General features: G+C 34.7%; 1 protein-coding gene across 1 annotated transcript; it reads right to left on the reverse strand.

The window, feature by feature from the left end:
* Nucleotides 1–1,451: 1,451 nt before the first annotated feature.
* PPP1R3A (protein phosphatase 1 regulatory subunit 3A) lies at nucleotides 1,452–44,766 on the reverse strand (the record flags this gene model as incomplete). Its single annotated transcript, XM_080701719.1, has 4 exons — nucleotides 1,452–3,845; nucleotides 5,778–5,902; nucleotides 5,999–6,045; nucleotides 43,982–44,766. The coding sequence occupies 4 exons, from the start codon at nucleotides 44,764–44,766 to the stop codon at nucleotides 1,452–1,454; spliced, it is 3,351 nt and encodes a 1,116-aa protein (XP_080557845.1).
* Between the last annotated feature and the right edge of the window lie 27,323 nt (nucleotides 44,767–72,089).

Below are 72,089 nucleotides of genomic sequence, written 5' to 3' on the forward strand. Positions count from 1 at the left end.
TTCTTTTGAAAATGAAATTATATAAACAAGCTCTTTCTGTGTAGCTTCCTTCCATTCTTCAGTGGAGTCCAAATGATCAGATGAAAAAATTATAAGTATTTCTACCCATATAGAGTGTCAAAGGAAGTGTAATTCTATAAAACAAAGCACAGGGTTTTGTATAATATACTCTTTCAATTAACAGATGTTGAAATAAATTGCATATAAATCCTTACATTATCTCCACCTAAATAATTGGTTCAATTATTTTCTCCTTTAGCCACAGATAGCTATAGTAGCCAGAATCACTGTGATACTTGATATCCATTTCTTCTTCAGTAGGTCTCCACTTACACATATTGCTTTCTTAAAATTTTCAGTTAACTCAAAACTTCATAACCATATAATTAATATAATCAAAGATTAGGTATTTGTTCTTTAAATGTATGTCGAGGAATTATTCACTGCCCTACCAAAAAGAAAAAGATTTTTTAAAGGCGGGTGGCTTGAAGGTAAAAATACTACCACATAGAACAAATAGTTCATTTGGATATCTTTTTATTATTGTCATTTAATGCCTTATGCTTTATAGGTACAAAGTCATTCCATAGCAATGCTTGTGGAACTTTTAATTTAAAATTTCAACTCTGAATAATAGTTGACATTGAAATTGTTCAGCTATGTCACATTCTGTCTTTACAAGAGAAAAACATTGCTTGAAGACAGGCCACCCACAAAATGTTGTAGACTTGAAAAATGATTTCCCAATTATTTCTCTCTTTGTCAAAACCAGCTTATGAATCCCTGACTTTGTAGATGTAAAGACAGTGTGAGGGAAGTGTGTGTGTGTGTGTGTGTGTGTGTGTGTGTATACAATTAAACGCAATGTGGTTATTCAGCTTAAGTTTACATATTTCAGTATACCTGGATGTCTTCTTAAAAGTACGAATTAGCAGTTCAAATATCTGATCTATCAATATCTACTGATAAATGATAACAGCAGTAAATGCAAATTTCCTGGTTAATCCTAAAAGGCCAAGAGAAAAGAAAATTCCCTGTCATTGTCCATGTTTTATCTATTTTTAAAAGCCATAGAGGAAAGAGTGCTCTTAGGGGAAAAAATGAGGTTTTACTGCAAAAGAAATGAATGCAAGAAATAGCACTTTAAGTAGTGGAGAGACATGAAGCATTGCAACTTCATAGCCTGCTAAGGAGCAACAGCTGTACCTAATTTCAACTTGACGTGCTTCAGATCTCATATTCATATAGGTATTTAATGATCCAAACATAATGGTCCTATATAGAATAATTACTGATATGAAGGAGCAAACTTCATACGCATTCCTTTTCAAATGATCCTTCAAGAGAAAAACTGCGCTGGTTCTTTGAACAATGAATAGTCTCTTTCACCAATCCAAATGTTTGGGGCTAATTCGCTTATCTTTTAAGAAAGAATGATACGAGTGCCAAGGTTACTTCTTTTTGACAGGCTCTTTCTGTCTCCCCCCTTCCCGGTAGAGCCAGTACAATGAAAGAAGGTAGAATGCCAAGCCTATCATTAAGTCATAGTGGTAGATGGTTGCAAGAAATATCAGAAACAAAAGGAAATAAGATATTTTAGAGCTGGCGTATTTCGAAAACAGAGATTCACTGCTTTGAGCTTGACTTTCCTGGGCAGGGAGATCAGCAGGAGAGCTCTCCCATTCTCTGTCACCTGAAGAGTATGGTGACTGTCTAGAGTCTAGTAATCCTTCATTAGCATGCCCCGCCTCTTCTGCATTCTCCAGAGGTTCACTAATTAAAATCACTGGCCCCAGAGATTTTGTTACATTGCATTCTACTGGTTGAAAAACCTGGCCTATACATTTTTCTTTTCTACTACCTGATGTCATTATTTCTGAACTTTTGGAAACTTCCTCAGGTTTAGATAGAGGATGACCCTGGATTTCACTTGTTGAATCGCAACTATATTTGGATTTAGCAGGAATAGATCCAAGAGTCATGGCAGGAATTGTATTTTCGACAGCAATAGCCTGTTCAGAAGATGGCTCTGAAGTTTTAGTACGATGACTGGAGCTGTGTGAACTTTTCTGGAAAGCTTGTGTAGTGCCCAAGTTAAAAGCAGAATGAACAGCAGAATCTAAGTCTATTTTCTTTGATAATTCTTGAACCTGCCCCAAATCTCTATTTTGTAGGAATTCTTTTGTATCTGATGATAACACTCCCATATGTAAATCTAGTTTTGACGGTGCTTTTTGATTGCCTGTAATGACCTGGGAAGATTCTTCTGCAGATGTGATATTCCCAAAGCCGTGTTTCTCCCTGTCATGTGTCTTCCTGGGATTGTACATACACATGGTTTCCTCCTTCTCCATTTCATCTACACCACGTACATTACAAATATCTAAACGTGACTCCTTTTCAAAATCGTTGTCATAGATTACACCTGCTGCATCCCGTTGACAAAGGGTATAATGTGAATCATCGTTTCTCCCTTCATGTGGATCAAACACTCTTTCTTTTACCTCCATGGGCCTGTCACTTCGCGCTGTCTCTGGAGGTAGCTTAGCAATTATTGCTTTTTCTCTAGCAGACATGCTTTCTGGAGTACTTTCTGATGTTGTCTTAATTATATAAGCTGTACCTGCTTCTGCTTTCTCAGTAATACCATGATCAGCTAGAGAAGACAGTTTGTGGTGCTCTGTTTCTTGGCAGGTAAACAACTCTTCTGTAGGAGTCGAGTTCAGACTCCTCATGGTATCTCTTTTTCCCCACATGTCTTCACAATCTGTTTGCTCTTTGATTTGCTTGGTTATATTCATCTTATTCCCTCTTGCTTTTGCCTGACTTTCCAGAACATTCCAATTGTGTTTATGTTGTATATTCTTATTCTGGTCTTCAGGATTAATCCAATCCGATTTTCCTTCTTCAACTTGGAAAAGATAATCTTCCCTGGTAATATTTCCATTTCTTGGTGCTGAAATTTGACTGGTTATCCCTCCTAATGTGGTGCCTCCACCCATTAGGCGATCCCTATCTGGACCTGTTAACGCAGCTTCCTCCCTATTCAAATGTGTCCTTGTTGAGGGCAATGTCTCTGCTGTGACTGCCTGGGCAGGAACGGTAGCACTTTTGCTCAGCAAAGCAGTTGCTTCTCTGTTCTTAGCTTCAGGCCCTTCTGCACTTGTTTCAGGGTGGCCCCTCTTTCTTTCTTGGTCTCCTAAGATGCATTGAACATTTGGGGTTTGTTTTTCATCAACACCTAAGTGTATTCTTTGTTCCTTCTTACCTTTATCACTGATACAACCTTCCTTGGAAGAGCCATTATCTGTTGATTCTTCCAGATATGTGGATACATCTGAATGGAAGTCTCTTCTGAAACATTCCCAATCTGTTATTTCAGTCATTTTAGCTCCCTCTTTATGACTTTGATCAAGGTTGCCTGGCATTAGTTGATTTGAGGAGGGACAAAATATTTGCACTCTGCCACTCCAGTGGGCTGGATTAGCATTATCATCTAGGACTTCTTTGCCACTGTTGTGTAATTGTGCTAATTCATCACTACTAGAGTCTCCCAATGATGGCCGACTTTCTCTCATATCTGAAGTAATTTCCTCTAAAGGTAGATGACTATACTCATTTCCTGAAGAGTATTTTTCATTGTGGTAAGAATCTCTCTTTAGGGAGCTTTCTGCTGATGAACTTGGAGACAAAGGCCTTTTGAACAAGTCAGAGCATATGTCAGCATGGCTGTGCTTCTTCTCTAACCCCTCAGCTTTATTTGGAAAATTGACTGGATCATTTGAAAATGTATTCTTTTCGTCTCTTGAAGTGGCACTTCTGCTTCTTGTTAAGCGTTGATTTATCTTATGGGATAAAAACAAAACAAAAACAATGACCACATGATCATTCTAAATAAACAGAATGAATGAGACTGGTCTTATTAACTCAGTAATTATCTGGTAGATTTCCTTGATGCGCTTCATTTGTGAATGTCACGCAAACTTTTGAAGCCGGATGTTTTGGGGAGATCCTTGTAGGCTATGACTTGGGAATGAGATTAGGAAGAAAAGGGGCCCAAATTAATCACTCTCCTTCCCAGCCTCCAAATATCACATTGTATTATTCAACTATTCTTGCTTGTCATTGCACTTTCTCCTCACTTAGGATATACACATTGATAGCTCCATGCTAATCAATTAGAGAGCAGCTTCCTGGGTGCCCCTTGCTGCATTTACACTTGCTGTAGGTGCCCCCATTATAGTTTCTCTTATTAATATGTTTTCTGCAAAGCCTCTGCAAACTATTAATAGCAAAACGTCACTCAAAGAAAAGTGAGGGAGTTAATGTCTCTGCAAATTCTGTTTTAATGACCCTCTGCCAACTGGTACTCAAATGTATTTGAGCTCTTCAGTGATGCCAACTGTCAGGATTTAACAGTGAGATGCCTGTGTGTTTTTTTTTTCCTCCTCATAACTGACATTTGCATGATCTCAATAATTATATGCAAATCTTACGTTTTCCCCTTCTTCTCACATAAGGCTCATGTTACTTGTCAACTGCACAGCTGTCTTGTAAGCCAATGCCTGTGGCTTCCACAGATTTGGTTGTATTTCCATCCATTATAGAGCTTCATTGTTTTATGCATTAACGTCAGCATGGAGCAAATTAGCATCTAAATTAGAGCTCCCTGTTCATTTATTGGATGTACAATCCCAGCAACTTCTAAACAAACTTTTATATTTGAGCCTGCTCATTGTAATGAGGTATATTGGTGAAGTATGTTTTTTTTTTTTTTAGGACCCTTTCATTATATTCTGTGGTTTGAAAAAAATGGCGATGTTAACTTTCAGCTGGTGAGAATTCTCACAATGGGTGACAACTTTGTAGTTTCTTAAACTTGGAGCAAAGTAAATTGCATACTTTAGTGATGCCGTTGCCATATCACTATAGAAAAGGTGGAATATGTGGGGAAAGAGATGAGCTCTATTTCTTTTCTGTTTCAGGGCTGACACTTGAAGAGGCAAATGTCATTTTAATCTTAGATGATTATGAATCCATGTATCCCAATGATATGAGCCCCAACCAAATACAATAAGAGATAAATTGCATTATGTGACTCATTTACTTCTATTCCTTCCTTTGTGATAAAAGTGTTCTCTCAAACATCTCCCCCAAAAAATCCCAAATGGATTGAATGCTCACCAAGTGTGAAATTTATAACAAATTTAATACTAAATTCTACAGTACTGAATTTGTTTCCTGTTTAAAAATTACGACACAGGCTATTCTCTCCTCACTTGGTAATTTAATACTTTACAATGATATAGAATTCTGAGATTCTCCCAAGGATGGAAGCAAAATGTAAAATGAAATACCACTAATGTAAATGAAATACAAGAATTATAGACTTGTAAAGTTGGACAGGACCTTAATAATCATCTGGTCCAGCCCTCTCATTTTACAGAAGAGTTTATGCTAAGTGTACACTTGTCACAAAGATTAGAAATGCACATCAGGACAGTGCTACCTCTCCTATAATTCCTATAAACTATTACTCAGAGCCGCTGGTAAAGAGATAAGAAATGAATGTCATTAATTTACCATTGCAGAAACCAGAAGCAACATACTGAAATCAAAGTGCCTTGTTGATCAAGCTGGAAACACAAGGACAGAATAGGCTGTGCTTTCACATTTGCAAATTATATTAGTTGAAGCTATTGAAAGGCAGGCATTGCAGCATCTTTGAAGCATAAATGGATTCATCTTCTCTAATACCGTGGCAACAGAACACTTACCAGCAAGTCTAATTCCTTTTCATTATGTTCCTCCTGTTTCCTGTTTACATCTTTTTCATTTTGATCACTGGCTTCCAAGTCTTCCTTGTCCTCATGAGAACAAACAATTGTTGGGATATGAGTATCTGAAAAGTTAACACAATTATACCGTTGTAAGATTGTTTTAATTGTAGTCTTTCAAAAGAAGAGACAGATTTTTTAAATTAAATAAGAACTATTACCTGCACTCTTTGAATTTTCTTCTGAAGTCATTGATGACTCTTCTTTACTATTGAAATTAAAACAAAATGTTACATATTTGTTCTTGGACTACATCCTTTGAGTATTTTTATACTGTGGACAATTCAAATTAGTAGCAAGTCAAATATATGTTAGATAATCTAACATACTTTCTTATATTACTTTGTATATCTTAAATAACATTGATATTCTAAATGATGTAATAGTAAATGTTGACTGTAGAAATTTTCAAAAATAATTCACACAGTGTCATATTTCTAAATAAGATTATGTTGGAGTCCAAACTAAAACTACATGTAAAGGTAGATTAGTCTGTCATTCATGAATTTATCTATATAAATGTGAATATTTTTATCTTGGTTTAAATGAACTGAGAGTCCATTAGTAATCATAAAGTTTCTTTTTGGTGTTTTAATTATTTATATTTTTAATTTCTACTACTTAAAATTCTTTCAGTTGAACTGATATGACACTTATTCTCACTCCAGAAAAGGAGATTAAAAAAAAAAACTAACTGAAAACTGAACGGCAGTTAAATTTATATTCAGTTAAAGGATTTCATATGTGTATTTCCACTAGCCAATCTTATAACCAAGACTTCAGATCACTGATATGCAAACATATATTTTCTTCCTTTTAAAGGATGTGGGTTATATTCCCTTTTCTAGTATCTCTGCATACTGGTTGAAAGAGAACAATATCTTTCCCATTCAAATGTAATCTGCACATGGGTATATTTGTGGGCTATTAAAATTTAGATTTGTCCATGACACTAAGTAGAAAAATATTTACTAAGAGTAAAACATGATCACTTGACAAATAATTACATCAAAAGTCAATTTATCAGAAATATTTGGTCCAGTATCCATGTTTTCTTGTATTGCCTTAGCTGAATTATCTTCTAGTGACTTTTTCCAATGACTTTTCTGCAACAAATGAAACCTGAAAAGTAGGTAATGGCTGATAAACTTACGAAATAGAATCAAGTGTTCATTGCACTGATGATTTTGATCCAAATATCAGGAAGGCTAGTTTTTTTGTTCAACAAATTATAAGAAAACTGAAAATTTTCCATCCTGACTATATAAGAAGATGATTCAATTTTGTATATATTTATACTGTTTAATTTTAACTTTATACAAAAACATTTAGTACCTTTAGTGGGACCGTGAGAATAATGTTTCTGCATAAATATTAGTTCTTTAAAAATATAATCTGAATAATTGATATGGAATTAATCTGTAAATTTTAATTGTTGATGAAGACTATAACTATACAAAGATTTGTTTTTATGGAATTAAACTATAAGCTTACCTACCTTTCTTTCTCCAAGTACATAATATCTCTGAGCTTAAGAAATTATATAGACTATTACATAGGATTTAACTGTTTTTCCTCTTTTTTATTCCCATATCAATACTGGAAGTCCCGTTTATAGAAGAAAGTAATACTGATAAAATGCCTTTTTTATCTAACCCAAGTATTATTATTCATTTTCATGAGTCAATTCTTGAATATACTTTAATTGTTTAAAAGTGACTGAATCAAAAGGACAGAAACCCGCTTTTAAAATTCATTTTGGGGACAAATGGTTAGGGATCTAACTTTCCATAGTATAACAGTGTCTTACAACATGTCAATACAGAAATATAGGTGAAAACTTTATATTCAGGGATAAATGCAAAGAAGAAAAGTTGAAATGAATAAAATTTAAATAGTATATAAGATATGTAACAATAAAAAGTAATAAAAATGTGCATTTTTCCTAAAAAATAATACATCCATATCAATAAATATTAAAAAATATTTAGAAAAATGAAGAAATATACCATGTTCATAGATAGGATAGAAATAGTATAAATATGTTAATTATTTTCCAAATTACCTACAGATTTACCTCAATTCAAATCAAACTAAAATCAGTTTCACAGAGGATTTTTTTGTTTGTTTTTTTGGGGGGGTTTGTGGGTCTGGGGATGGAACCCAGGGGCATTACACCTCCAAGCTACACCCCCTGCCCAATTTTTATTCTTTATTTTGAAACCAGATCTCACTGAGTTGCAGAGGGCCTCATTAAGTAGCTGAGGCTGTCTGCGAACTGCAATCCTCAGATCTCAGCCTCTGGAATGTTGGGTGTACAAGTGTGCACCACCATGCCCAGCTTTCACAGAGTTTCAAAATGTTATTCTAAAGAAAATAATAAAAGACTAATGGTAGATAGAATATTTGTGAGAGATAGTAGAAAGAGAGGAACAACCTGCTTTGAGTGATTTCAAGAGTTTTCATGAATATTATTAAAACAGTGTTATGTTGGAAATAAGACAGACAAGCTAACCAATGAAACAGGATTGAGAATTATCAATATAACACATAACTAAAACCTTGATATATAGAAAAATGTAACATGTCAGACAATAGGGAAATAAGCTACCCTTGAAGTAAAGGATGGAATTGGAGAAACACATATTAAAAAGTTAATTCTAGCCGGGTGTGGTGGCACACGCTTGTAATCCCCACACTTGGGAGGCGGAGACAGGAGGATCGCGCAGGTTCGAAGCCAGCAGCTCTGGCTTAAGAGATCCTGTTTCCAAATAAAATGTATAAAATAGGTGTCTGGGAGTATAGCCCAGAAGTAGAAGGGTTTCCAGGAACCCCAGTACCACCAAAAAAAAAAAAAAAAGTTAATTCTATAGGTACTAATGTCTTTAATGTAAAAAAAAAAAAAACTCTTGAAATTCTTGGTAGAAAAAGGTAGTTAATATCTTTTAGACCTTATAGTAAGAAACATTTTCTTAATAAGCTAAAAAAGTAAAGACTATAAAAAATTAGTTATCATAACTATTAAATTTAAATCTTTTGTTCATGAAAAGACTCTTTATAAAGCAAAAACATAAATAACGAGCTGGAAGAATATGCTTACATTTCACAAAATCAAGACAAATAAGAAATGAGAATATACATACAGAGAATTACAAATTAACAAGAAAGCAAAAACTATGTGTTTGGTGTTGGGTGGCAAATAATCCACAAAACAAAAAGTGCATAGAGCCAATCATCACATAAAGAGATGGTCAGTATTATAAGAGAACCAAAATATAAAAATTAAGATGACAAAGTAAAAGCCTTTTATGATCTTAATTAGAAAGAGCAGGAAACAAACACAAGAAAGAGTTCATATACTTTGCTGATGGGAAAGTCGATAGTGAAAAACACTCTGTGAAACATTTTGACTGACATATTTTTCTAAACTTCAACATTTATGTTTCTATAACCACTGTAGACAATGTAAATTCTTCCACATACTACCTGATCTATCTATAGAAACATTTGTTGTGGCATTGTTATCAACTGTATAAAACTTCCACATACTGAGAAATTCTTATGCATATTGCCTGACACATTTATAGAAATATTCATTGTGGTATTGTTATCAGCTGTATAAATCTTGAACTAACATAAATGTCTATTAACAGAGAAATAAACACAAAACTTTGGAATATCACAAAAAGACATACTATATATCACTCAAAATCAATACACCAAAGACATATATAACAATACACATAAAATCTTAGCAACAAAATATTAAGTAAAAAGCCTCAAAATATTACATCAGAAGAAAATATTTTATAAGGCTAAATATCACTAAAATAATTTTGTTTATTTATTGTATAATGTTTTGATAGCAAGGATTGAACCCAGGGGCATTCTATGTCTGAGCTACACCTAGGTGTTTTTATTTTATCTTTTGAAATGGGATCATAGGAGAAACCTAGACAAAGAAGAAGGAGAAAGAATAAGTGAGCAAATAATGTGACCTGAGAGGGATGAGAGGGAAGAAGAGGAAAATTCCCTAATGTATATGATGTACACTCACCAACTTATCAAAATCAATCACTAAGTCAAACATGAGATAGACAGAGGGGAAAGGGAATTAAGTGGGAATTGGGGAGGAATAAATGAATGATGTGTGTATGTATGCATCTATCATCCTTTACATCATTAAGATGTATGACTACAATGCACCAATAAAAAATAAAATTAAAAAATGGGGTCTCTATAGGTTGAAGTGTCCCTTTAAGTTACTGAGGCTAGACTTGAACCTACTGTCCTCCTGCCTCAGCCTCCCAAGTACTGGAATTACAGGCATGTACCATCAAATCCAGCTTAAAATAATTTAAGTAAATATGTATAGCAGGAAATACAGAGACTAGAATACAAAATTACATTTAAAAGAGAACTTTGATTTCAGGATTATAGTTATATACAGAAAATTATTGGAATTCAGTTAATACTTTGGGTGGTTGTTTTCACATGCTTATTACATTATTTAACATATTTAAATAGTCCAATTCTAGTTTTATAGAATTTATTGAAACAAATAGGCTTCTCTCTGGCCTATTAGAGGGTCCTTATAAAATTTCAATATGAAATGTAGCAGTCATGAGATCAATTACATTCAAAGAGTTTAACTATTTTTAGAAATTTTTTAGGAAAAAGAGAAAGAACTTGATGGTTGATAATGACATGGCTCAGAAACACACAATTGTGATAAAAGTGATATATTTCTGAATAGTGCTTGTCTTTCCTTTATGTTTCTTGAATCCTTTCTAGTTAGGGAATTTCCTTCCTTTGCTATATTCCCAGGGATTATCACAGTGCCAACCACATAATAATGAACAATAAATGCTGTTGAAAAAGTGCACAGCATCCTTTTTACCCCCTTTTACCTCTCTACCCACCTAACCTCTCACCAACATCATCATAACATTGCTCTATTTCTTACTTATTAAAATTTAATTTAGGAACATACTTATAATCCCAGTATTTGGGAGGATGAGACAGGAGGATTAGAGTTTGTGGACAGCATCAGCTACTTAGTGAGGCCCCCCCACAACTTAGTGAGACCCTGTTTCAAAATAAAGAATTTTAAATATCAGACTGCAAGTGTAGCTCAGAGCTAAAATGCCCCTGGGTTCAATCCCCAGCAACACACACACACACACACACACACACACACACACACACACACACACACACACCTAATTTTGGAAAAAGATCTAGTATTTTAAAGTATGCGTATTTGCGTTTGTCCTCCAAGACTTAAAGTATCACTTCTTCTAGCATTCAATTTAATTCTTGTAATTCTTCTAACTCTGAGTTCAAATAATTAAGCACAAGTTTTAAATTATTATACTTTTTTTTTTTGCAGTACTGGGATAGAACCCAGAGGCATCCTATCTCCGAGCTACACCCCCAGCCCTATTTTTTTTTTTATTCTAAGTAGCTGAGACTGGCTACAAACCCACAATCCTCCTGTGTCAGCCTTCCAAGTACTGGAATTACAACCATTTGCCACCATGCTCAGCTTAAATTATTATACATTTTGAAAATAAAAATTACAAAAGATACATATTTTGTGGAGCAATAGTGCAGCGCACCACAAATCTTATAATATTATCATTTATATTATCTAATCATGAGAAGGGAAGGTCATTCACCTTTCTAATAGCTCTTTTGAATTTTTCTGTGCATGAGGCACTATAAGAAGCACATAGATAAATAATCTCTAGCCACTTACCTCAAAAAAGACAGAATGTATTAGTGGATATAGATACAACTACAGGCCATTATAATTATATAATAAGTGGTAAATATTATAATAATAGAATATGATAATGATTTTCTTAGAGACTAAATGAGAAGACAGGAATGAAGACTGTCAGGACAATCAGGGAATTTCTCACAAAAGAAATTAACATTCTGAGTTAGTGTTTAGAGATAAGTAAGAGATACCCAACTGAACAAGAAGATGAGGCCATTTTAGGGAGAGGAAAGAACAAGTGGTCAAGATGAGAGTGAGAAAGCACGAAAGGAAAAGGAATTCCCAAGAACAAGAAGACATTCAGAGGGTTTGGACTGTGTTTGGAGGAACAATATCAGGGATTTAACTGGAATTAGTTTGAGCCAATCATTTTTATGATCAAGCAAAATAGAGCTGAATTCTACAGGCATACTTTTTAATATTTTTAATTTTTAAAAATTTTTAAAATTCATTATTGGTGCATTGTAGTCATACATCTTAATGGGATAGAAGATGGGGGAGACATACGTGCACATATCACCCAATTAGCCCTTGCGGTGAGAGACACATAGTCTCTGGAGTTATCTTCCTCTGGAAGTAACTTGAAGGAGAGGCTGGATGACAGGGTCACATGAAGCACAGTGACTAGTCAAGAGCCTCCTGCAACAGTGCAGGTACAAAAGGATAAGAGCAAAGGATGATCTTCATGAGGAAAGAGAAGAACCAAATTTGAGTTATAACTTTTGATGCAGCATCAAGATGGATTTTTAATTAATTTCCTATGCTTGGATTTTTTTAAATGCCTCTCTCTGCTTAACTTTGGTGGCATTCATGAGAATTAAAAATCTATTCTGTTATCCCTTCCTTCCAAGACCAAAGCCAGAGACAGCTAAGTGTGGGAGGATACTGAGGGCTTCTGAGCTATAAGTCAGCACGGTGTGGAATGAGTAGGTAGGTTGATTTCTAATGTCTTATGGGCTAGGTGATCTGCCTTCTCGCTAGATACTGGTACACTTGACTACACAATAGAACAAAGACTTACACCTTGGTTCTGGCATTTTACTTGAGACCTTTATTGGAGGAAATAAAACATTTCCCTATCTATGTTTTGTTCATCAAAGTCTGTAACATTCTGAAAAATCCCTGCAAATTTATTTTACTAGATTTGATATGCTACATAGATGAATTTCTAAGGAAACCAAGCTCATATAGGAACTTTAAACATCTCAGTTGTTTGGAAGTCCAGCTACCTGGTCCCTCCCTTCTCTAACAAATACTCTAAATATAACAGCAGTTCCCACAATTGTTCGCACATCAGAAACACTCTCCCTAACTTTGCAAATTGTAAATTACTATAGCTGTGCATGGAACTTGGGAGGGGAATAGAGAATAATAGAGCTGAGCATCTCCTATGATAATTGTAATGTGAGGTCAGATGGTGATGTGAAGCGAACTTCACATACAGACAACAGCATATCTCAGTGCACCGAGTTCATCGATCTTTGCTATGCAGAGTGTACTTCCCTGATGACAGGCATTCAGAGATCCATGCCCTTAGATAGACCTTTGGGCTTTAAATCTAATTCCTTGACTTCTTACTACTTTTATATGGGATGATAGCATGCTTTGCCACTACTCATCCAATACCTAGGATAAGGAACAGAGAATGGTACAGAGGTCTCTAATGTGAGAATTTTATTATTATTTATTTATTTATTTACTTACTTACTTACTTACTTACTTAGTGCAGTGCTGGGAATTGAACCCAGGGGCAATCTCCCTCCAAGCTACACCCAGTCTTATTTTTTTTTCTTTATTTTGAAGCAGGGTCTCACTAAGTTGTAGAGAGCCTCGCTAAGTAGCTGAGGCTGACATGAGAACTTAAAAGAATGAATTTGCCATCCCTTGAAATTAAGAATTTCTGAGGAAAAAGCACGTGAGAAGAAAAAAGGATAAACTTTATAAGGAAATGTGTAAATGTTTGAAGACATTCGGCCACATTGGAAATTAAATCTAGTGTTCATTGGAAGAACAATGCCCAGATGTGTCTGTTTTCCTTTATCTCTCACAATCTTAGGCCTTACCACCTTTATGATGCAAGTTAAGTGTACTTCTGTTTCAATAAAATGGGACATAGTAAAATTGCATAAAATGAGTAGCTATTAAATAAACTTGTGCTGCTTACTGATGGGTCCAGCCCATCAGCGGTGGGGCTGAGAAGGAAAATGAGTGCCAACGGCCCCAAGCAGAACCACATGGAGCCGGGAGACCTGTCAAGCAGGATCTCATTTATTTCTCTCAGGCAACCCAATTTAAAGCAAAATCCGCAAGGGGGATTTCCAACAGGAAACTATTCTAACCTATCAAGCTAAAGGTCACCCTTGCATGTGTAAAGTACATAACTTGCAGCCAATCAGTATCCAATGCACAAGGGGTTCACGAGCACGGAAGCATTATTTGAGCCAATAAGGCTCATCATTACCAAATTGGGCTAGTGGGGTCAAGGAGAGTAGTTACGCCCTCCATATCTGCTTGGCGCTACATATTGCAGATTCATTCATCGGAAGTTCAGACGGTTGTGCAGACAGACCTGCGCTGGACGCTACATGCAGCTGATTCATCGAAGTTCAGTCAGGCGGTTGTGCAGACGTCAACGCACTTGGCGCTACATGTAGCTAATTCATGGGAAGTTCTGTCAGGCAGCTTGAGCAGACCCCAACAGCTTACAGGAAGAAGTGAATGATTTCTAGCCAATAATTAAGACTGTGAAATATAATCACAATTTTATATTTAGAGTAAGCCATTTTCATTTGTTTATTCAATTCTCATTAAACAAATATTTTATTGACTACCTGCATATTTTCAAATATTGCATTAGATCCTCACAATAAACAAAACAGATGCCCTGTGCTCAGGGCTCAGAAGTTAATGGGGAGCGTGAACAACTAAATATAGCAATAACACTAGAATATAATAAGTGTGTGCTCAGCAAGGAGTAGAGTGTGATAAAAATATCTTGCAAGAGGATATGACCTCTAAGTTGAAACCTAAACAAGCAGTAGCATTAGCTAAAGAAAAGGAGCACAGCAATTCCAAGTTGGAGATATCATATGCAAATACTCCATTAGTTAAAAAAATATTCTGAACTTGTGAATTTTAACATGCAATGTGGGGAAAATGTAGAATCTAGGCACCAATTGGTGGTCATCTCATTGAAAAGGCACAAACAAGTCCAAGCAGTGCCTCTCAAAATACGATTCACAGACTTCCTGTGTGCAAATGATCTTGTACTTGTTACAAATGCTTCAAAAGCCTGAAACTGGATCTACCAAATTAGCATCTTTGGAATGAGAACTTACAATCTTCATTTTTAACTGGAATCACCAAGTTAGGCAAGTTTCGCCTTGTCTCAGTGCACGTAAAAAAAAAAAAAAAAAAAAAAGGCTGTGAGCAGACCCTTCAAGAGTACAGAACTTGGAGAGAGGAGTAGCTCCTTATGCTTCAGATTTTTCAACAAGACACATTCAGTTATGATAAAGAAATCTGTAGCTCTGTGCACAAAAGAAAGTACTTGTGTAGGTATGTCACCGGTCCCCCAAAAATAAGTACATTGAAAATGAGACCAAGCCGGGTGTGGTGGCACACACTTGTAATCCCCGCGCTTGGGAGGCTGAGACAGGAGGATTGCATGGGTTCGAAGCCAGCCTCAGCTACTTAGTGAGGTTTTTGGCAACTTAGCGAGACCCCGTTTCCAAATAAAATATAAAAAAGGTCTGGGAAAATACCCTGGAGGTAGAAAGCCTCTGGGTTCCACCCCTAGTACCACCAAAAAAAAAAAAAAGAAAAAGAAAAAGAAAACTAGACCAAATCTTATATACTTCACAGAATACAATGATAAAACATCAAAGGGGAGGAATTGGAAGGTGTTTTTAACCTATCTAATAAATTAGCTAGCAAACAATAATTTGTGTTACTGAGTCAGCTGTTTTGTTTTGTTTTGTTTTAATTGGTGGTACTGGAGTTCCTGGAAGCCCTTCTACCTCTGGGCTACACTCCCAGACCTATTTTTTATACTCTTTTATTTGGAAACAGGGTCTCCTAAGTCAGCGGGCGCAGCTGGCTTCGAACCTGCGCGCTCCTCCTGTCTCTGCCTCCCAAGCGCGGTGATTACAAGCCTGCATACCACGCCCGGCCCTGAGTCAGCTGTTTTACTGTTCAAATATTGCAGCATCGCAGATTCTTTGCCTTTGAGTCTCTTGTTAGATACAGGAAACTTGTGCTATTTTTTAGTCAAATTTCTCGAACCCACGTAGGATATTCGATTTGTAAAGAACATTTTACTTGAATGTTCCATTCACCATTTTAAAGAAAAAGAAACCAAATCCCAGTTAAACATAGAGTGAAAGTTGTAAAAAGCTAACTCGTGGCAAAGATAGATGTGGCATCATTGGTTCCCATGCCAGTGTCCTTTCTGTACAGTTAATGCACTGTGGAAAAGAGCAGAAAAAAAGTGTATGCAAATCTGTCTTCCCTTAACACTCAGTCAATTGCTGACTAAGTGACCTCAAACCAGATACTCAACCTGGTTATGCTCCCTTCTCCATAATATTGCATATTCTTTATGCAGAGTAATTATTTAGCACAGTTTTCAACATGTGGAGGCATTTGACAAGTTCATAGCCAAAGGTAGTAAATATCACACTGATCATTGGTTTCATCTTAAAATAGAAATCAATTTCCATCCTCCCTGTTTTAGTTGAAATTGTTATGCTTTTAATATTTACTATATTCCTTTCATATTTTTAATTCCCAAGGTCTGTTTGTTTGTTTCTTTGTTTATATTTGGTACTAGCAGTTGTACTCAGGGATATTATACCTTTAAGCTATTCTCCCAGACCAATTTTTATTTTATATTTGGAAATAGGGTCTCACTATGTGGCTTAGAGCCTCACTAAGTTACTAAGGCTGGCTGCACACTTGCAATTCTCCTGTCTCAGTCTCCCAAATATTAGTATTACAGAAATGTGCCACCACATTTGGCTCAGAAGCCATTTTTAAGGGTAAACTTCACAGTTAATAGTAGGTATCATACTTGCTTAGACTTTTTAAATATAGTTATTAATGAAAACTTACACTCCAAAGAAAACTTAGTGGGTCCTTAATAAAAATAACTTTTTATTTAAAAGCATCCTCTCCAAATACAGTATGCGTTGGAATGCTAATTCACACCTTCTCTATTACTCAAATGACTTATTAGGCATCAGGATTTGGTCGCCATGTTCATATGGGCTGCAGTTTCTGGATATATGGTACTTCCAAATTTGAAGTTACGGTTAAGTTTAACACTGTCAAAATGTAGCAGATTTTAGTATCATTAATAATATGTTTTTCCCTAAAGTCCTATAAAACCATTGTGCTACAACTCCATATATGTCTTAAAATGCGAGTGAAAACTCTCAGGTTCTGTTCCACAAAAATCTAAGTCTAATGTGATAGAATTACCCAACCAGTTAGAACTGATGACAGGATGAGGTTGTAGGCAGCAAAATATAAATTCTGTTCCAAAACAAATAAAAATGTTGGTATTAAAAAGGGATCCTTTCCCAAGTGAGTCATAGTTGTTATATTTTGTCTCCTTAAGGCTTTATCCAAAAGTACTCCAAGTTGTCTAAAGAGGACCAACCATAGAATTCGTGTGGATCACCCTTCACTCTGTGATAAACAGCTAAAATGTAAATGCTGTTTACCACTCGAGAAATTTGGACCAGTCCTTTTTATTCAAAACTTGTGCTCTCATTGGACTTCCTAAACCCTATTCTCCCTCAAGAAAACAAAAGAAATGAACTTTGAGTCAGAAATAATATGAACCTCTTTCGGAATTTCTTAAAACTCACTTAGTAGCCCACGCTTATAATCCTACTACTTTGGAGTCTGAGACAGGAGGATAACAGGTTCAAGACAATACTCAGCAATGTAGAAGACTCTCCGAAATCTAGCAAGACTGTTTTCAAACAAACAAAAAATAAAATAGGGCTGGGTATTTAGCTTAGAGTCATAAAGCCCCTGAGTTCCATTCCCAATATCATATACACACACACAATAAAAAGCAATTTAAGAAGAGTATATCATCACTGGCACTACATGAGTATACACGAATACACAGAAATATTTTACTAGTGTATAAAACAATTATGATGTACTTTTTTATAATTTTATGTTGATGTTCCCATAAAAATTGACTTTCTGCCTTTGTGAAAGTTCATAGCCACACATACACTGGAAAAAAAGAGCAAAGACATACACAATGAAAGGCAAAGCTCATCACACACTCGCCAACTACTGCAGCCTAATATCTTTTACTTTAGAGTCAATACCGGTGGTCTTCTCTTCATCAGGAATAACACTGAGAAAAGATAATTATCTGATTAAAAGAAAGATAATTGGGATAACTATTTTTGAACAGAAGTAAGGAAAGGAAAAAGTGTAAAGGCATTATGCAGAAAGAATTTAGAGTGAAAAGACTCAATAAGTTCAGTTCCTTGATGATAACACCAGAAAGGAAAACAAAACAAAACAAAAAAAAAATGCATTACATCTACATTATTAACAGCTAGTACAAGAAGCAGAAAATAATCTCTAAAAGGAAAAACATTTTTAACTGGCGTATTATTGCTTTCACATGCTCAGTCTGTGACTAGTAACTGACATGTTAAGGGACAGTTTTTCTTGGGTATCACATTCCTTATTTTTAGAGTAAAAGCTATAGATTAGATTCTAGATCACAAATACAGTTCACCTATGCCTACATCCTTCTCCAACACCCAGGGCAAAGTCTGATAGTAGATAAAAAGTCTTCCTTGCTGAGAACAAATTGAGCCCCATGATTTTTCTTTTACACAGCTAGGCAGCCATCGCACTTTAGTGTTCACTACGGAACCAACTTGCTCTCAGTCTTAATATTAAATAACATGCTCTCGAGCTATAGAGCTCTATATTTATATAACTAATAGCAGTAGTCTATGAATATAATTAGAAATGTTAATTTGAAAAATTCCTGAATTTTTTCAAGAGACATAATTGCTGGCAGAATCAATGGAAATAATTATTCATTTTAAATTGCCATATTGCCAAAGATAAATTCTCAGTTAAGTTTGTGGCCTGCATTATCAATTTAAATTTAATACCACAGAAATCTGACCTACACAACTTATGAGCTAGCCTTATTATTTCTACTACATATTATGGAATGACTTATTTACACATTATTTATGTCCTAGTAAAACTTTCCAGTATTGAAGCATTACTTTTCAAATATTGGAGCATTATAACCAGCTAAGATAAACAAATGTATTGAATAACACCTATCACACGAGCTAATTTATTACCTCTAATATGTAATCATAAACTCTGGAAAACCACAAGTCCCTTGAGTCAACTATCGTCAACTGCTCAAGCATTGACATTGCTAAGGACACACCACTTCTTCAGTAACCATACAGTTTTATTTATTCCATCAAGAAGGATTTTATTCTTCTTAGAGGAAGAATCTAAGTTTCTTCTCCAAAGTTTCTTTTCTTTTAAATATTTTCCTTTTTATGCTTTTATTGGTGCACTGTAATTATACATCATAGGTAAATTCAAAGTGATACAGACTTACTCACACATATCATTTGGAGCATTTCCCTCCATGACTCCCCTCCTATCCCTCTCCCTATATGTGTACATTTAGTGATATTGGTACACAAAGTTTCTTTATTTTCTACTAAGAATTAAAGGTCTGAATTCACTTTTTCATGCCTAAGTGGCAGGTGCCATTTTTCCTACCTCACCCCAAAGGAACAGGAAGACAAAGACTTCATATATATTATTCTGTGATTGAATCAAGCACCATGTACAATTCTGTTGAGATGTGTACTTTCTAAGAAGCATCTAGTGCACAATTAAGTAGACATCTCCAAAGTCCATTTAAACAACAACAAAATGCAGGTTGTTTTGGAATGAAATGTAATTACAAGCAGAATTCATAAATTTTAAGAGGAAGAAGATTTATAGATAAACCTGGCTTGAGATACTCCTCTGCCACAAACTGCCAATTATATGCTATGGAGAGAAATGTAAATTTTTTAAAGTGATGGATACTAGAACAACTAAGAAATATATTTCAGAGAGATACTGAGAAAAATTACTTAAGCTTACTAGCCTAAGGTCCCTATTTTACCCAAGTTCTTAAAGGAATTGTCACCCATGGAGTGACAAGAAATGAATGATTGTCGAGCTGACCATCTTGTTACCTCAGGAGTCTTCCTTTTCTGTTCTTTACAGGTTTCCAACATGGTGATTGCTAAGAGCTTTATCATGTCTGCATCTTTAAAAAATCTCAGAATGTTGCCGTGTGTATTTTCTTTTAAGATTAATTCATTTCAGGCATTATTTTTTTCATAATGTTGTCAACTTGTTTGTGGCTATGTAAAAACTCATTATCAAAGCCAAAGTTACTGAGCCAGTTAATTATATTCAGAGAATACTTGTTTATTTTTAATTAATTAATTTATTTATTCATTTACTTTTGGTGGTACTGGGGTTCCTGGAAGCCCTTCTACCTCCAGGCTACACTCCCAGACCTATTTTTACATTTTTATTTGGAAACAGGATCTCCTAAGCCAGCGTGCATGGCTGGCCTTGAACCTGCGCAATCCTCCTGTCTCTGCCTCCCAAGCGCAGGGATTACAAGCATGCACCACCACACCCGGCTAGAGAATACTTGTTTAGATGTGATTTCTATGTGGCAGCTACAGTAACCATCATCAGAATTATTTGATCAATTAAATACTGAGGTCTGCTCTCCAAGAACGATAGGTTTTGTATTATATGGTGTTTTGAAAACCATTTATTTAATACATAAACTGGTATTCCCAGTGTATGTTTGGGAGGATTCAGAAAGGGAATGAATCAGAGGGACAGGAGGCTTCTGGACTTTGACATCAAATTATTTAGAAATGACACCTTACAGAAGACGGATCTCTTGTCACAGTGCCAGGTGCAAGGATGGAGGCATAAATTGCATCACTCACTTGCAAGTGTGTACCTCTCTGCTCTCTCTAGAGGAGGATGCTAACATGTGCTTGTTTGTTTTGTTATTTTTATGGGAACAAAGTACCAAACTTCCCCAACTTTTCCTAGTTTCTGTCCCATTCCTGACTCTACTTTTTTCTTTTTTCTTTTTCTTTTTCTTTTCTTTCTCATACTAGCAATTGTACCCAGGGGCATTCAACTTCTGGCCTACCCTCCACAACTCTATTTTAGTTTTTGTTTTTGAAAGAGCCTCACCGAGTTGCTGAAGGTCTTGCTAAGTTGCTGAGGCTGGCATTGAACCTGTGATCTTCTTGTCTCAACCTCCTAAGTACGGGGATTACAGGCATACAACATATGCCCAGTCCATTTTTGGTTATTAACAAAGAATTTCTAACATGTATCAATGTGCCTTCCTTTATCTGAAGAGTAAATCAGGTGAAATGGCATATTATGCAATAAAAGTACTGAATAAACAATTCTTTAATATTTTTAAGATATATCACAGATTCTATTTTGTAAAAAAAAATTAACTTACCAATATCTTTAATATAGCAATTAGGACCAACAAAAGTTAAAGTGTACCAAGGCAAGTTAGGAATATTGATACTCAGTGCCTTTATGTGGTTACTTTCATATAATTGTTAAGTTCTAAAATTACAAAGTTATTTCTTAGATTGTGAGACATTTCTAGGTTGTTGATGCAACTGAATATATGTATGATATTTTCTATATAATTTAAAATTTTCTATGCAATTAGTTACTTCTTTTTAGTTTTAATAATTGTTTAGTAGCCTTTATTATAAGAAGCCTGGTTGAATTCATTTTCAATGAATTCCATTTCACAAATATATTTTCAAACTATTCCTTCTACGTATGCTAATCACATTATAAATTAATATATCAAGGAAAACAGCAATAGGGTTATTGGGCTCAATGGTTTGCATTAAAATCCAAATTAGAGCCCTATTATCGAGTCGGATTTGTTTTTAACAGCACTTGAAAAGTTTTTTTTGGCAGGCTCAGTCAATCTTAAAGCATTATTTCTAAATTTAATGCTTTTGTGAACTTACGTCATGCATTAAAATTATCTTAATGCACCTTTTTGTCAATTCCTCACAATAGTATTACAAAAGGAAGGAAGGAGAGGATACATTTAAAAAGCAAATGAAAAAGAACTCAATGGAAGTCTATTAGGCTACCTGTTGATGAGCATGTAAGAGAGTCATTAATATGCGGATCATTGACATGATAGGCCATAATGACTCCTCCAGGGACGTATCAGTCTATTGTGTCAGAGACTAGATAGGGATTCATTAATGTGAAGACTCCTGGCTTCTTAATATGCAAATTATTAATGCAATGCACTGAGGCATACCTCACAAATGTCCACATTTCGTGTTGCACAATTTCTTTGCCAACCCCTCACCCACACCTTTTGTGAACTGTTTCCTTTCTTCCATCCTCTGTCACAGATTTCTCCACAATAGATTCAGTACTACGTGACATCCACCAGTTTATAGTCAAAGACCTCCTCCCCTTTGGCCCAGGTCTCTGATTTCAGACAGGCTTATTCTCACAAGCCACTTGAAGCATTTTGACTAAATCAGTCAAAATCTAGCACAAAATATGATTTTATATTTTTCTCCAGTGTCAAATTGGCTTTTGGCTCTTGACAGAACAAAATGAAGAAAGTGCTTTTAAAAAATGAAATTTTCAGACATGAGTAGTATAACCAGCAGTTGAAAAACGTGGACTAGAGATAGGCATGGAAAGGGTAATAAAGTAGAAAAAAGAACCAGTAGAAAACAGAGCAAGTCTCCTCTAGGAGAAAAGAAAGAAAGTTCCATTAAGCCAGGTCAAAGTGTTCATACCCACATAAGGCAATGAGAGAGGAAATAGACGTAAAGCATGCGGTGGGGGCACACAGCAAGCAGTAAGCATCAGCTCTTAGTGCTATGCTGGCATTTTGCATTTATGCAAAAATAATTAAATTAATACTCATCTTACTGAAACAAAATAAAATGTTATATACTGAAAGTTCAGTCTAGGAATTAATATACTATTAAAAAAGTATCAAGCATGTACATCAAATAGCTGCATGGACGTGTGCTTGTACCACATTGGACCTCACTATGATATAATTGCAATAAACTGACATTCATTTTTAAAACTTATAATAAATATGTATTTAAAGCTCATATAAACCTATTCATTTCTGCAACAAAATTATCTACAGCATCCATGGGAAGGTATTAAAGTGTCCTTTGAAGCTTACCCATATACCATATTATGGAAAATATGTTACAGTATAACTTTCCATCTGAGACTTTATATACTGCCAATATCACTGTCTTGCCACTTTATTATTCTAACCTAATCTAAAATACAATACAAACTTTTATTGCTGTTTCTCTACTAAATTTCATAAGAAACATATCATTAGTTTTTAACTTATAAACACCATATGCCCTAAATTCTTGTAGTAACTTTACAGAAATTTATATATTTTATCATAAAACATTCATTCCCCATATAAAGTCACTAATTTAACTTTTAAATTAACTGTAAGTCCTCACTACTTTGAAGAGATCCTCCATAGATTTTATTTTAGAATTATTTATTATCATTCTGAACTTCATAATATGTGACAACAATATACCAATAAATTATATTTTAAAACTCTTTAAATAGGAGAATATATATATATATATATATGTACATATATATATATATATTTGTGTGTGTGTGTGTGTGTGTGTGTGTGTGTGTGTGGTACTGGGGGTGGAACTCAAAGGCTTTCTACCTCCGTGCTATACTCCCAGACCTTTTTTTATATTCTATTTGGAAACAGGATCTCACTAAGTTGCTGAGAGCCTCACTAAGTAGCTGAGTCTGGCTTTGAACCCGTGCGATCCTCCTGTGTCAGCCTCCCAAGCTCGGGGATTACAAGCGTGCGCCACCACGCCCGGCAAAGGAGGATATATTTTAAAATAAATAGTATTTGATAAAATTGTCACAAACAGCCAACTATAACTCATTCTGATTAATGTTAATACTAAATTCAAGAAAACATCTGACAATTATTGGTCCTGCCCAATAGGTCCTAGACTGTAGAGATAGAAGCAGATTCACATTTGATAAAAGCAAATATGTAGATTCAAGGATGGGAGTGCAATTAATTTAGGAAGCTTACTCTACAGCCAATCTCTCACACTCTTTGGGGTTTACCACTAGAGGGGAAAGAGAAGGCCAGAAGGGTTACATACATGTCAAGATGTTTCACCAGTGGAAGGCTTTTGAGCCCCTGATTAAATAGGAAAAAAAAAGCTTATTGCTAGAAATTTCTAAAATGAAGTGAGAAGGGTTAAGACAAAGTATAGTTGTAAATTAGAACAGGAGTAATAATATGATACTCAAAGAAAGATGAGCTGGGAATCAGATGCAAATGGAAAGGCAAAGAACTGGTGACTGGGGAAGCTGAGTCACCTACTGAGATTGCTAAAGGTATCAGGTACACGATCCAACCTCTGCCAAAGATGAAGATCTTGGCCCCACTTTGAACAAAGCAGCATGGGACTTTCTAATCAATCCTGTGATGTACAATGATAGCAGGTAGGTTTAAAAGAGCTCAGTATTCCTACTGGAAAAGATGCTAAATCAGAATAAGGTTGGATAAAATTCTATTTGAATCCATCCAACAAATATTTAATATACATAGACATTAGGCCAGAACTTAAAACGCTAGCACAGGTTGAGGTTGAATAACTTGTGCCTTTATGAAGTTTATAATTCAAAGAAAGATAAACAAAACCTGTGCTTTTAAGACCTCAAGTGTAGGTTTCATGACTGGAGTCACTTATAGTCCTACTGAAGAAAATACTAACTCCAACCTAGTGAAGGAAGGCAGCCAGGGAAGACTTTTTAAAGAAGAAAGTGTTTCATCTGAGACATAAAATTTCAGTATGATTACTCAGATGAAGTTGAGAGAGCAGGAGACTGTTACAAGAAGATGGAATGTCATGGGACGTGGTGGTGGGAGAGATGTGACCCACCCCTTCCCTCCAGATTAGAAGACTGGAGCAAATACTAAAATAATTTCTAACTGCTCAAGAACACACCCCCAGGATGACCCTAGTCTGCCCGACCGAGAAACTTCAAGGCTGACAAATAATTTAATTTTGGTTCTAGCCAAAGTCTGAAGATAGGTGTGTGGCCATCATTTCTTAGACAATTTATTTAAAAGACTTACAAATGTGGGGTTTTTTTCTCTGTCCCTTTATGAGAGATGTATAGACCCTCCAATTCAGAAATGTATTTTTAAGGACCTAAAAGCCATTCCTTTAATATGTTCTCATCGGGAAAAAGGCCTCTCCCAGTCTCTGAGGAAGGATAAAATCTCTGATCATTGCTAACGCATAGACACAGCTGGCCAAAGCAGCGTTTAGACAAACTAAGCTCCCAACGGCCACCTCTCTGTTCCTTCATTCTTCATTTAAAATGCCCAGTCACTGGCTGATCTCATTTAGTATGATCTGCACTAGTCCCAAAGATATCACTGGCAATCTCACTTGCATATTTGGGCAGAGAAAGAGAAAGGTAGTCAGGGTAATATGAAAAGAGGAACACACCAAGAGCTCTTTTGTGCATATATGAATGTATCACATTGAATCTTACTATGGTGTATAGTAACAATGCACCAATAAAAAAAAATTTAAATAAGAAAAAATAACATGTCTAGTCACCTCTGCACAAATCTGAGTTCAGTTCACACTCGGCCTTTGTCCCTAATACAATAATGTATAGCTGATTAAAATTTGTCCTTACTTCATTTTAAATGGAAGTTAACTGTGCCATGCTGCACAATGTTCTCTTTTCCTCAAAGAAGTATGTCCTTTTCTCCAGGTCATTATAGGGGGAAAAACCTTTTAATAAATACTTTATTTTTAATATACCTTTATTGGTGCATTAGAGTCTCATATCTTAATGTAGTTTAGAGTGATAGGGACACACTTGCACACAGCACTTGGTGAGTTCCCTGAGCTTCCTCCCCACCCCTACTCCTTCTCCTTCCTTAAACATGATTTTCAGGTTGGCATTGGTAATTTCATATATGCTCATAATATCAATGTAGGTGTATAGTGTATCCTTCACTAATTTCCACACACACACACACACACACACACACACATACACACACACACACACATACACACACACACTACCACTCTCCTCTAGACCCCACCATTGTACCAGGAGAACTTTAGATAATACATACTTTGTAAAGCATATCCATTGTATTTCAATCCCATGGCCCCGAATTTGACATTTGTTAGTACTTAAAAATTGTCATGTCACATTACCAGAAGTAAATAGCATTAATTTTTTGGTGGATGCTACAGCTAACTAACAGATTGTCTGTATTTCTAAACTATAACTCAGAACACCATTTATGTTCTTTGTTTGCTCCAGTCATTCCCAGCCCCGGCACATGAGAATAATCTAGAGAGCTTTTATAAAACACCTGCACCTGGAACTTGCCCAGACCAATGAGGTTAGTCTTTGTAGTGGGGCCTGAATATAGATGCCTTAGTTTTTCTTTTTTTCTCTGAAAGTGCTGGTTTACACTACTATTCTTTACTGGATTTTACTATATGAAGTTATGGTTAAGATTAAACTAATTCCTTTATTTAAAATGTGCTGGAGTTGGGTTAGGAAGATGTGTATCATACATACTAGCATTAGTGTAACTTGTGTAAATTATTAGTGTAATTATACACACTAGTGTTAGTATAATTGCATATATATTCTCTCTGTGCTCCTGTTAGGTCTATACAGCAAATAGTTTTCAGTCATCATGTGAATTACATATCTGTTAGGCACTAAGAGGAGCAGATGGTGGACTGGATTGAGACAGACCATTTTAAATGAAAATACCTGTAGTTAGAAAACTGTACCAGAAGGCTCAACCACCTGCAGAGCCTCTCTTAGACTTGCATGAGAAAGTCTCCAACGCACCTAATACAGGGCCCACTCACTAAATTGTAGCTTCAAAAAACACAGTGATCTTCTCAAATGCATAGGCATGAAAAGGAAAGGTTTCCAAGCTGAAAAACTTACCATGTGGAAGACTCCAGGCTGTTCTCTACTCCCGAAAAGGACTGCTTCAGACCCTCTATCCGGAGTGTAACTTCTCTGTTCCATACCATTCCTCACCCATGAGAAGTGGCCCATTGCAGGCTCTTTGGAACATAGCTCTATTATTTTTCTAGAATGTAACCCCCTTTATCAAAGCCCTCTTTTAGTATAGTGCCCCTATTTCTATAAATAAACCTCTGCTATTCCCCTATTCATCTTTTCTGCTTGAAATCGTTCTCTTGGGAAGCAAGGACTGAGGTACCCCCCCCTAATATTTATTTCTAGGTAGTAATTATAACCCGATAACATATCCATACCTCAGTGAATTTAAATTTGCTTGTTATTAAACTGCAGAGAAACCTAGATGCTGTTTTGGGTAAAAGGCATTCTTCATTTCCATGTTAACGATTACTGCTTATTATCCAATTAGCCGTGCATATGAAGATTGGGGCCTGAGCTAGCAAAATGGTTTCCAGTTGTTGTACTAAGTGGCAAATTGCCCAAACAATTACTGGAAATGCAAGGGCCATAAAGTGTAGTGCCAAGGACACAAGTAGGTTAGATGTCATAAAAGAAACAATTAGAGTCTTGAGGTGAAAATAATGGAGTTGAGGTGACAGTTGCTGAAAAAGGCAGATCTAGCAATACAATGGTTTAAATGCAAGTTCCCAGAGAGCACTGGTGCTTTAATATGTTTAAAATCCATCATGTGAAAGAGAATATTAAAAGTCCCATAACCACATATATTTTGTTCTTTTTTTCTGATATGGTATATAATTGATGCAGTTGCAAGATAACACTTGCTATCTCTCAGAATCATCATCACTTTCCATGGTCAGCTTGACTTATGTGAACAGAGTGCTGATGCTATAGAAAGTATTTTCTTCTCACAAGTGTCAATTTATCTAAAGATACCAAATATGCACAGTACTCATAGTCTACATTCAAAATAAAGAAGATATTTTTAAAACAGAGCAATGATATCCATAGTGGTTTAGTGCTTTTGGAAATGATTATGGAATCTATTATTTGATTAGATTAACAATAGCAGCTCCATATTTATCAAAGAGAATTAGGAACGGAGTCATTCATTCTCAAGGATGGATCTAAATGATAGGTTTTGGGGATCTGAACATCTAGAACATAGCCAGAGAAAAGGATAAAGGGAACCTCTAAGATTTTGGTGATAATGACAAACTACTGTTAATTGCATGTGTTCAACTGTGCCATGTCTGTACTCTAAGAGAAACATTAGGTAGGAATTGCCCTTGTGGGAAATAATCCGGATGAGTTTACTGGAGACCCAAAGAACATTAGAACCCAAAGAAAACAAAAGAAGACAACCTACCATTTGAACATTGTTTCACCAAACATGGACAACACTCCCATTCTAAAATAGAGCCTTCAATTGCACAAACTTGTCCAGTGAATTTGATTCACTGAGCAGTAAATAAAGCAGGTTGAAGTCTAACACTTGTGCACTGTATAATTTTTATACAGCAGCCAGCATCATCCTTTTTAACATGGAAGTTATAATCTATCACTCTTTAGCTTAAATTTCTTCAGGGAACCGCTTCATTTATCTTCAGAGTAATAGTTCAAGATTTACAGTGGACCATAATATATCCATGAAGGGCTCAGTGAAGTCTCTCTGCAGCCTCATCTCCTGCTGTGTCCTCTTTCACTCCCTCTAATTTGGCCACCCTGGACTTCCTGCTGCTCCTTGAACACTCCTTTTCACTTTCTCCCCAGAGTATTTGCACTGGCTGGTCCTAAAGAATGGAACTCTACTTACCCATAAATCTTTGTTACTGACTCTTTTCAAGCCTTTGATCAATCATCACCTTTCAACATCCTTCAGTTAAGTAAGGAAGGAATACTCTTTACTTATGCTTCTCTGCATTTTATTTTCCAACTTGCATTTATATTCTTCTTACATGATGTACTTACTCTTTTGTTTATTGTCTATTATTAGTCTTTCTTTCATAAGAACGTAAACTACATAAAGACAGGGGATGCCATTGTTTTAATGATTTATCACCAATGCTTAGGACAGTAACTAGAACATAGTATATGTTCAATAAATAGTTGTTAAATGAATGAAGATTCGTTATTTTATCCTGTAACTCACATTTTGTTTAATTTTTCTATCAATGAACAAACAGAAGAGCATAGTAAGCTTTTTTTACTGATATTTTGATAATTGTTTTTCATATTAGTCAAAACCCTAATTTCTCAACCCTGAGGTTGCTGTTATTAAAGAAGAAACCATATTAAAGAATTTTCAATATATCTGTCCAAAAGGATAAAGACTAAGCTGCCTGGACTAATTGTTTTTTTTAAGGTCAGAGATTAATTTTAGATTTTAAATAAAGAGTTTGGATCAAAACTAATTACAATAAGAAATTTCCTCTAAGCAGTAATATTGCAATGAGATGAATCATCCATGAAATAGGTGTAGAAATATCTAAAACTCTTTGCCATAATATGTGTCTGCCTTTTTATGCTAAAATGATCTACAACAGATTTAATAATTAATATCAATAATTATAAAATAATGAAACCTGTTTTAAGCATATCAGAATATACAGAGAAACAGTAAGTAAAAATAGTTATGAACATAGAAAGATTACTTAGCCCATGACACACTCAAATAGGTGTTCTGGTACTCATAAATGCCATAAGCAGTTTTTCAAGGCAATGAACATGAAAGATCATCAGTAATAAAAAAATCTTAGGAGAAAAATATGAGGAATCATATTGAACATTTATAATTACAATTTCCCTTCACAATGGTTAGCGATCTGGATCATCTTTTCTTTTCACTCTAATTTATCACACATACTCTTTTTGAAATAATCTAATGACACTTTACCCTTGACCACAGAAACTAAAGTACAAAACTCTCAGTGTGCCAAGACTGGTCAAATAATTTTTTTCAACCTTGTTTATCAAGTTTAACTCCATACTTTCTTAATTTCAAGCAGGCTGGTTGACCAATAGAACATACACCCTGTCTTTTTCCCTATTATCTCTTTGTGTTTTTAATCTATGTAAATGTTCTTCTGTCCCTTCTCCACCTACATAAATTTTACCATTTCAAAGTTATGCTAATTACAAACTATACATGTGACCTAAGGAGAGACAAAACATATATTCTTTAAATTCATATAAATAGAAATTTATAAACTGATAATGAATAATTTAACTTATTAATGAAGTAAAATACCATATAAATGTGATTGTCAATAGACTACACATGAGATGAGAATCTTATCCAGTTTTGTAGCTAAGTTGTAATAAAGTTTACAGACCTTCAGATACAAAATTAGAAGAATGAAAGAAAATTGGTTCCAAGTTACCAAGAGCAGTCAAGAATTTCCTCAGAAATTGAAGAAATACAGAAAGAAAAAAAATCTGATAACCATGCCAACATAATTTTTTAAATTTCCAAAAATTTAATTTCCTCAAAAATTATAATTTGTCACAAACAAGTATAGTCTATCACACCATATCACTTCACCAACAGCTAATCCTCCTGAAAAACAATTTGGTCTCATAAATAGTATTTAAGTTCGTCAAAGGTGATGATATATATGTTAATTGACATACCATTAAAGGTGAGACATAGTATTTTTACCATAATGATATATAATTATTTAGACTTTAGGATAATTTCCTAAAATAGCATATTTTCTTCTAGTTCTTACAATGAAAGAAAACTTATGATTTAAAAGAATTACTTTAAATATTTATATTAATAAAAATATTCAGTTTGAGTTTGTCAATATTTTACAAAACATTTTAAATGTATTTTATACTCAGCAAAATCAGCCATCAGTTACAAAATTAAACAATCACCATTAAGTTTTTAAAAATAAAAAGCTTTTGCCCGGCGTGATGGCGCACCTTTGTAATCCATGCACTTGGGAGGCGGAGACAGGAGGATCGCGGAGGTTCAAAGCCAGCCGTGCCGGCTTAGGAGACCCTGTTTCCAAATAAAAAGTATAAAATCGGTCTGGGAGTGTAGCCCGGAGATAGAAGGGCTTCCAGGAACCCCAATACCACCAAAAATAAAAAATAAAATAAAATAAAAGCTTCCGTCTTCCATAATCAATGCAATTGGACATCTCTGTTAGTTTTTAAAACATTTCTATGCACAAATATTGTCATTTTCATATTCTCTTATATTTTTTCTGTAAATCTAAAAGTATACCAACGTAAAAATTTATATAGTCCTCAGCATATTAGACGCATTACACTACCATTTTGTGGTTCTTAAGTTTAAAAATGTAGATACACTGTTGGTGGGAGTGCAAACTAGTTCAGCTGCTAAAGAGATCAGTGTGGAGATTTCTTAGAAAACTGGGAATGGATCCACCATAGGATCTTCCTATACCACTACTGGGTATCTTTCCAAAGGGGCTGACATCAGAGAACTACACTAACATTTGCATACCTATGTTCACAGCAGCACAATTCACAATAGCCAGAATATGGAACCAACCTAGGTGTCCATCAACAGATGAATGGATTGCAAAATTATGGGACATAACACAATGAAATTCTACTCAGCAATAAAGAAGACCAAAATTATCTCATTTGTAAGGAGACGGAAAGACCTGACGAACATTATGTTAAGCAAGATTAGCCTAGCACACAAAGAGAAGGGACATATGTTTTCTCTAATATGCTCCAGCTAGAGAGTATTTGGGATACCAGAAGGACTCCACGTAATGGGGGAGATCCTTAGTAGAGCCACGGAGGACGGGTAGGGGAGGAAGAAGGCTGAGGTTCATTAATGGAAATGCTACCTGAGACTATGTGTATGCATGTGAATATAACATTATTAACCTGGACACTTGGTATTGAGAGGGAGAAAAATGGGGAGGTTGTAAGGGGAGGGTACAAAGTGAATATATGCCATTGTCAGCATGATCTACATTATTATGTAAGACTATAATGCACCAATAACAAATATATATAAAAATTAAAAATTAAAAAAATAAATATAGATGCAATTGATTACTTTCCTTTGTTTCTGTTTTGTTTATTTGTTTTAATGTAGGAAAAGACAAAACAGAAATGACAGTGATCCACACGATGTACTATTTCACAGATATACTTGTATCATAAAATAACCATCTATTAGTAAAATGCATAATGTGTTGAACTCTGTTTCATTTTTATAAAGCTTAGACAACAAATATGTGGTCATTGTAAGGACAAAATTTCCTTTGTTAGTGGTATTTCTCTTATGTAAGTATAGTTTTTCTATGTTTTATTTTATTCTTTTTAAATTTTTTTTTAATTTTTGAGCAAATAGAAAGTCATTACTTCAATGGGCATAGAATATAATGTAGCTACAAATGTAACAGAAACTGTCAAGAGAGAAAATCAGTTAGGTTAATGAAGTTTCCTATTTGCAATACAGGAAGAATGACTATAACTTTTAAAAAAAAAACATGGAATAAAGGAAAGAAAACAAAAGATTGGGGGGGTGTAACTTAAATTTGGAACATAATTGTCACCTGGATATCTAGGTCATGATATATAAGAATTATCTGATTTTTAGAGATCATGGAAACATGAAAAGTGTTGATCATTTATAATAAATGTTATCCATTATTTAATTATTCAGAAGGTACTTTTGAGTTTTACCAGACCTCAGTGTTATCAATAATAAAATTAGTTGCTCCTAATTGATATATTTCAGGAATTTTATATGTGAAAGTCCTATGTTAATCACTAGAGAGACTAATACTGTTAAATGAGTTTACCACTACTGCTGACTTCACATAACTTGCAACTTACAATCAAGTTGAGAAGGACACACATACTGGTGTTTTGCTGTTGTTGTTTTTATTGTTTTTGTTGTTGCTGTTGTTTTAGTAAAAGTTTGATATTTGGTTAAGTACCAGATGGAAGATGTAGGTATTAAATTCCAATCTTAGGAAAAGAAAGGATGTGAATAAATTGGAGACACCAGGAAAGCTTCAACTAAGAGGGAAATTGAAAATACCTTGATGGAAGGTAGGAGTGAGATAGAGACAAGAAAAATTAGTTTTCAAGACAGGAAAGTATATGAATAGAAACAGTACAGACAGGTGGAAGAGCTAGAGTCTGCTAAGGGAGAGCTCTAAAAATATGCTCTTGGCTCTGTCCATGTCTACACACAAATTAGAATCTTTAACAGAGAACTGCTAAATCTATAATGGAGAAATGTATCACGACTGCTATTTATTAGCCTCAGAAGCCATAGAGCCCAAGTATAGTAGTTACTGCACTGAATTAATCAACTCCAGGAATCTTTCTAAATGTTTATGTTTCAACATGTTGGTGGTCCACTATGTTGTTGAGATAAAATCCTAATATATTCACATATTTTGTGAATATATTCAGATACATTGTGAAGCTGCATTCATGGAGAGATGGAAGGAGGCTTGAAATCATAAGTACTTCTAATCCAAGATTTGTCAAAGGCTACCTTAAAAAGTCCATGTTTCATGTTCTGATTTCCAGTTTCTTCTCTAATAATTACTTTGCAGGATTAAAGGAATACATTTTTGTAATTTAACCAAGTAATTTTGAATAATTGTTCTCATCACCTTGCCTATGTTATGACCAGCAGAACATAGTCTCATTTTTTATGGTGTAAGTATATTTTTAAAAATCTTTTTTGAAAATAGCCTCAGTATTTACTAAAATGCTTTAAAATAACATATTTTCCATAAATAAATAAATCTATATTTTTTTGTGGTGCTGGGAGTTAACCCCAGGGGCATTCTATTTCTGAGCTACATCCCAATCTTGTTTTTTATTCGTTATTTTGAAACAGGGTCTCACTAAGTTGAGGAGAGCCTAAGTAGCTGAGGTTGGGTGTAAACCCAAATCCTCCTGTCTCAGCCTCCTAAGTACTGGGATTACAAGCATGCACCACCCACCCAGCTTAAATCTATATTTTAAAATACAAAAGGAAATGATAAAATATAATTTGAAGGTGTGAAAAAATAGTCCCTGGATGAGGACTGCCTAGAAATTGCACCATCGTAAACTTTCTGGTTAAACTGATACACAGGACATTCTTGAATGGCAAAGAGCCTCTTCCTTCTAGACACACACACACACACACACACACACACACACACACATCAAACTGTGATTCTCTTGCTAAATATTAATTTCTTTGCCTATAAATAAAATTCATCATGTATAATAACAGCAGATAGAAACACTTTCATTTAAGACAAGCTATTTTATTTTGTATCCAGCAAGCAGTTACTCTATATGAAGGTCTTGCCAGAAATCCTGGTAATTTAAAGGAAGCATAACACAATGATGGAAGGCCAAAAATGGACCACGTAATGTGGATTTCACCAACAACGAGAGTAGGGCGTCTGTTGAACTAAATGACTCCTATGACATTTGTAAACTAATGTCCTGTACATTTGTGTAACTGCCACTGTCTACAAATATAACTTGATTTATCAAATTTGGCTTTGAGTAACACACGTTTCTGTGTTACTAACACAGAAAGTACAAAATACCAGCTGATATATAAACTATTTGAAGAATGTCTTTATTAATTCTATTATACACACATACATACACATGCACACATACAAGAGATGAGGTGTAAATGAAAAGCTTACACACACACGTGTGTGTGAGCGTGTTTTGCACAGAAAAAAGTGTGCCTCTAGTTTGAACTGAATGCAGATACACAGTACTACACCATAACCTATATTTACAATCCTAAATTTATCAAGTAAATTGAATGCTCCAGTTCTCTCCATATACTTTCTGATTAAAACAAGTTGCTCTTCATTAAAATTGTAAACACACACACACACTAACACACACATTCATAATGAGAAAGTTTAACATATAAATGATGTTTGCTCGTAGATGACAATATTAAACTTTTTTACCAAAGAATATATTTAAGCCAACTTAAATTTTGGCTAGTCTATATGACATTTGGTTTTTACAAATTTATTCAGAATTTCTTGTCAATATCTTACTTAGATAATTACATTTTTAATGGAATTTTATTTAAAAATTAGAGACCTCGAAAATAGAATAACTATAATTCTAAGTTATTCTCTACTTGTCTGAGAGCTTTTCAGGAATTCTAATACAGCTGTATTTTTAGGTGGGTTTGAAGAATAAACTGAATCATCTTCTGAAGTACTTTTAACTTTCTAATTTTGTAAAATAGTCTCTTTCCCTTTTGTTGTTCCAAAGGAAGTACTATAATAACACCTCCAGTACTCAGATTAAAGCTAGTATACAGGATTAGGAGAGTTCCTTAGCCAGTCTGCTATTAACCCTTCAACTGCCCCTAATCCAAGGTGAGGTCCCTATAATAGTAAAATAATTGACCCCTTATGAAAATCGAATTGGCGAGTTGATGATCAGTTTTTACTTCTCTGATTTTTGCATTTAAAAAGTCTCAAACTAGCAGAGTTTGGTGGGGCACACTTGTAATCCCCGCGCTTGGGAGACTGAGACAGGAGGATTGCGAGGGTTCAAAGCCAGCCGCGCTGGCTTAAAAGACCATTTTTCCAAGTAAAAATATAAAAACAGGTCTGGGAGTGTAGCCCAGAGGTAGAAAGGCTTCCAGGAACCCCAGTACCACAGAAAGAAAGAAAGAAAGAAAGAAAGAAAGAAAGAAAGAAAGAAAGAAAGAAAGAAAGAAAGAAAGAAAGAAAGAAAGAAAGAGGGAGGGAGGGAGGGAGGGAGGGAGGGAGGAAGGAAGGAAGGAAGGAAGGAAGGAAGGAAGGAAGGAAGGAAGGAAGGAAGGAGTCTCAAACTAACTGAGCGTGGTAGCGCTTGCTTGTAATCACGCTTGGGAGGCTAAAACAGGAGGATTACATGGGTTCGAAACCAGCCTTAGCTATAGTGAGGCTTTCAGCACCTTAGTGAGACCCTGTTTGCAAATAAAAAAATAAAATAGGTCTGGGAGTGTAGCCCAGAGGTAGAAGGCCCCTGGGTTCCATCCGCAGTAACACACACACGCACACACACACACACACACACACACACACGCACACACACACACATTTCTCAAACTAGTGTACTACTTTATTAGCTTAAGCCTCAAGGGAAACATCTGAAGTTGTTGAAGTTACTTGACATAGAAAATAGAAATCAGTGTCTGAAACCATATAATTCTGTGTAACTTTGAAGTATAAGAATAGGGATTCAAACATTTAATTCAAATGAAAGTTAGGGCAAATGAATGACTAGATTAAAGACAAAATAATATGAACATTTACATTAAAGACATCGGACTTCCTTATAGAGCATATTACTGAAAAACACAGTCTTCCCAAGAGATAATTATGAAGAGACATAAAAACATTTGACTTGGATTTTTTTAAAATAATTCTGCCTGAAAGCAAAGGATAGAATTATATATGTTCTTGTATAATATGATTCAATGAAACAGTTCAGAAATAACATGCTGGCGTGGGGAGGTATAGCTCAGTGGTAAAGTGTTTCCCTCCTATGATCAGGATCCTGGGTTCAGGACCCCATCCCGCAAAAAGGAAGTAAGAAAGAACGCCAGGAAGATAGGAAGGGAGAAAAGGAAAAGAAATCAAGTGTTATTCTTAGATCAGAAACGATGATTATAGCTTTATTTACATTAAAATATTTATGTGAAGAATGTAATCCTTAATCTTTTTTTTCTATTGGTGAGCAGTTAAATGACTTCCAATGTATAGATACTAGATACACGGTGAAACTATAAATACCAATCTCCCGAAGGAGCTGTTGGTAAAATACATTTTCCCAGCTTCATTTCATATACATCATAGGGGGCCAAAATTTACCTGAGCAAGACTACTATATGATTTGTAATTAGGTGAAGACAGCATGGTAATTTTTAATTAAAATTAACATTTTTAATGGAAATTATCTTGATTTTTTTTTCTGCAGATTTAGTGAAAAAGTTAGGGTTGCACCTTGGCGTAATCTTGTAAAACAAAGCAGAATAGTACAAGTGGTATTTCAATGCTATCAATGGGCTAGAAAATATTTTCATGTAAAAGTGCCATTATTTCATCAGGATTTACAAATAGCAATTTTTTTTGGGGGGGATGATCATTTTTACTACTTTAAACTCCAGAACAGGTATAGAAGATTTGAACGGACAGCTTTACATAACCCAGCCATAGTCCTACAATATTATAATTCCCTTTATAATTGCAAGTTGGGTAGCAATGATACACAACACTCTAGACCATTTTCAGAGTAACTGGGGGAGAGGGAATACTAAAATTTTACGATACAGACTTGTTTAACATATGACTGATCTCTGTCACCAAACAACACAGTAAATCAGTTCAATTCCTTATTTTTTTTATTTTTTTTTATTTATTTTTTGCGGTTCTGGGGATAAAATCCAGGGGTATTTGACCTTCAAGCTACACCCCCTGCCCTATTTTTTATTCTTTATTTTGAAACAGGATCTCACTAAGTTGAAGAGGGCCTCACTAAGTAGCTGAGGCTGTCTGTGAACCGCGATCTTCAGGTCTCAGCCTCCTAAAAATGCTGAGATTGCAAACGTGAGCCACCACGCCCAAATCCTTATTTTTTTTTTTTTTAAACAGCAGAATGGCATAATTAAGCCTTCAAGTCCATTTATTATCTGTCGAAGGAACAATGACAACACCAGGCTGGTTCACCTAATAAAGAGAGCAACAGAACAGAAAAACGAAAAGCTTTGTGTCTTGAACAGCTTTTCCCTTTAATTTAAGTGGAATACAGAGAATGCTTCAAAATAGAGAGATGCCGACGTGTGAAGGTACATAACACATCTTCTTAGAGGAAAATATTTGTATAAACTCAACTTCATCTTCCATTCATAATGAGATGATGAGGTGAGCTAAGTAAAGCCAATTCAGTTGCTCAGTCCCCCCACCAAAAAGAAAACCATTTTTAAAAGACTACTTTGAGAAAAATACATACCGTCGTTTGTTTAAAATCTAGACCTCATCAGTAACTTAGGAAGGGTACTGTTCCAAAGTTTTTTGGTAACTTAAAAATTGCTGGAATTTGAAAATCATTTTTCCCCACAGAAGCATAAACATTATTTTCCCTGGTTAGTGCCGAAGAGCTTATTGAACATGACTAATTTTGAAACTATTTATATTAGCCTGGGGTCCTGGCAGCAGGCAAGATAATGAGGAAGGAAAGCATTTCTCCATTAATCCCAGACATAGGACCAGCCATATAGAAGATGTTAAAATGTGGAAATTATTGCCACTGCCACTGTTACTAGCGTTTGGAGAATCTACAAAATGTCAGCAACTGGGGCATATGCTAGCTAATATAGTTCTCATTATGATTAGAAATTGTCCTTGTTTTTCATCTGAATTTAATGGATACAAAGTATAATATATCCAAGTTCAAACAGTTAAAAATTAGGAAATTAGGATTAAAACTCCAATTTGTCTTACTTTAATGCATTTACTCTTTTTTTCTTTTTTTCTTTTTTTTTTTTTTTTTTTTTTTTTTTTTTACTATATTGGGGATGGAACCCAGGGGCATTCTACCTCTGAGCAACAACCGCAGTCCTATTTTTCATTCTTTATTTTGAAACAGATTCTCAATGAGTTGCAATGGGCCTCACTAAGTAGCTGAGGCTGGCTGCGAACCTACGATCCTCCTTTCTTAGCTTCTCAAATGCTGGGATTATAAGCATATGCCACCACGCCCAGCTTTTACAAATGCCCAGTGTGGCATTTGTAGTGGTTTCTTTGAGCCAGTGATTCAGAGAATCCCTAAATGAAGAGAACCTCTCCTTCCTCTTCCTGCAGAAATGCTAGATACCAATCTTGCAGTAGTCTAAGCTTCTGGTGGTATGGTTTCCACAAAACGAGGAGGTTTCAAAGCCCTAGTGGATCTCCAAGGAAATTCTAGGCTAGTTGGCTTCTTTCTTTCAACCAGTTGGCAGCTTCCAACACCCTCTTGATGGGCCTGTGCAGCTGTGTTTTATGTTTCCATACAACCTTGCCAAAGGTCCCTCCCCTTAACCGACCCAGCTTCCACAATTAGTGTGTACTCGAAATGAGTTAGTTATGGAATACATTAGGTCCCAAAGACCTCATGGAGCTATTTACACCTCTTTGGACTACTTCCAGGCCCCCAGATTATGCTGTGTGAATTAAGGAAGTCTCACAATCCAAGGGCTCCAACGGGAACAGGCAAAGCAGCCATATCTTAGAATCCATTTTCCAATGCTATTCTTGGCCTGATTTTAACAACTTTACCATCCTGAAAGATAAACTTTCTGCACTCTGAAAGTCACAGTTAGAAGGGATTTCTCTCTTTCTCATTTATGAATGTGCCTGGTTCAATTCCTCAAGTATAAAAAACAAAATGGAGAACTAACCAATTTTTTTTTTTCCCTTGGCATTCAAGTTACCTAGGGTTTTATTTTTACTCACCTGGCCAAGTTATAAATACCATCCAACACCTATATCATACTGTTTCTTTACTTAAAATAATAAACTGGTTTCACTTCATAAAATATAAAATCAGATGAAGTCAACCTGTGTACTCAACAGTTGAGAACATACATTGAGAAGGTAGATGGGAGGGAAAAAAAGAAAGAAGAAGGTGCTGAGAAGATCACTCTCTCCCCTGCCCATCCACAGGTCACATATTCTAGAAAATATAAAATGGGAAGTGTTATGGTTCCATTTTTTTTTTTTTTTGGTGGTACTGGGGTTCCTGGAAGCCCTTCTACCTCTGGGCTGCACACCCAGACCTATTTTATACTTTGTATTTGGAAACAGGGTCTCTTGAGCCAGCAAGGCTGGCTTTGAACCTGCACAATCCTCCTGTCTCCGCCTCTCAAGCGCGGGGTGCGCCACCATGCCCGGCCTTCTGGTTCCATTTTTAATCTGTGGCCCCCATTGCATTCCCAGGGAATCTGAGCTTGGCTTTCCTGTGTTTTTCTCTCCAGCACTCCTCTCTTCCCTGAGAGGTCTTCTGTCTTGGGGGTCTTCCTTGTTTACGCAGGCCCACATCTCCAGTCATGTTTCTAAGTTGGATACTGCTGCATAAACACAGGGCCTGACACACAGGCCCTGAATAAACATTCACTGATTTTATTTAAGAATTTGAACAAGGAAATTCATGATGTCTGGAGAAATAGTACAAATCCAAGACTCAGGAAATTAGCTGAACAAGATTTGTTAATGAAAATGACAATTAGGATAGTAGCTTTTCATGATTATGGTCTATATATCCAACACTCTATTAGAAGCTTCAAAGATATAATCTGATGTTACTTTAGTTTAATCATTACATCAGGCCTCATGACTCCTATTTGACAGGTGAATAAACCGAGGCTTTGTAAAGTAAAGCAATATAGCCATATCCCCATAATTATTAAGTATGTGTTTTACTGAAATTAATATAAATATTCTTTCAGTACCAAAACTAATGCCATTTTACCTCTTCTTGTCTGATCCTTCCTTTTCATGTATTAAATGTTTTCCCTCACTCAGTTCTTATCTAGCTTTAAGATATTCCAGATAATAAGGCCACATATATCTCAAGAAAATTTATAGCTCATTTTATTTGTTGATTAAAATCCTACGAGAGCAAAAGAATGGTTTTACAGACCTAACAATTTAGAGCCTTTAATGGAAAAAAGAGAGAACTTAAGGGCAGCTTGAGCCTGGGTAGGGTTTCTCAGAAATTCCTAAAGCTAGAATTAGCATGACCTTTTCACAGCAACTAACATTTATACATAACTCCCTATGTTCAAGATACTGTTAGAAGTTTATATGTATTACCTCATGGAAAACTCATATGACTCCTATGAGACAGAGCTACTTTTATTCCCAATTAACATATGAGGAAACCAAGCTTAATTTGCACAAGTTCACACACTAGTATATGATACAGCTGGGACTCAATCACAGACATGCTTAGCTATGAAGCCTATGGTTTTAACTTTGAGGATATACTGTTTCTGCATACTATCTCTAGTTTACTTCTCTATTTCCAGTTTATGTGACTGGCATCAATGTGATTTTTTGTCATTAACTTTAAAAGAAAGTCCATGAAATGTATACTCAAATGGTAACTTGGTCTGTATACTAGCACATACCCAAACCCTGCCAATGTGGTGACACTTAACAGGTATCTCATGATGCATGCCTTTCAGTGCTATTAAGTACCTCTGGGTCATTCTCATCACATGCCTTGAATTACAAACTCTGCTTTCCTCTCCCTCTAGATATTTCTTTCTGTCCAAGGTGGATAGATTAACTAGCATCAAAAGAAAATAGACAACCCACACTAGTGTGAAGATATGCAAACTCCGACCTGAGAAAAATCTCCATAGAGAAAATATAATGCACGGGTGGGTGATTGACATAACAGAAATCCTACCTCACTGAATGTGTTCCCACAGTTCATTCTGTACTTAATACAAAGGATTATTGACACTTTCAGAAGATACATTTTCAGGGACCCTGATAGCAAATTAACTTTGGTATTAAGAGTAATTGAAGTTAGATGTTACTCTGTGCACTAGGACAGACTAATTTTCATTTTAACTCTGACTTAATGATACACACTATTGTTAATCTACTTGCATGGATGAAGCAAAAATTCACATATATTTTACTTCTTTTATATTCTGAAAGAAATCACCTCCAAATTAAGCTATATAAGAAGCGTGCAAATACTCAAAAAAAAGGACACTGCTAGATCCTAAAACTATTTAGTGGGAGAAAGATAATTTATAATCTATAATTTTTATCAAATAAGTATTAGTTCATTTTTATTTTAGCCAAGCACACATTTTGTGAAATAACACTAATAAGGTGTGCTATTTTTCTCTAACCAAATTCTTCCCAATGAAATCCAACTGCAATATTCATTTCGAAATTTGATAATGCTCTCTTGTGTGAGTTTTAAGAATATTTGAAACCCCATTGCATATAAATTATATCATGGAAAAGCTGTATAAATATTCTATTATGGCACATGCTGTTCTAGGGATCTGTCAGGATTTCCTTTATACACTCCATTTTGAGTGGTATATAAATCAGATGTAAAAATTCATGTTGGACTGAAACTCAGCACAAAAAGCCTCCTCCAGAGGCAAATGCTTTTTTCAAAATGTGGTTTGAATTATGTTGGTCATTTTTAAGTTATAGAAGTGCAGAAAATGTATTTGTGGTTTTGAAGGAGAGAGATTTTTTCCATTTTTATAACTCATTAGGAAACTTTACAGGCCTTCAGACCATTTTGTGGTTTAGTTCTTCTCAGGTTTATCCCCAAAGCAATATTAAAACTTGAATGGTGTCCGCTCTGAATCCAATGATGACTGTTCTGAATACAAATGTGTGTATGGATATGCATAGTTGTACTTATCTTTAACCAGAAATTTTAATAATGTATTAACTGAGGTAAAAGATTAGGCCTTTCAATTGCCCATCTTTTCTCTTGGTATCCAATCAAATGTGGTCTATCAAAGGAATCTCCTATCTACTGAAACTATAGTTCAATGTGGGTTGCTTTTTATTGTAAAGCTACATCTTTAACTTGTAGAAATGCTACTTCTTTTAAGAATCTTTTGATAATAACAGATGTACCTTTACTAATTTCTGTTTTCTCTACCATATAAAGCAAGTTGCATCATAGTTAATAAATTTTCACTGATGTTTATCTCACTTATCAAGTATTTAATATGTGTATAGTTAAGTATTTAATATGTGAATGATAGGTATAGAAATTAGTTTGCTAAACAGCATTTAATTTCTGTATAGCTAGTATGTTACTAAGTCATTTCATCAACACTCAAATCATTACTTTAGCATATATAATGATTATGACTACATTCGTTTTCTTCTTTAAAACAGCAATTAAAATCTGAGAAGTCTGATTTGAACGAATAAAGTTGGCAAAATTCACAAAGTTAATCAAGCTTCTCTTCCAAATGAATTTAAAGAAAAATGAAATAGGAGTATTTTATGTTTGAATTGCTTCAACCTATATTACATTTGTACTTCATTATTGCTTTAGAGCACACATTTAGTAGTTATTTATTGCTTTATCTATTAAAACATAGAGAGGTTAAAATGTCTCAATCTCCTGTCTTAATTTTTTAAACTAAATTCTGCTTAGTGAATGGAAATCAAGGTATTTTGATTCCTGATACAGTTCTTTCTTTATTAGATTTCCTTATTTGTGATGGAATTACTAAAATCTTTAAGTTTATACAGAGGATAATGAAACCTTTGCCTGTGACGAGAGGAGCGGCGTATAGTCTTATCCTCTGGGACACTGTGAGGCACAGAAGTGGTCAAACCCCTCCTAAATGCTTTATCTTCTAGCTTGGTGTCATGGAACTTAGCCAGCTCTGTACTGTAGAGAGCTGAATGTCAGTTTCTTTTTTTCCACATTAATAGGAGAGCAGGGTTGCTAATGAGGGGTCACATCCCAAGTCTCTAATCTATATAGCTGAATATTCTTATTTCTATTTGGGTCAGATTTTATTCTGCTCCATTTACTTTTACTAAATTATACTAATTTGCATTCCACAATGTTACATGTGGGTATAATTATAAAATTTTATGGGTAATTTGTATATCACTCACATACTCACATCATTCTGTTAGTTTATTATTAAAGCATTATCTCCTATGATTTAACTTAACATTATTACTCTAAACATCCCTATATGATTCAGCCAGTCATTAAAATGTTTGCTATAGCTTTGGGCACTAGTGACATATTCAAATGGAGTTTTCTGTTAATCAACAGTGTTTCAAAGTAGAGCATATGCTTTTAAAAACCAATAAAAATAAATCTACTTTCAATGTAACAATAAATATCTTTATATATGAAGAACTTCTATTTCATTTTTTAAATTAATTTATAACTTATTAGACAACCAATATATGTACTGCAGTTCCCCCATCTATCATATTATACCCATATTTCCCTAATATCTAAAAAAAGAATAAAACAGAACTATTATTTGAATAATAATAACCTTGTTAAAGCCTCCCACCATTGGGTTTCATATAGCAGTGAGTATATTTTTAAATGGCTATTTATTACAACACATGAAATTAAGAATGTCATAAACAATTTAAGTAAGATGAATAATAAGGAATGTAAGATATATCCTCACCTTGGTTTTACCTTTAAACAGCCTTTTATTTGTCTATTAGAAACTTCTTCCCGTGGCTTGACAGACTCTGGCTCTTCTTTCTTTTGACAAACCAGTATATAATTTGTGCCATTATTATTTGACCAAAATGTACCAACAGAAGTTTCATAGCGTATACAAAACTCAATTTTACTGCCATCTTTTAGGTAAGGAGGGACCAATGAAATCTTAAAAGAGAATTGGTCAGTTTCACCATCACATGAATCAGGAACATACTCTGCTAAAATGTCATAATGGGTCTGCCAGTCATCCAAGGACATTCTCACATACACCAGCTTCTCAAAAGAAATATTCAATACTCGAATAATGCCTTTCATACTTGTAGACCCAGAAAGATACTCGGTTGACTCCAGCATTGCTTTCCATACTTGAAGTTGTTGCATAAGAGCTTCTTTGGAAGAAGGCAAGTCAAACAGCGGAGATAAAACATACTCTTCTGGGTGGAAAATATCCTTCCTTAAGTCAAAATTGGTTGAAACATTTGGTATTTCCCAGGAATCAAATTCTTTAACAGACACAAGATTATATCCAAAGTTGTCAGCAAATGAGACCCTCCTGGTACCTGAAGCTGGGGTGTCCAAGTACATATCTTCAGAAGACTCCGAGCCTCGTCTACTCGGTTGGGGAGAGAAGCCAAGTTTGAAGGTGGCTTTAACTTCTTCATCATCACAAATAGAATCAGATAAATTAGGAACTTCTAGAAAATTGTCTTTGCTAGTCTGACTGGGTACTTCAGAAGGCTCCATTGGGCTCTCTGATATCAAATAAGAGAGAACTGTACAACTAGTAGGGGCTGATATTTGAGATACTGAGACTTAAAATAAGTGTAAAGTTACAGTTGACATTGCAAAAAGGAGTCAGTTCTATAAATAGGCCCAGTGGCGTGTAAACTATGCTAGCCTGCTTCCAAAGGCCTTTAATATGATAGCATCCATGCCACTGTTGCTAGTGTTTCAGATTTAACTCTCAGTTCTTCAAGTTGCATTTGTTTATGAGCTGAGTTCCAAAGAGGCACTTATAGGTTATTTTTCACTAATAGCAACTCTGAAACTTTAGGAGGCATATATTATTTTAATCAGTTGATAGTAAAAATAAAACCACAACATTTTAAAAGGGAATAAAAGAAGTAAAACAATACTGAGTAAGTACTTTAAGTTAAATTGATCCACGGAACAGGCAAGGGCAGACAGCGGGGTAACAAGAACAGAGATACAAAGCCTTTAATAATGATAGCTACCGCTATCAGATACTTGTCACATAAAATGTTTACAGTAAAAGAGTTAAACAGCAGTCTCGAATGCTCTGAGGAAGGAAACATGATTTAAACGCGGGTATCATTTGAAATAGGCCATGAAGTGTAGGTAGAATTTAGACATGCAAGATTAAAGTGAGGTGGGTTTTCAAGTTGAAAGAAATAGCCAAGGCCTGGAATAAAGAATTAATCAAACTGTTATTTTAAACACTGGTAAGTTTCTTTTCATTAAAACATGAGAAAATATACACTAATCATGTGTTATTGACTTAAAAATATAAGTAGGCAAAAGTGAGCCTGGTTCAGGAATAAAATACTGACCTACAATAAAGTATTCATCTTTGGCAAATTACCATTTTATGCCCACAAAGTAGAAACTGATACCATGGCATCCTGGAATTCAATGTGAATTTTAGAAGTGTGAACAACCTGTTTGGACTCTCACATGTTTCTTTGTGCCAATGTAAAACACACTTTTAAGAATAGCAGTTTGCTAAAAGACTCTAAAATTGTAAGTGTATATATGCTTCAATCCAGAAATGCTCCAGTTAGAAATCTGTCCTATCAGTATGGGAAAGTATGCAAAGATAAACGTAGACCTATGGATTGCAGAACTGTTTATATAAAATCTCTAGAAACTATCTAAATGTCAATCAATAGGAAACTGGGTGAATGGCATTACCCCCTTACCACAAAATGTTTTACCATCACTAAAATGGATGAAGTAGCATTTTATGTACTAATATAAAAAGATAACAAAGATAAATAACTAAATGAAAAAGTGTACACAGAGATGTGTATAGAAAACTTCTAGAAAGACACTAAAAAAAAAAAAGTTAGCAGTACTTACCTCCAACCACAGAGGTTGGAATTTTCAAAGGAAAAAGGTCTTATATTTATTTTACTGTATAGTAGTCCAGACTGCTTGAAATATTAAGCATGCACAAAGTTTTCTTTTAAAATATCTATAAACTGAATTCAATTGAAAAATGTGAAATGTGAAGTTACTGTTTTTTTCCAAATAAGATCCCATAATTTCTTTTAGATAACAACTTCATTAATATGTTGTAACTTATTGAATAATTTGCATTGTGTAAAATAGTAGATGGAGAAATTATTTTTTAAATCTAAGAATGAGTAGTTCCTGGGAGAATAAGGAAATGACATTATTTAGATTTTACCTCATCCACATACCTAGAATGAGGGGTGATCATGTCAATTTTTCAAAAATGCAAATGGCTATCTTTTGCAAACTTGATGACCAGAAACAGCTATATTTCAAGGTAGCTAAAATATATTGCTTATGTAGTCAAGGAAATTACCAATAAAATACTTCATTGTATTAGTAAAAGAATTCATATATTTAAATAATAGAATAATGAAAATTCACCATTTACTAGTATACTAAAGTAGTTTATCCAACTATTCATGGAGACAAGAACCCCTGGGTTCATGTACTGATTCTACTGTTGACTAGTTGAACAACCATTAGAATGTTGCTCCAATTTCCTAAGCCTTGGTTTCTTAATTGTTGCAAGGCAATGTTAACAATTAAGTATTATCCTGGTTAAATATCTAGCACAAAACCTATAGTAATAATCATAATCATTTTTATTCCTATAGATAATTGTGACAAACTATTCACAAAACCTATCAGTAGAGAGATGATTAATAGATGGATAGATAAATAGATGTATATGCTGTAGAGAAACTATTATGTATAATATTAAAAGTTATTTGTAATTTGTTTAATTTTTGTCTTTTACAAAGATTGTCGTATGTAACACTTAGTTTTACAAAACATAAAATATCACCATATTAAGAAGCGGGCCTGTTATTTCATTTAAACTTATCTCTTTTTAATGTGTCTCTTTACACAGAGCACTTGATTTGGAGTAATCACTGCCTTTTTTTTTTTTTTGAGTTTATAACCTTCACATAATTGTAGACAGTTGACAGGTTTCCCCTTAGTCACCACTTAGCTAGAGCACAGCGATTTCATCTTTTAAATCTCTTCTCACATGTCAATCCACTGGCACTTTTTATCATTTTGCTACTCCTCTGTGAACTCCTTCCAGCTTTCCTTTATTTTTCTATTAATGAGCTGCCTCCTGATGAATGCAATATCACAGATCAAGTGTCTGCCGAGCATGTAATGAAACACGACCAGCCTCAGCCTTGTGACTTGCTCCCTGCCTCATTTCTTGTCGCAGATCAGGCCCCCACCCCGTTTCCTCACAGCTACCACTGTCTCAGTTTCAACAAGGTTTTTGCCACACTCTCCCTCAGCTGCTCCAGGGTGGTGTTTGGAGCAGAGTTGAGGGCTTTTTTTTTTTTTTTTTTTACAAAGTCCAAGTCTCCATTCATGCCCCCTCCCTTTTTTATTAATCAAAGAAACTCAAAAGTAACTTTAACATAAAACGCAGACAAGTCGAGTTTCTAGTAAATAAGATACAGAGGTCGTGTTCAAATAATATAATTCCAGACTATAAAGACAGAAAAAAATCACAAATGTTAACGTGACAAACTGAGGCCAGTTGCTTCAGAGGTACTACTGTCCTTCACAGGATAAGGAAGTGGAGCAATCATCAGAACGTGAATGAAAAAAGTGCCATAAAGAGGGCGGCGTTGGCAACAGGCCAAATCCAGGGACACAGCCAGCTGCAGATGACTTTGCCAGGGGTGCTCTAGAAGCAGAAATACACAAAATTCATTCTTTTTTTTTTTTTTTTTTTTGATGCCCTACAAGCCTGCCCATTGGCCACAATGCACAGAACTATTAGAGTACATTCAGATCACTCTCCTGGAAGAGAGAGTACATGCAAACAGATAAAAAATAGCATATTCTGAGCAGAGAAGGGCGACACTTGTAATCCCAGCATTCAGGAGGCTGAGATAGGAGGATCGAGGTTTGTGGACAGCTTCAGCTACTTAGTGAGACCCTTTCCAACTCAGTGAGATCCTGTTTCAAAAATGAAAAGACCGAATAATAGGGCTGGGGGTGTAGCTGAGAGGTGCAATGCCCCTGGGTTCCATCCCCAACAGCATAAATAAATAAATAAATAAATAAATAAATAAATAAATAAATAATTGCATATTTTGAGGAGTAAACAGAATATATCAGATTTTTTTTTTTTTTTTTTGGTGGTACTGGAGGTGGAACCCAGAGGCTTTCTACCTCCAGGCTATACTCCCAGACCCATTTTTTTATATTTTATTTGGAAACAGGGTCTCACTAAGTTGCTGAGGCTGGCTTTGAACCTGCACGATCCTCCTGTCTCAGCCTCCCAAGAGCGGGGATTACAAGTGTGTACCACCACGCCCGGCTCAGAAATTTTTTTTAAAACTATATTTGAATGGGACATGATGGTGCATATCTGTAATCTCAGTACTTGAGAGACTGAGTCAGGAAGATTTGAGGTTCCAGGCCAGCCTCAGCAAATTAAAGAGACACTCAGTAACTTAGCAAGACACTGTTTCAAAATAAAAAAAAATATAGAGGGCTAGAGTATACCTCAGAGGTAGAATTCCGCTGGGCTGAATCCCCAGTACCATATATTTTAGTATATTTATACATTTTATATATTAATGTAATATTATACATATTATATATATGAACATTTAGAACTTAAAATGTATATGCTCCATCTCACTGGCAGATGAGTTTCTGTTCCCTGCTCTTTTATTGCCACAGGTTTAAACAAAAAAATTTACAATTTAAAAATTTTTAAGTTCTGGTCCAGTTGAAGACACAAATAAGAAAGACTGAGTTGATCCAAAAAGGGCTCTGAAAGAAATGATCTTTTTTGAGGTTAATTATAACTTTGCATTTGCTTTCATTACTATCATAGGTCTTTGTCTGCAACCTCAACTCAAGAAAAGTATTAGAAGAGAAAATGGAACAGTGGTTCTTAGCTAGAGATTCATATCAAAATCATGGGGAGAGAGAGTCACACTACACAGGCTCAGATGTACTATCAGCTCTACGTAAAACTCCCAGGATGATGATGTTTCTCCGCAGGTGACTCCAGTGCACACACGTCTACCAGTCTACTGAATATGGGGTCAGGGACTTATGTTCACCTTATAAAAACAATTGTAGCTCTCAAATACTATGTGCTCTTTTGATATCAGAGCTATGAAATGTTTGAAAAAAAGAACATAAAACTAGAATTTCAGGTTCTTTGAATTTTAAGGGCACTTAGAAATAACTTAGTCTTTTCACACAGTAAAATTGCAATCCAGAACAATGAAAGATCTTATCATTTAGTATCAAAGCTCAGACTGGAATTTACCTCTTCTGTTTTTACCCCCTATGTTCTCCACATCAAACCACATATATGCCAACCTCTCATTTTAAAATTCACAATTAACAAATTAATCATTCCTTGGAAAATAGTCATTCGTTCTAGATTTCATTTTTGTAATAATTAACTTTTGTGAACTTTCTCTTTTTTTTTCATTTAATGAAAGATCTCCAGGGATGTCCAGATAATTTTTCTTTGTCACAGAGTCTCTCAACCTTTTCCAACCTATGCCCCCTTTGATGAATATAATATCTCAGACTATCCTTTCTCTTCCTCAGGGGCTCTGATGTACTTCTGTTTAGGAATGGCTGCTCTACGTTACAGAAATGAATTATGTAATCTCTTTAGAACTAATAATGAGATATAGTTTCTTAAAAGACTATTAGTTAAAGAATACTATTATAAACATAGTTTAAGGCACACATTTATTAATCAGATGCCAATTATTATAAAACATCCTTTGAAATGTTTGGATCTACCAATATAGCATGTGTAGATGAGACAACAAAGTTAAATTTCTAAAGTCATGTGTCATTTATTCCTTGGAGACTTGAACAATTCAGTATAAGTAATTTCTGATGTTACAGAGAAAGAGTTCTACCACCAATATCATAATCCCAATTCCTTAACTTACTTTACAAAAAAATTAAAAAACAAAAACTAGTATAACACTTAAGCACCAAGTGTTTGGATTCTTTAATGTGCTTTGAATTTCTTTGATCAAAATAAAGGCAGATAAACAGAGTTACAGAAATCTAGAGCTCTACGGATATTTAACAAGTAAGCATTAGTTCTAACTCCTTTCTTGTGCATATGAGAGAATTAAAATCTAAATTGCCAAAAGTATTCTTACTTCATGTGGTGGATGACTCTAGCATTTACACTACAAGGAAAATACAGTATAAATTTCTTTAAGAAAAAGTTTACCTGATAATATCTGAGGATTGTTAATTTACTAATAGGCATGCTCATAGTATGTGCTTCTTGATATTAAAAAGTATAGTTGAACACATATTACGGCTAAATAAGTAAATTTGAATATTGTATATATCATTAAAACTATGTGATTTTTAAAATAATTTAAGTGCTACGCTCAAATGGTTGAATAATTATTATTTAATATATCAAAACTAGAAATCTATACACACACATAATGAGGTTCTTTTTTAGAGGGGTTGGGAATTGAATCTAGGGGCATTCCATCTCTAAGGTACTCCCCCAGCTCTATTTTAGTTTTTATTTCTGAAACAGGGTCTCGCTAAGTTGTGGAGGGCCTTGCTAAGCTGCTGAGGCTGGCTGTGGTCATGTGATCCTCTATCTCAGCCTCCCAAGTACTGAGATTACAGGCATGCATCACCATGCCTGGCAACACAGGAGCCTTTTAGCATAAAAATTTTTACTTATTTGTGAAGTAAACATATATTGTCTTCCTACTCAATACTATGTTAGATCATAAGATTACAAAGTTAAATATAAATCATCTAATCTGTTCTCAATAGCATCTGGTAGAGACATAGACAATAACAGAAGTTCTCCATCAAGATGTATCTCACTTCCCTTCACTAAAAGCCTTAGTCATTGATTGGGAAATATAGGGAATAACTATTGTAAGAATGTCTTTAGGACTTCTGCCTCTTTATTATGTTCTCCTCATTATTATGTCAGACTCTTGTTTCATACAGATTTCTTAAATCTACCTTTGGCAGCCAGAAACCTATCTGTTCCTTTTTTTTTTCTTTTTTTTTTTCTGGTATGGGAATGGAACCCAGGGACATTCGACCTCTGAGCTACAACCCCTGCCCTATTTTTTATTCTTTATTTTGAAATCAGGTCTCATTGAGTTGCAGAGGGCTTCACTAAGTGGCTGAGGCTGTCCGCAAACCGTGATATTCCAGTCTCAGCCTCCCGAATGCTGGGATTACAAGCGTGAACCACCATGCCCGGTTATCTGTCCCTATTTTGAGGAAGTCTGAACTGTGTCCTGTAAAATACTGACTCATGTGTCTGCTATTTATTTTACTAATTTTACTATCTATTCAATTGCAGGGAATCTAGTATTGGAATGCTAACCAAAGGTGCCCTGTCAAGTTTTTCCCCAACATTTTTGCATTAGGTGAGGATATTAGCTTAGAAAGACTTAGAATCCCACCCAGGGTACAATATCACTTGGTATGGTAGAAGTAGTTTAAAATCATTGCTTTATATAATTAAGGTAAAGGTAAAATATATGTTTTTTCTATGTTAATATGAACTAGCAAAAGTTCATTTTGAATATTAACTAGTACTTGAAATTCTAACTTTAGAAGCTAAATTTTAGACAACGTTAAGTTGGATTCATTTTTAAACACATATGTCATTTTTTGGACACAAATATGTATTTATTTTAGTAAATGTGTTTGACTGGAAGAAATTTTTAAAAGTGGCCAAAAATGTGAGTTTTAGAATAAAACAGAGGGTTCAAATGCCTGCTCTTTTTTTCAGAGCTGTTTTATCTGAGATAGGATAGCCAATTACTCCATATTTTATTTTTTATTCTGTGAATAAAGGACAATAATGCCTAGGTCACTTGTGAGGATTAAGCTAAAATATGTCTATAAAAAGTTATTGATATATATAATTAAATCATAATTTAGTGTATGTTACTATTTTTGCTAATAATGTTGCAATATTACTGATTACATTAACATACTTCCATTAATGTTCCATACTTCCATACTCTTAACACTAAGTCAAGCCATTATCAAGTCTTTTGTCTTCTTAACCCCTTACAGGTTCTCTTGTCATTGAGTTTAATACAGAGCATACAATCAGATAAAACATCATAAGGCATATAAAGAAACAAAATTTGTTTTTTAGAAATAAAGAGTCCTTAGAATTTTATTATAGACTCCTACATAAATCAGCATGCAAAAAAATTAACATTTCCCCCTATCTGTTTATAGGGTAGTGAGATTTGTGACTCGTTTTCTGAAGAATCTTCTGTCATTTGGGTTACTTAATATAGGTTAGGATTCAGCAACTATGGATTTCTCCAAAAGTTTCAAAGATTATGCATGCAGTGTTGGCACAGTTTTGGGCGATAATGAATACTTGATGTCTCTTCAACAATTTAATGAACCAACTGGATTTACCAGACAGGGTAGGATGCCTAATAATGTTTAATATTGTAGCAAAGCCAGCAACATTATAAGCACTGTTTAATTATCGAAACTATACACTGTACAATTTACCAGTCCAGGAGTTCTTAATCTGGAATTGCAATATGTAGCTGCAGGGTTTTTGGATAGAAAGCAAAGGGTCTGAAAATTCTCTGGTATTATTTGTTAAATTTGTGCATGTCTACATTTTTCTAGGTAAAGTATACAAAGTTTTCATCTTGAGTCTCTGAGCCCCAAATTTTTAAATCTGGAAATGATTATTATTATCATTGATATTTGCAAATGATTGTCTGACAACCAAAAGGAGTTGGTCCTATGATTAAAATAAAAATAAACCAGTTTACTTATATGCACCTAATATTATTGTTCAATCTAAGTCTTAGTAGCCATTATAAAATACCTTTGCTATGTAATATGAAAAATACATGATAATACTTATATGAATACATAGACATTATGCATATCTAATCTGAATATTTAGGTAAGAAATAAATAGAAGTTACTTAATATTTCATAAGTCACTTCCTGATAGAGTGAATAGATATATTTAGCATCATTCTTACTTCTCTTGGCAAATTATCTTTTACCAATAGAGTATTCAATTGTTTGGGGATTATTTTGAATTTTTTTAAGAACAGAAATATTTTTTAAAAAAAGAAAATATATATGTGCATAATATTATGTTTAGTTCAGTGTCTTAGACATCCTTGTGTAAATATATTTTAATCATATAACAAAAATTTGTCAAAAGTAGAAGAAAATGAGAAAAACATGCTCCTTCAGTTGGAATCAGTTTGCAAGTTTAAATGACTTATCAGTTATAAACAGACTGTTGGAACTGTGTTTAGCCAGTGATTGAAAATATTAAATTATTTATTCAAAGAATCGCTTCCTCCCTATACTGTGGTATCATCTTTGTAATAAAATTAGTAGCCATAATTTTGGGGATCTGTTTCTGTACTTTCTAATTTGCACAGTTGGTCTATTTTACTAGGTTTTTGTCAATATCTTATTTTTAATTGTTGTAGCTTTATAGTAAGTCTTCACACCCAGTAAAATGAGTCCTTAGATACATTCTTCAATTTTTGATTCACCCTTTAAAATTCCCTTTAAATTTTAGAATGAACTTAGTAATTTCTACAGAAAGTATTGCTAGAGTATATTGGGTTTATATAATATTTTCAGAGATTTTGAAAAGAATTGATTTCTTTATAAAATTTATATTTGTGCTAATTGTACTTTCTAATCCATACTTTATAGCCTTCCATATTTAAGGGGTTCAAGAAATGACCCTCATATATCTAGTATCAAATTCACTTCTTGGTATTTGATTTGTTATGGTAGTGTAGATAATGTCAATCTAAACATATCATAACCCATGTTTCCTTTTATGGGTAAATATAAATCCAAGTGATTTTGATGTGTTGACCTTAAATCTAGTGAGCTTACTAAATTCATTTACTAATTATAGTAGTTTTCTACATTTTATTTGTTAAGTGTACAATAGTATGTCACCTGTGAATAATGATATTTCATTTCTTAATTTCTTACCTTTAAATCTTTGGGCTTAGTTCTTGCTTTATTGCACTGGCAAAAGATTCTAGTACAATATCAAACAATAGTTTCTATAATTAACATCCTTGGGTAAGTCTTTGTAGATTAAAAATGTCAATATTTCATTACTCTGTATAATATTTAATCTTAGCTAAACTGAGTATGGACATGCAGAAGAATCAAATTGGACTCATTCATCAAAAGACAAATTACACAAACAAAAAAAATCAGCAAAAGATTCACATAGATATTTTATGAGGAAGATTTGTGAATAACAAATAAACACATGAAGTTTGCTTAATTTCATTTTTAATTAGGGAAATGTGAATCAAAATCTCAATGAAATATCACTTCACATCCACAAAAATAGCTATACCATCAGCCAATAGCAAGTGGTAGTGAAGTATTGGAGGAACCACAACCCACATGTGCTGTGGGTGGGAATGCAAAAATGATGCAGTGCTTTGGAAAAGAGTTTGGCAGGCTGGAAAAACATAATTAAACATATGATTAAGCATGAGTTACCAAATAAGCAAACAATGTCATGCCTACGTATATCCTGAAGAAAAATAATGACATGTTTACACAAAAACTCATATTGAAATGTTTATAGCAGCATATTCACAGTAGTCCAAAAGTAGAAACAATCTAAGTGTCTAGCAACTGATGAGTGAATAAACAAATGTAGTATTATCTATGCGGTGAAATGTAAGTCTGCAATAGAAAGCAAGGAAGGAGTGATACATGCTGCAACATGGGTGAACGTTGGAGACACTATGCTAGGTAAAAGACGACAGAGAAGCCACGTAAACTCACCAACAACACTGTGCATGCATGTCAGCATGAGTATGGACTGCGCTATAATGTGAGACTGCAATGCACCAACAAAAGCAGAAAATACTGAAAAAGAAAAGCCACATATTACATTATTCTACTTATATGAAATGTTGAGAATGAACAAACCTGCTGAGGAAGAAACCACATTAGTGGTCATCAGGGGCGGAAGAAAGGAAGAATGGGAAGTGAGTGCTGATGGTACTTTCTTGAGAGGTGATAGAGATGTAATGGAGTTATGTGGTGATGATGTTGCACAGATCTGTGAATATACCAAATATCCACAGTTATACATTTTAAATAAATGAATCATATGGCGTGTGAATTATATATTAATATTTTTAAGTCCAGTTCTCTGATAAGAATCTATGTCTTGAACTCTTTTCTTGGACTTCGTGATCACAGTGATCTTAGTGCCCATGTCTGAGAACTATTTTTCTGTATTTCTGGTTGGTCTACATAAGATTACTGGCTGCCACAAGCCATGGAAATATAGCAGAATGGTGAGGTTAATTTCTCTATTTCCTAAAACGTGTACCCATTCTCCCTCAATTTTTATTTATGCAATTAATTTTATCAACTTAAATGTAAGATACTATAATTTTTGACAGAACCTTTCATCTGCAATAGCATCCAACTTTCATAACAGTGATAGCACACAGGTATGTTACAATAAGCACTACTGAAGGGCATATGATTTCTTTAATCTAAATTCTTTCCTGATCTTTATCTATAATATTTCAACTTCCTTTAGCTTTTTGTATATGTTATACATTTCTGGTGATTAAATACTGTTAATCTCTGAAAGTCAGTGCCAAGAACAACTGTTTCACAAGACAGCGGCAATTATAAAGAACACTTTAATATAAAGAAAAAATTAAAAGAAAAATTTTAGTAAAAATAAAATGTATTTCTAGGACAATAAGCAACTTTAGCCATAACCCCTTTATTTAAAAAAGCATATGTATTAAAATGTAAATAAATAAAATACCTTTACCCTATCTCAGCTAGTTAGTGAAATGATAGCATTAGTCCCAGAGCCAGCCCCCTTCATCTACCTACCTCTGTACAATAAATTCAGTTCAGCTAAAGCCCACTGGTGGGAGATCAACCTATTATGAAAAGATCATTCAAGTCAAGAAAATTCTATTCCAAGTATAACTCACACATTACCAGCCTTGTGACCTAGAGCAAATATTTTACTTTTCTAAAGGATCCCCGTTCTCTTTATATATACAAAAAAATGTATATATTATATATGTAAAAGTATGGTGATAACAGTACTGTTATGAATAATAAATAACATTTTAAAAGGCCAAGAACAGTGCCTAACACATAGTAAGTATACAGTTATTTAAAGCATATAGTGAGGCACGACGTGGTGGCGCACACTTGTAATCCCTGTGCTTGGGAGGCGGAGACAGGAAGATCACACAGTTTCAAAGCCAGACGTGCTGGCTTAGGAGACCCTGTTTCCAAATTAAAAAAAAAAAAAAATATATATATATATATATATATATACACATATATATGTACATATATGCATATATATGTACATATGTGTGTACATATATATGCATATATATGTATATATATGTACATATGTATACATACATACATATACATATACATATACATATACATATACATATACATATACATATACATATACATATACATATACATATACAGTAGGTCTGGGAGTGTAGCCCGGAGCCCGGAGGTAGAAGGGTTTCCAGAAACCTCAGTATCACAAAAAATAAATAAATACATAAAATAAAGCATACAGTGAAACTGAACATGAGAGAGTCAAATTCCTTACACTTGCATAAAATATTACATTTTAACTCACACTATCTATTAGATATTATTGCTTTTAATCAACTATTTTCTTCAGTTCTTGTTTGTGTAACTTTTAAAGATTGTAGTTTAGTGTTCAATTTGTACTTGAACAATTGAGAAATGAATTTTTTAAAATTATTTTATTAGTGTATCTTATTCCAATAAAAATCATCAATTCCAATTTTTCCAATATTCCACCCTCAAATTCCATCAGCTCATCTTGCAATGTTCACCTCTATTTCCAAATCACACCAAAATAACCCTATAAAAGCACTGGATGTTCCTAGAACTCTAAAGGGTAAAGAAATGTGGATGGAAAGCTCTGATACTTTCCTTTCCATACTTTCGGAATTTAAGCTTATTTTACTTTAGTCATTCTCTCAGAAAGGTTAAACATAAACTTTTTCCCAGCTCCCATAGAATGATAATATGATTTCCAATTATGTTCTCTCATTATAACAAAATTTCATTATTACAAAACAAAAGATCTCCAAGGTCCTTTTTTAATTTTGTAGTGTGTGTGTGTGTGTGTGTGTGTGTGTCTATATATACTAGACATATATACTATATATATACTAGAGAATGAACTCAAAGACATTCTACCTCCAAGTTATACATCCAGATCTTCTTATTTTATTTTATTTTATTTTATCTAGGTTTCACTAAGTTCCTGCAACTGTCCTCAAAACTGGGATCCTGCTGTCTCAATCTCCCAGGTACTGGAATTACAGGCCTATGCCATCATGCCCAGCTGTAATTCTGGCTCTATGTTTCAAAAGGGTATTACACTGTTACTGACCCTATATATTGAGTTGTGCCTATTTGTTCACTGTGTATACACACACATATATGTTGCTATGGTCACCATTTTTTGCTCCCCCCAAAAAAAATCTTCCATTTTATATTTGATTTAGTATATTTCTTGAAAATATTACCTTGCACCAAGTCTTTTGCATGGAAAGATGACTAGAAAGTTTCTTTATGTCATGAGGACTTCAATCACAGAAAATATAACGTATATAACTTCTACAATAATTAAAGTCTCTTCATTTTACCTTCTTAAAACTATATAAATCTATGAGTTTCTTTTAATTTTTAAAAATTTTAATCAATAAATCTTCATATAATATTTAGATCATCTGCCTACACTGGATTGCCATGGTGTTGAGATTTGGATCCTATATGACCCCCAAAGTCTTACGTGTTGAAGGCTTGGTCCTCACTGCAGCAAGATTCAGAAGTGGGGGTCTTTGAGAGGTGATTGAATCATGAGGGTTCTGACTTCGTGAAAGAATTAATCCACTTACAAATTCATAACATAATGGGCTATTGGAATGTGCTGGAAATTTTAGAAGGTGTGGGTGGCCTAGATGAAAGAAGTGGGTCATTCTGAACATACACTTAAAAGGCATTTTTCTTCTGGCCCCTTTCTTCTCTTTTTATCGTTGCTTCCTGCATGCCATGAAGTGAGCAATTTCTTCCACTGCATGCTTTTGCCATGATGTTCTGCCTTGCCACAGGCCCAAAGGCAATAGGGTCAAGCCACTGTGAACCAAACCTCTAAAATTATGAGTGAAAATAGATAGCATCTTCCTTGTAACTTGTTTACTTCAGGTATTTGGTGACAGCAATAGAAATCTGACAGAAAAAAATTGATAGAAGAGCAAGGTGGTTGTTGTGATAATATCTGATACAGCGCTTCAGAAAACTCAAATTGCCTTGTGCAAGGAGTTGGGTAAGCTCTGGGAATGCGCTAGAGAAGCCCTAGATTGTTGTAAGTGATACATGATGGGAAATTCTGATGAGGACTCAGAAGAACAGAATGCTGATAGAAATGTTGAGTGTCAAAGGTTGTGCTGATGAGGTTCCAGATGAGAACAAAGACTGTATTGAGAGTTGAACTAGAGACCATTAGTGTTACATTCTGACAAAGAACTTGTCTTCATTTTGTCAATGCCCAGAAATTTTCTGTGAGGCTGAGTTTAAAGGTAATGGACTAGTTAATTTGGTAGAGAAACACTCACAGATACACAGCATTCAGGCTGTGAAATGGGATTTCTGACTGTTCTTAAATAGATTTACAATGAAAAAATGAGAGCAGAATGACTTAGAAAAGGGGGGTCTCATTCTTATCATTATATGCCCCAGAAAATGGTATCATATAATCAGTAGGTTCAAATTAGACAACATTATGGGGTCCTATCATTGTTTGTATAACTCTGTGGAATTAACTGAATGTTTCTAGTGAATTTTCTCAATTATTTTAAGATTTGAAGACATGAAGTTGGTTATTAACAGGATGAGTAAGTAATACAATGCCATATCTCCCACAGCTCCAAGCATACAGCCTTATTAGATGTTGTCAACTAGAATATACTCAGGAATCCTAGGGAGCACTGAAATCCTTGCTCCATTTTATTTAGAAGAGTAGGATTTTAAGGAATAAAGGTTTTTTTCTCTTCTTGGTGTACTGGTGGTGTAGGCACAGCCAGTACTTGGTCAGCAAGCTCACAACTCAGTTGATCTTCCCCTTTAACTCAAGTGACCAAAGTGACGCCATGACAGGCTTCAGTTAAAGCTTTGAGTAGGCCTAAGTTTCTGTGCAAAATTACGTGCCCCTTCCCCTGCAACCTATTTCCTGAAGAGGAGCTGCTAACTACCCTAATCTGATCTTCCCCTAGCAACAGCCAAACAGTGTGCAGCATAAATCTTGGTCTGGAATTCGCAGGTATCCCAGGCAAGGTCACTCTGCTGGGATTTAAAGACCCCCACCCATCCTGAACATTCCTGAGATAAGCTTCCCAAGGCGTGAAAGCTAAGCCAATGGTGGGGACAGCAGACTTATGTTTTAAAATATCCAATCAATGCAAAGGTGGGTTGGGTGGCCTTTCATATGGGATAAAAGCTTTGTTCTTGGGGGGCAAGGGCTCTCCCCCATGAACACTGCATTGGTGCACAAGGAGAGACCAAGCTCCAGCTTGAATAAACAGCCCTTATGCCTTCTTGAGTTGGAACTTTCGGCTCCTGGTGGTCATTGGCGGATAACGGACTGGCATAACAATATTTGTTGAATAATTAACAAAACTCTTTAAATGTTTCCCTGTGCCTCTCAAATATGCCCTCCTAAACATTAGCCGTGGAACACTTCTTTTCTAGATATTTTTATTGTAATCACATTTAAGATTCTGATACCTCATAAAATTCAACTCTGATAATCAAACAAGTCCCAAAAAGGGAAATGATATCTGTCCTTTAATCCCAAAAAGCCACACAGGAATTATTAACACAGTCAAAGACAATGACAAGGCTCAAAGATGATTCCTCAGTTAATAAGATATACCTACCACACCATTAGGTCATCATTTCTCTCCTCATTCCCACTTGAAGGTTATTTCTCTTCTACCTAAAGTATAAAAAGGTTTCTCTTCTCTTTCTAAAAAAATTGTTTTCAAATAATCCCTTTAAAAGCACAGTTTAATAGGTTTTAATGTATTAAGCAACAATCATACAAGGTCTCATAGAAATGAAGGTTATGCTCCCATTTTTAACAGAAATTCTATGGGATAAATCTGTATTCTGTTTTATAGAAACTTTAAAGGAGGAGAAGTTATGGTTCATAAGTTAGAAGACTAACATTAGATAATTTTTAAGTATAGCTTCACATAAAATATAAAGATATGAAATTATCCATTAAAACTGATATCAGAAAATTAGAGGAGACATAATAAATATATACTGTTACTACTTCTATTTGGTGGTCATGATTTTAAATTTAGAAGTGGCCTATTTCTTTTTCCCAGGAGGCTAATAGCATTTAAATCAAGGGTAAGAAAGGTACCTCACAAGTTTCCTGATTCAGAACTTCCCCAGACATGAAGGAAGTTTCTAAAAAATATGCCCTAACCTACTTAGAATGTGACATTTTCTTCCACTCTTTAAACACTGCATTAAAGAATGAGGATTAACCATCTTATATTCTATATTTATAGATTAAGTATTCTGAGCATAGATGAAGTGAAAACAGAATATGAATAAAGTTCATTTGCCCCATCTACAATTCAGAAGTAGCATTATCAATCTGTTTCCAAGATGCAAATGACTACAATCATCATATATATGGCCTGTGGTCCATCACTGAAAATTCCCCCTGCAAAAAAAGCCAGAATCTAATGTCATTTTGTTCTACTTCAAATGTCTAGGTGTCACTCATTCACCTTCTACTGAAACTTGAAGAGTTTAGAGCCAGGTAGATGAATTTACTTTACACGCCATCCCTATGAGCTTTTGTCTAAATTATCTGGCTACACAAAAGATCAGCTTGAAACGTATTGCTCACCTCTTCTCTATTCAATGGTTTGATGGAACAGCATGGAATATCGTTAAAGACAATGAGGCATCAACTCCTTTAATTATTCTCTCTTAAGAATCTGCCATTTCAGACCATCTATTTCAGATTTGGAATACTGACATTTTAACCTCTTCTTGATTAAAGGTTTCTATCTCCATCTCAAAGAATGCTTACTTATATGTGGTTTCTCACAAATGGCTTAACCTTTCTGCATCTCAGTTTCATCCGTTATAAAATGGAGATAATTATAGTGGGTTCTATTTGCCCAGCATGTGGCAGGCATGCTCTATGCATGGACTCCCTGTTAAGTCTTCATATGGAGTTCTAAATACGTCCTAAGAACAAAGACAAAACTGAAAATAGAATGAGAACTAAAAGCAAGGCAGAGAGAAGTTGAGTTTCAGCATTCTCGAGTCCTTGAGTATCATTCTGCCTTTTATACATTTAATGTGTTTTCCTAAAAAATCTAACAGAATTATGTACAACAAACAAATATAACTTTACAACTAGGCTAAGTTGAAGCCCTTCAAAGCGCTCATTGAGCTTACAAATAGTGTAATATATTTCCTTGCATGCAATTATGGAAACACACAGCTGAGACTGATGCTATTTTACTTGTTTTAAAGTTATTTTTCTCTGGGAGATAAAAATTATTCTCTAATGAAGAAGTGATTTATTATTTAATGGTGTACCCATTAAGAATGAAAACAACCTGTACTGGCAAAGGGTTTTGTATGAATTTTTCAGTAATTTCAATTTCAAATGGCATTTATGCTTCCATTTTTAATTATAGAATTTTTCTTTTGTTTTAAAACATCTTGTATCTAATTTTCTTTATCAGTTCTTAGTAAAGATTACAATCCATATAAAATTTTTAAAATATTCCTCATATAATACATGTTATAAGCAGTGAATAAATTTCAATAACTATGGACACATCCTTCAAACAATTTTTTCCTGTAAAACATGTAAAACTGTTACTGGTAACATGCTATTGAAATGTGCTCCATAGTTGGGCATGGTGGTACATGCCCATAATCTCAGTAGTAGGGAGGCTAAGACAAGAGGATCATAGGTTCAAGAACAATCTCAGAAACTGAATGAGGCTCTCAGCAATTTGGGGAGGCTCTGTTTCAAAATAAAAATACTTCTGGGACATAGTTAAGATTTAGAAAACACATGATTCAATCCCTAGTACCACCAAAAAAAAGAAAAAAAATTGTGCTCCCTAATCAAATATTAATTCAATGCTACTGTAAAATACTGATCATTTTTATGACTTCAGGTGTTTTGACCAGAGCATTCACCTTTTAGTAAAATGTTAGAAGTCTTAGAAATTCCTTTCTATAATTAACCTTGAGTTGAATAGAAAAGCTTAGCAGTTAATTTATAACTACAAATAATTAAACTAAAACCTCTTCACATGATATTGTCTCCTTGCTTTAGATAAAATAGCAAGGCAAAACTGGGCGTGGTGGAGCATGCTTGTAATCCCAGAACATGGGAGGCTGAGACAGAAAGACCACAGATTCACTGCCATCCTCAGCTAAACTTAATGAGGCTTTCCACAATTTAGTGAAACTCTGTTTCAAAATAAATAATAAAAAACAGGTTTGGGGCTCTAGCTTGGAGGTAGAATGCCTTTGGGTTCAGTCCCCAGCACTGAAAAAAAAATAGCAAGATATTTCAGGAAACACTGATGATGTGATAATAGAGTGTGACTTTATTCTTCTCTCAATAAATGGGAAAATGAAACACTATTTTATGTAGAGGAAGTTGAAGTAGAAAGAATCCATTGACTAAATTATTGTTGATTCACCTAATATTGTATTAAGTTTATAATATCAGAGCCTTCTAGAATTTTGACAAAAAGAATGATTTAGCAATAATGTCTTAGAAATGTAGGATTATGCTTCAGTTTAATTGATAATAAAAACTTCTTATATTTTTGCATAGCCTTTTAAATAAAGTAACTTGTGGTAGTAGACATTTAAAGTTTATATAAGGTTATATGTTTTTAAATATCTACTTAAAAAATCGATAAAACTTCCTATAATAGTGTTACAGTTTGGATCTGGGGGGTCTCTCAAAGGCACTCAAGTGTTGAAGCTTTGTCCTTCAACACAGTAACATTCAGCAGTGGGGATGATTAGATCCTAAGGGCCCTAAACTCACCAATGGATTAGTCTCTTGAGGGATTCATAGTTGATGGCATTTGTTTGGGCAGAAACTATAGGAGGTAGGACCTAGATAAAGGGAATGGGTTGGAAATATATGCCCAGGGATAACTCTCTCTCTCTCTCTCTCTCTCTCTCTCTCTCTCTCTCTCTCTCTCTCTCTCTCTCTCTCTCTCCTTCTCCTTCTCCTTCTCTTTTTCCTTCTTCTAAGATGAAACTTCCAAATCTGTGAACCAGAATAAATCTTTCTTCCTTATATCATTAAATCATTTTTGGGTATGTTGTCACTGTAATTTGAAGAAAAAAGTAATAGTACTATTTTCAGATTTGATGATGAGTATTTGTCTATTCTGATCATAATTTTTTCTTAGCCAGGTAACCTTTGTCTTGATTTCTTTCCAGTGTCAATGTTTCTAGTAAATACAGCCATATCCCAGGGTACACATGTCTGAAGGCATCACATGGTAAGGAAAGTCACTGAAGATTCCTATGCACTTATCCATGCAAATGAAGGGATAGTATAATCCCAGCTGATTCTCACACTAAGATAATGTTAATAAGATGAGTTTTCTGAACTGATCAAATGGTAGCACTGAGACTACTGCGACCAGGGTTTTCTCCCTAGTAAATCTTTGACTGTAGCCAATGAGTAACATCCTTTTCCCTCAGGTAGAAATAAAAAAAAAAAAAAAAAAGCCGAGCATGGTGGTGCACGCTTGTAATCCCTGCGCTTGGGGCTTGGGAGGCGGAGACAGGAGGATCCCGTAGGTTCAAAGCCAGCCGTGCTGGTTGAAGAGACCCTGTTTCCAAATAAAAAATATAAAATAGGTCTGGGAGTGTAGCCCGGAGGTAGAAGGGCTTCCAGGAACCCCAGTACTACACACACAAAAAAAGAAAAGAAAATAACCGATTTCCATGCATATAAAAGTAAATAGCAATGCTAACATTATATAGCTTTATTAAAAATGTGAAATTATTTATTTTGAACCTGAGGTCCATAAATATTCTTGAAAGTATTATAATATATCAGTATCATATTCTTTTAGAATAATTTAAATGATTAAAAAAGAAAAATCTATAACAATAGAGTGGTCAATAAACTAACTTCTCCAAGGAAATGGTGAGCCAACATTTTGGAATTGTTTCATACCATACTAAATGAAACTCATTAAATATAAAGCTATCCTTGTATTTAACTTTCAAAATATTTGGTCAAATGAAATATAACTCATAATATTTGGTAGAATTTAAACTTAAACATTTATTTAATCACAATGACTACTGAAAAGAGTTGGCTATTTTTTACATTAAAATAGTGTCTTTGACCTACTATCAATAAAATAATTCCTTAGTATTCTGAGGAATTGGCTTCAGTGTTCTTCTGGATGCCAAAATCCATGGATGTTCAAGTCTCTTATATAAAACGCTGTGCAATATTTACTTATAACATAAATACATATAGCCTCTCATACACTGTAAAAGATCCTAAATTACTTACAACACACAATACTATGTAAATGTTATGTAAGTAGTTGTTATACTGTGTTGTTTAGGGAAAAATGACAAGAAAAATAAGTTTTACATATTTAGTATAGGCCCAATTTTCTTCAAAATAGTTTTTGTCTATGGTTGACTGAATCTAAGGATCCAGAAACCCATGAATGAAAAGGCCCGACTGTATATGATTTGTTTTTAGGCACCAATGCTAACTTTGGCCTGATTTGAAAACACTGAATGTCATTTATCCTTAACAGCAAGAGTTTAGATGAATGATTAAAATTTAGGATTAAATCTCAGGCTAGAAAGATAAGCCAGCTGGCAATGGAATTGGACTCTGAACAAATAAAACTGACAGATAGAGGCTCCCTAGAGCACTGTTAGAAAAACTGTAAATTGGGTCCACCTCTATAGGAAAAATGTTATAATAGAATCCAGAGTAGGAATAAGAATCAAAGAGTGAGATCTATATAGATGATTATTACAACAGACTTAATTAATATTTACCAGCACCTAGCACATTAAAGAGCCAGTGTGCAAAACAGCAGGAGATTCAAAGACAAAACAACTCATGACGTCAAGGAAGGTTGCAGGGTGATTTCAAGGTGATCGAGGCGAAACAAATCATAATGCACTGAATGCTAAATTAGCATATGAATGTCACAAAATCATTGATTGGAGTTTATAGGACGGATTTTTTTAGTTCAAAAGGGGTGTGTGTGTGTGTGTGTGTGTTACTGAGGACTGAACCCAGGGTTATTCTACCTCTGAAATAAACCCTCAGCCCTATTTTTTGTTGTTTATTTTGAAACAGGTTCTCGCTAAGTTGCTGAAGGCCTCTGTAATTTCCTGAGGCTAGCCTCAAATTTGCAGTTTTCCTATCTCAGCCTCCCAAATACTGGGATTACAGCCATGTGCCATAATGCCCAGCCTAAAACATTTTTTAACAATTTTTAGAGGAAAAAGAAAAAAATTTTTCAAGTACTGTTTTGAGGTTATAAATGAGTCTTATACCATTGTCTCAATACTTGAACAGCCTGCAAGTTTACGAAGTTAATTCAAATTTTATAATCTAAGTTTAACAAGTAAGTGTAGCTCAGCGATTAAAACTTGCTTGGATTTCTATTTATTTAACTATTCAGTGGCATTCCATATTTGACTTTTATCTTTCATATTTTGTTTTATTTTTATATTTGCAGTCAGAATACAACATGTTCTCTCTTATTCCACCTTCAAACTACTAAACTTTCAGAAGATGACCAAGGGTTAAGGATTTAATTGATATTTTGAGTCTATCAAGCAACCACATACTGAGAATCTCCAGCCTCATAGGCCTATTTCAAGTGGTTTGCCCCATATAAGCCATAATACAGCTTGTAAATTGTCCAACTTAGCTGTTCAGCAGTCCAAACTAAAAAATATGTAAGTGGGTCAGATCTAAAATTAATTTAGCCTAACTTTGCCTGAAAACACTAAAAATATTACTATCATGAGGGCCAAAATATCATCCCCGGGCATGTGGAAACAATCCCTGGAGAACACCTGCCCAGGATGCTCTGATCCCGCCTCTCAGACAAGAAAGTTATTGGTTTGGGCTGATGTGCAAATGAACATAGGCAGATAAAAATCAAGCATGGTTAAATAACAACCATGAGTAATTTGGGTACTAATACTTTGCCAGACATTCATTTCATCTTTTGCTAATTAAAAAAGAAAGCTATTATTATGCTATATTAAAGATATAAAAACTTGGTCTGGATAAAAGGTATAACAAGGATTTGAACCAAAGTCTCAACATCTGTCCCTTTTATTACCGTATTATACTGCATACACACATTACATTCCTTAGACTCTATTTATAATTTATTAAAAGCCTACTATATTTCAGTCACCACACTAGAGAGTATAAATATAGGATAAGTTTCTTGTCTTCAGATAACCAAAATAAAGATGGAGACTATGATTGAATGAATTGTGTTGTCCCTCAGTGCCACGATGTTTGGAGAAAGGATGTTTAAGGAGGGAATTAATGTTTAATGAGGTTGTAGAAGGAAGACCCAATGCCACTTTTGTGAGTGATATCCTCCTAAAAAAAAGGCTGAGACCCCAGCAATGCATATGCATCTGGAGAAAGCTCTAGACGAGGACAAAATGAGAAGGGGCAATCTGCAAGCCAAGAAGAGACGCTTCCCAGGAACCAGCCCTGCCAGCATCCTGACCTTGGACATCTAGCCTCCAAAACTGTGAGAACATGATGTTATTCAAGCCACTCAGGCTGCAGTGTTTTGTTACTACAGCCTTGAGAAAATAAATACAGAAACTGTATGTGCATCACTTTCGATGAAATTAAATTTAAAACTAAAATCTAATCAATGAACAAATTAAATGTTTGGGGAAGATAAATTTCAACTTACTTTTCAATACAGATGTGAAACCGAGTTACAAAATTGAATCCCTAAAGGATATGCAGTTTCTCTATTTTCACCTGTCACCGATCTAGTCTTCTCCAAGAATCCCTACCTCCGGTATATCGGGTAGAAGCATTAATTACATGTCCAATCCAGTTTAAAACTCACTCTAATATGGAAATAGAAATAGTGTATTTGGATAATATTTGTGACTCCAGGAAACTTTTTCCAGTCTCTTAGATTTCTCACTCTCTTGTACCATCTTCTGCATCCCTCCAATATGTCCTCGGCGTGTGGGATAAGGTGGCAGTAAGAAGTTTTTGCAAGGCATCATCAGAATCTTCCATTCTCCTGGTGATGGGCCTCAATTGCTTGGTTTCTGGATGTTATGTGATCCTCCAGCACTAACGTCTGAGAGAGAAGACCATGAGCAATTATTTTGTTTTCTACAATGTGCCAGTGTTGCTCCCCTAGCAGGTTCAGCTTCATATCGTTGCTATAAAACACTAATCTGAGTACCAGCCTAGGTGGTCCACCACAGAAACACACCATACTGCCGAGTCTTGGCAAGTTGCCAATCAGACTCTAGGCTACTCTGGGGACTATAATATACAGGAAATGGTAAGAGCAAATTGAAAAATAAAATGTCGGGGTGTGCCTTCAAAATTATTCTATTACAGCTGAGCTCTAGCCAGGATGGTACAAGAAAAAAGGTGAGCAGGCCCTTACCCAGAGTCCAAAATGGAGACAAGGCACAGGAACAAAGCCTCATTCTGCTCTGAGAGTTATCTTTCCTATTAGAAAGGAGATGTTTATGAATTGCATTTTCCAATCTCTCTTTTTTTTCCTTGCCACATTTTTCCAGGAATAGAAGGAATGGTTTTTTTCCTCTATCACCCTCTTGTCTGAAATTCTTATGTAAAAAAATCTATGGAATCTGTGGACTAGACTCCCAAATCTAACCTAACAATAAAGGGGATTTGAAAGTCCAGTTCACAATCACTAAAGACCACATCATTGTTTCGCTGCAAACTTTGTTCAATCTATATCAAAGCAGAAAGATTTTTTTAAATGATCTCATTAGTATGTTGCAATTATACATCATAATGAGATTTAATATGATAAAAATATACATGGGTGTAGCTCTCTGTGTATTTCTCTCCACCATCTCTCCGCGCTGCTCCACCCTCCCTCACCACATGAGTTAGTGAGACTGGTGTAAATGTAGAAGGATCTCTTTAATTGGAACTAATTCAGTAAGGCAAATGAGAAAGCCACATTAATAATGCTCAGGATATAGATGCTCTGATATGCTGTATAGATAAAGATAAGTATTACTTCTGACTTTAAAATGCTTCTCAGAAAAGATAATATTTGAAATGAATCTAGAAAGAAATAAGGAACATTTGTTACAATATTTTTTTAGGAGTGGTTCAAAATTTAAAATATAGATGGCAAGTAGTTCTTTTCTAAAATGGGGACATTTTTATATCACCAGAGGACAGACAAACACAGCAACAAGAAAACTTGAAAATGATTAATCATACCCAATAACTATGAAAATATCAAAAGACTTTCATTAATTCACAAACACTGTCCAGCACATATGACATGCTAGGAATTGCTCCAGCTGTTACCCAAAAATGAGAAGACACACTCATTAAGTAAAATATACAAATGAAAGTGCTGAGCTTGTAGTGAAACTCACATGTTTAGGGAAGGGTGGGAAAAGAAGTTGAAATCATGAAGTAGTACTAAAATTAATTTTCCAAATTATGAAAGTCAAGTATTTCATAGCAGTATCAGGGTAAACCCTTCGCTGGTGTCCCAGCCAGTGAGCCATTCAAAGCCACAGTGGGAGCACAGCTGGTACATCACTTGTGTTCTATGAGAAGAAAGGTCCAAGAGATTAGGACCAAGTGTATGTATTGTGTTGAATATTTGTAGCTGGAACAGAATATGTTATTATACCAAATTGTATTATTTAAATTAGGCTTAAGAAGATAGCCATCCAATAGGTATTTTTAAATTTTAGGAAAGTATTTATCCACTCATTACTCCTAAATATCTTATCACTCCAAAAAAGTTCACAAAATGTAATTCTGAAAATATAATACAGTAAAGAATCATTCTGCATTTGTAAAGTAAGAAGTCCCTTTTCTTCCTTTAATACATAATAACTTTTTGTAAAATTAATTTTAGTTATATAATTGAGAAAGGTAGAAAAATAGTATTGTGATAATGGCATTATGACTAAAAACATTGCATCTGGTTAACTGGTCAACAATACACTAAAATTATTCTCTATAAATATCTCAAAATTGAAAATATAAGTTTCTCCTTTCATTATGGGAAAAGCTAGGCATGGGATTAGGGTTCATAAACACATAATACATTCCGTTCTGTTCTTTTTGACTCTGATTTTATAAGAAAATTACTTATCATCTTTATGACTTATCATAAATACTTTCCACAGTGCCAAGTAAGTACAATTTTCTCTTAAAACATCCTGAATCTGTACCTAGCAAAATCATGTGGAAGAGGGGATTGAACCCAGAGGTATTATACCTCTGAGTTACATCTTAACCCTATTTGAAACAGGGTCTTAGTTGCTGAAGGCTTTGCTAAGTTGTTGAGGCTGTTTTGAACCTTTAATTCTCCATTCTTGGCCTCCCAAGTAGTGGTATTCCAGGTGTGAGCCACTGCATCTGACAAAAAGGTCTTAAATATTATAATTGAAGTGAAAGCTGGGTGCAGTGGCATATACCTATAATACCAGTCACTTGGTAGGCTAGAACAGGAGGAATGCAATCTCAAGGCCAGCCTGGTACACTTAACAAAACTTTGTCTCAAAATAATAAATGGAAAGAAAGGGGCTTCAAGCATAAGTTCAGTAGCAAAGCACTACTAGATCCGATTCACTGCACCAAAATAAATAAATAAATAAAGTAGAAAGTAGAATCTATAAATTTATATATTAAACATATGGGTGACTTTAAAATTCTACAAATGTGTTGGTTAAGGGAAACAATCTGGTTGAGTCAGATGTATGTTTAAACTACACTTTGCAAAACAAGAATACTGTTTTTACTTTATGTCTCATGTTATCATCAATAAGAAAGGCAATATTTTATAGACTTTTATTCAACCTTTACATAATCATGAGAAAGTATAGCCTTTCATATGAAAATATAATTATTTTATATAAAATAAAATTACTTTTAAAATATAATTATTTTTATTTTATCAATTTAGACATATTATTGGAAGTTAACATATGTTCTTCCTCCCCCAAGCCATCTAAAACTGCCACTGTAGACACATAAAATCATATATAGTTAGCTCCCATCTTTCATTCTTACTCTCTCTTCTAAACTGAAAAGTTACATATTTACTTTAATTCTCAAAGGTATATTAAACCAACTGTATCCAAAATTATGTTCATGATTTACTATGATCTCCCCAAACATTTTTTCCTTCTCAATTTCTGTGTCTTAGTTGAGGTTTTCATTCTTTTATAATTTAGTGGATTGCACCACCGGTGAGCCAGCCAGCCAACTGAGTTTATTCTTAATACTTTTCTTAAGCTCAATTATTAGTTTATTTTGTGTCTCACCATCCAGGGCAGAATTGTGAGGCTAGCTCATATCCAATACTCGCCTGTCTAGCTAGAGAGAGAACAATGGCAGTAATGGAGAGTGTTCCCTTAACCCTGATGCAATCATTCACCAAGGCCTGTAAGTGCTACCACCTAAAAGGGTCTTAAATTTTTCCTTTCAGGTGGAAGAGGGGAAATTTCATATGGGTTTTGTAAAAACCTGAATACTCAGACAATTCATGAAACAAGAGAATAATTAGAGTGGCAGTTATGGGGATGTCTGCAGAACAGCATACAAATGACAGAACCAAGATGCTGCCCATGGAACCAAAATGGCAATGTAGCAACAAGGTCTTGGAAGTGAATCTTGAGACAAGAGCTAGTCCTTAAAATTGCCATAATGCCTGAACGGATCAAGAATAAAAGACATCAATAGTAAGCCCATATTCTGTAACACTAGGATTTTATAAATGTCCTCTGACTAGAAATAGTTGTAAAGAATCAAAGGAGGAACCAAACGCCTATACATATATACATAGATAAACAAGCAAACACATCAACAATATACAGCAGAGCAAAAGCCAGCATTTATTTGTCTTCTTCAACGCACAAACTGTGAAGCCCAAGTTCATAGACTCTAACTTAAATATTACCATGTACTATATCATCTTGGAAAAGTAACTAAAGTCTGAGTCTCATCTGAAAAACAGGTATATGTCACTTGTGGTGGTGCATGACTGTTATCTTAGGGCTTGGAAGACTGAGAGAGAGCATTGTAGGTTTGAGGCCAGCTCAGCAATTTAGTGAGACCCTCAGAAATGAGTGAAACCTGTTTCAAAACAAACAAACAAAAAGGCTGGAGTCGTGGTTCAGAGGTAGAATGCCCCTGGGTTCAAACCTTAATACCAAAAAATAAGAAATAAAAATAAGCCACAGGGATAATAATAACATCTATGCAACAGGATTATTGGCAGGTTTAGATGAGATAATTACATAGGCTCTTAGAATAAAATTTGATGATGATGATGATGATGATGATGATGATGATGATGATGAGATTTATTTATTGAAACCTTATGTAGGTATTCATCAAC

This window comes from Muscardinus avellanarius (genome assembly GCF_963383645.1).
Source record: "Muscardinus avellanarius genome assembly, chromosome: 9".
NCBI lineage: Eukaryota > Metazoa > Chordata > Mammalia > Rodentia > Gliridae > Muscardinus > Muscardinus avellanarius.